We start from the raw sequence: 68,221 nt of genomic DNA, 5'->3' as shown, positions 1-68,221 counted from the left end.
TATACCTATTTAGCTGCTTGTGTATATGCGTGGTCCTCTATACACACGCCTTGGTTGGCGAAATATCCCACTGTGGAATGTCAGTACAGGTTCATCGGATTTCACGGAAAGCGATACACAACTGTCTTCTTATTCGTGTATGTGTATGTATATCATTGTTTTGAGCTGCGCATGTACGTTTCCTTTGTTCGTCGATTTCTTCGGTTTGTTGCAGCCCGTCGCATTTGGAAGGACTACTTTGCTGCTGTTGACGCGATCGTCTTCATGGTGGACGCAACCGACCGCGGTCGCTTCCAGGAGGCGAAAGAAGAGTTGAGCGTAAGGCCTTGTTTCAAAACTTGTTTCGATCGTTTTTCCAGTCCTGCGTCTTCATCTCTCCACAACGTGGAGCTTCAAAATGGTCATGTCTTGAGTACCCGTGGCCTTTCCAAACACAGCGTCGGAGAGAGAAGACGAATACAGCTGCCCCGAGACTGTTCCTACAACTTCTCAGACGCCTTCCCGTTTGAGGCGCCGTCTCTGCGTGTTTCTTGCTCCTTTTCTCGTTTGTGTGCTTAGCACCTCCTCGAGACGCAAGAGCTCGCAATGGTGCCGTTCCTGGTGTTGGGGAACAAAATCGACAAGCCCCAGGCTGCCTCTGAGGAGGAACTTCGCCAGCAACTCGGCCTCTACTCCCACGTGACTTTCGGCAAGGACGTGAGTCCGAAAAGGTTTGAGAGGAAGGGACACTCAGACGCGCGTCCCACTCTCTGGCTATGCGTTGCTGGATTCGGAGAAACGACGGGGAAAGAGATGAGCGAAGAAGAGAACGGAGAGGATGAAAACAGAACGAGAAACGAGAAGAGGAGGGGTAAAGAAGAGAAACAAGAGGCGTGTGGGGGGGGGGGGGGCGAGCAAGGCGAGCAGCGAGACCGGAGAGAGTTGAGCGGAGCTTGTTTGTGTTTGTTCGCAGCGCAAACCTGTTCCGGGAGTCCGGCCGGTGGAAATCTTTATGTGCACAGTCATTAAGCGCATGGGATACGCGGACGGTAAGAGTCTTCGAAGAGAGAGCCTTGTTTCTCAGGGAAGACGACACGTCTTTCACTGCAGCGATGGAAAGGTGTGAGAAGTGAGGTGGAGACAGAGTGCGGAGAGAAAGGCCTGCGCAGGTTTCGAGGCAAGCGCGGGGCGCAAAGTTCTCAGTCTTTTCTTCACAGAGACGGGTGATCCTCGCTGCCATGTTGATCTCTTTCAGGTTTCCGGTGGTTGTCGCAGTTCCTCAACTGACTTTCCCGCCGTCGCAGCCTGCCTAACCGTCTCCAGGGACGCGTCTCCGCCTTCGTTTCCGCCTGGGGGACTGCCTCCTGCTGCTGTCCCTCCTGCTGCCACGCCCTTTTTCCGAGGTGTGAGCGCGCCTGGACGCTCAGAGTGATCTGTCCGCGCTCTGCGCTTCAAAAACTGCGGTGTCGTCCCTAGGTGTCGATCCGAAAGACTCCGTTCTCTCGCTCTTTCAACCCTTTCCATCTCGTAGAGACCGGGTCTCCGTCCCTGTTCGCTTCGCTTTCTCTCCCACACTCGCTTCTCTTTGGTGTGCCTCCCTTCTTTCCGGAGTTCCTCTGCCTGGCCGCCCGCTGCTTTCTCTCGCCGTGTCCTGTTTCTTCTTTCTTCTCGGCCTTTATACTTGCTGTCGCCTTCTTTGCCATCTCTTGCACGTCGCTCTCCGGTCCGTTTTTCGCCGTCTCCGCGCCTCGTTCGCGGCGCCTCTCTGCTGAGATCTCTTTCCGCTCTCGCTCGCAAAGTCGGAGCCCAGACACTCGAACGCTCCTTCTTTTTTAGGCAGGCACAGATCCCACAAATCGCACACGTGGCAGACTGTTTAGAGAGACGCGGAGGGCGATGATCCGAAAATCGCAGCGACTCTCGGAAGGGGCTTTAGGATCCCCGGAAAAAAAGCAAGCGCAGTTGAGAACGGCAGAGTCCAGCAGTCTGCTGAACCCTCTCTAAAAGATGTTCTCTCTCTCGCCACAACGCACGCACTTCAAATCGGCGAGAGGAGACGGGGGGGGAAGCATAGGAGATACACTCGAGGTTTAGCAGTCTAGATGCCCAAGAAGGAAAGGACACAGACCCACGAGAATTCGAGACGGTCGGCGGCGCGGTCGGAGACTACGACGACCGGCGTGACGCTGAGCTCGTCCGCGATCGGATTTGTGTTTTATTTTTGAAGAGGCTAGAAACTAAAGTTTTCCCGGAGTATTAAAACCATTCAGAAAGGCGTCTCGTCTGTCGTCGGAAACGCTGCGTTTCTGACTCTCCACCGTCGCGATTCTGTCTCAGGCAGCGTCAGGAAGCAGAGAAGCGGGGGGGAAAACTGTGTTGCCAGGCGAAGGAAAGGATCCGTGACCGTCCAGTTCTCCCAAAACATCCTGAGTTTTTCTCTTCCGCGACACTCTTTCCCTTTCGTAGCCGATCTCTCTCTCTCGGGGAGCAACAGAAATACCTGGCGTGCGCCAAATCAGAATCAAATCTTCCGGGAGCGCCTGGACAGGCACAAGCAACCAAGTTCTCAGTGATTGCTGTACTCCCCACTGGACAGCATAGAATACAGCTAAAAGTGTTGGATTTCAATATCGGACCGGCATTCTTGTTGCTTGGAGCTGAAGTCGTGAAAACCGTTTGTTCACCCCAAGTACGAACCCAGTCTGGGCACACCTAGCACTTTGTTTCCTTTCCTCTGAAATTCTTTCAAAGGGCGAGAAAAGACGAGACGTATCGATAATGAGTTGGGAGTTTGTGTTTCCTTCTCGTTCGAGTTTGGAACGGCTGTTCCCTGCCAGCAGTCTATTTGCGGTGTAGAAAGTGCGGGCTGTCATAGCGTGGGTGATGTCGCGAGCTCTGGAGAGGCGGTCTCCAGAAATGTGTAGGGCAGCCTCAGGGACCGTTTTGTAAAGCGTGGAAAGAAAGGCAGCGCATCGCGGATGGAGACAGGACGAGGAAAATTTGTCCAGACAGTTGAAAAGTTCCATTTCTTCTCTATCTCTGTATGTGTTTGCACTAGTGGGCTCTAGTTTTGTCCTATCGATCTATCCAGCTGTAGGCAAGTCAGTGCATCGCAACGCTATTCGAACAGGGAAAACACAACAGCCTCTTCCGCGTTGAGTGAGCGGAGCGTTTCGCCATGAAAGAGGAGATTTTGTTACAAGAACTTCTGACAAAGGCGCGTTTTGCGTTCTGACGCCTCGCGAGGCGAAACCCTCGACTGCAGACGGTACGAGGAAAGCCGAAAAGCGAGAGAGGAAAAGAGGGAAGGAGAAAAGCGAACAGCGAGGTGGCTACACACACTGAGAAGAAAATGCAAGAGAAAGACCTTTTTAGTTTTGGCACGCATGCCTCCAAGCCTCGAACGCCGTCGCCTTTTGCATGCATCGCCTCGCGTAAAGCAGGCTGGTCCCGGTGTTAGTCTCTCGTTCGGCGACGGCCTTCTTTCGAAACCGGCTAAATTACGCCATTCCCTTGAGCGTTTCACTCCTTTGTCAAGCGCGAAAAGCGGAGAGGAAGACACGAACGAAATCGAAAGGAAAAGGTTAGACACAGGCGGTAAAGCGCCAGCGCTGCACACGGCTCAGATCCCGTGTGTGTCTCCTCAATTCGGCCTGTCTCTCCCTGGGATTCTGTGCAGAAACGAAGGAGACTGTCCCTTTTCTTTTCCCTTCCTGATTTTCCATCGAAGGCGGGGCAACCCTCGACACGCAACCTCCCTTTGCCTGAGCTCGTTCTATCGTCTCCTTCGTGTGTCTTCGAAGTCTCGCGAGTTTGTTCTCACTTCCTCTTGGACGCTTCGCGTTGTTGCGACCAAGGCGCAAGGTGAAATGGAAACGGAAGAACAGCGCTCGCTCTCTAGGAACTGCGCTGCAGAGCAGGCCTGTGTGCATACTGTTTTCTGGAGATTCTGTAGACACGCAAAGACAACCTCGTTTCTTCTTTGCCTCTCCTGAGCTTTCTCGCAGTGTCTCTGCTTGCATGACCGCCGTGTGCGTCCCGCTGATTCGCGAGCCTCCACGCGTGTCCGCCCTCGTGGACTGAGCAGGCGAGCGGAGAGGAAAAAGCGAGAGGAAGTGGAAACACAGCGTCAGAAAAATTGCTCGTACTGCCTCGTCACGGCCGACTACGACGACGCGCCGCTCGAAGGAAGTCGGATCGTGGTTCTTTCACAGAAACAGGGAAAGATTTCTCGCGTTCTGACAGGCTAGGAACAAGGAGAGGAGATAGCAGAGAGAGCAGCAAATGAAGCGCAGAGGAGGACCAGGCACGCGTTGCCGGTAGAAATGCGGTCTCGTGTTCAAGTGGGAAAAAGACTCATCAGAGAGACGGAGAAATCAAGAGAAAAGCGAGATGGAGAAGATGAAAGCGAATCAAGCTCTCCGCGGGCTCCTCGTGGACATGGCCGATTGCGATAAGGTGCGTGGGTGGAGACGGACCAGATTTCTTTTCGCCTCTATATGCTCCGGGGAGAAACGCGAAAAGAGTGCATTTAGGCAAAAACCAACAAGGGAAAGAGATACATCCAGACCGGCTGCGTCTTCGCTCTTCCGTGGTGTGATAAAATCACGTTTCTTGTGTTTTTCCCTCTCCCACCTCTCCCACCTCTCCCACAGGACAAGCGCTACATGGCTGCCTCAGACGTCACGGCCCTCGTCCTCGATTCTCGCGTGGTAAAAAGGAAACGGAAAACCAGTTTGTTTCATCTTTTCTCCGCCTTACGCTTTACAAGCAGCTTGCTTCCACCACTGTGGCATTCCTTCTTCTTCGTCTTCTTCTCTGTCCTTGACCGGTGTGCTGGCTCTTCTCCGCTCGGCTTGTGTCGCCACGCTCCCTTCCTCTCTCTTTTCCGCTGTCTTGGTACCCGAACGTTTGCCTTTCTTGTCTTTGTCTCTCTTTTGATCGTTGGATTTTCGCCTCCGTCCAGGACTTGGATGCGGCGGCGCAGGATCAGATTGTCCGTGCCCTGTTGCGGCAGCTCGAGGACTCCTCCGTAGATGTACAAGGAAATGCTGTAAGTGCTTTCCTGCGACAGTTTCCTCTCAGTCGCTTCCGTCTCTCCTCCCTGCCTCCGCGATCTCCTCGCAGACCTCTCTCTACATAAAGTCTATCTCAAAAGATACCTCGTTCCACGCGAGCAACCCAAATACATACGCATAAGTGTCCATAAATGCAGAAAGATGTGTATCTTTGCATTATCAGCATGTGCGTCTTGGCAGGTATGTATACATACAAATATGTAAATAGATATAGATAGATGTGCGTCATTTATAGTTATATTTATGCATGTATTTACATTTGTAAACGAATGCATAAATATCTGTGTGGATGTGTAGACGTGTTCTGGTGATCGGGAACCTGGCGCGAATCGCCAGCGTCGCGTTGCTCGAGCGCAAATTCGTGCCGAATAACTCTAACGTGGCTGCATGTGTTGAGGAAAGGCAACCTGCGAGAGTGGAAAATAAAGATCTGGACTACGAAGAACCTCGCCTTCACCCTGATTCTCGCCAGTCTATGCGTATACGCATGCGCCCGGTTGAGGGTCTCTTTTACCACATATCCATATATATATATATATATATATACATACATACATACATACATACATACATACATACATACATACTTGTCTATAAGTGTATATATTTGTGTACACGAGTGACGCAATAGAGGTGAATGTGTTCATAGGCTTATATGTATATATACATATATATTTACATGAGTGCACTTTATCGATGTGTACCGACCGGCAACTGTGTATATATACACGTATATAAAGGTAGAGATTCCTGTCGCTAAATGTACAAGTGTCTGTAAGTTTCGAGACTGCATGTCGGCGCATGTCTGCAGGCGAAATGTTTGTCCAAATTCACCTCGCGCCTGACGGAGGAAAATGTTGCAAGTGTGCTGACGCAGCTTGTCCGGTCGGCCCTCGACTCAAACAACCCCGTCCGGGACATCTACGCTGCGTGCCTCAAAGGTAACGCAAGGGCTCTACTCAACACGTATAATTAAGCAAATATATCTTCATATATATATATATATATATATGCAGCGATGTGGCTACACATGTGCATGTCCATCTGTCTACCTATCTACCTATATGGATTTCCCTCTTCGTCTAAGCCGGGGAGTCTATCTAGGCCTCTCAATCGAGCTATAAATGTATACCTGCCGGTCGATGCTACTCTGAGCCTCTAGATAGACCTTCTGTATCTATCCCTATCTGTCTATATACGTCTACCTATCGCTACGTACCCCAATCTGTCCATCTCTATATTGCTATCTGTAGAGCAAAGGATATCGGCACAGCGAGGGACAGGCCGTTGGGGCGTTTGCAGAACATGTCGCCTACCTCCGTGTCAGACGTGACATTCATCTCTCTCTTTGCGTAGAGACAAAGATAAGAGTGAAAATATGTAGCATGTTGGCGCATGCGCATGTAGATTGCGAGACGCGTTTTCCCGGGCCCGGTCGTCTCGCTTTCGAAAACAAAAATAGGGAAGACGGGACGCCCCCGCTCTGGCCTGAGTGAAGCAGCTAAAGAAGCGAAGAAAGAACGGGAGAAGACGACAGGGGAGTCTTCAGATCCACGGGGGACGACGGACGTGGAAAACTGGGCACGCCGGGAGAAACACACGGAGTGAACGCCGGTATCTGTTTTCCTCGAGAAGAGATAACAGTTTTCGCGACATTCTTCGCTGTACTGCAGGAGCAATTGGAGAACTGCCTCAGGCTGCCGCAAGTGTGTTCGCCATAAGTGTCCTCCCCGAGTAAGTTGCGTCTCGTTTTCTCTCTCCTCTCTCTCTTTCTACCTACCTGTCTTTCTCTCCTTCTCCCTCACCGTCTCCCCTTCTGACTTTTCTCCCTCTCCACTGTGTCCTCCCTCTCCTCCCTCTCCTCCCTCTCCTCCCTCTCCTCCCTCTTGTTCTCTCTCTCGGTCTCCTTTTTTGCTGAAGGTTCGTTGAAGGTGAAGCGCCATGGGGAGGGACGTTTGCGCCCTCATTGGAATTCGCCGTCCTCCTTCTTTGTTTCCCGGCTCTCGTGCACAGCTCTGCGCGCTGTGTGGAGAGTCGCCCCTTGCGCCCCTGGCTCGGAAGGCCGGCTGCATGCTGAGGCTGGACTTGTTCCCCTTTCCAGGTTGACGCGCAGCTTGGCCAGCGCTGCCAGGCAGCCGCGAGGCGTGGAGGAAGAGGCGCTGGAGTTGCTGTCGGAAGCTCTGCGTCGCTTTCGCGACCGGAAAGGCATCTGGAGCAGAGCCGGCTCCGACCTGCTCCTGGCCCTTCTCGAGATTCTGCGATCGCCGATGTTCCCCGCCTCTGTGAAGAAGAAGGCAGCGACTGCGCTCGGCCCGTTCGCAGTGGTGGTAAGCGAGCGAGGCCATGGCCGAGGCGAGGCAAAAAGGGTCACACCCGACCGCGTCGTGCGTTTCGATCGAGATGCAACGCTGCAGGCGCTCCTTGTCCCGAAAGGTCGACACCGCGAGGCGCATGCGCAGACATGACAGCCGGTTGTGCTGCCGTCTGGTTCCGTCCTTTCCTGTCTACTTTGCGCTCGTCTTCTCTGTGCATGTGCGCGCAGCTTCCGGCGGTGTCTCGGCAGTCTCTCTTTCGCCGGCTGCTTGCAGAAGTGTCTTCGTCGGCTGCGTCTTTGCGTTTCTCCGCGCAAGCGATCGGCCACGTGGTTCGCCACCTGGACGCCGCTTCGCTCGCGCCTTACGTGGACGAAATGACGGCTCTGTTCTTCTCCTTGATTACGAAGAATGTGCCGCCGTGTGAAGAGCGAGAAAAAAAAGAAAACGACGCCGACGCCCGAAAGGGTACAGAACCAGGCGCCGTTCCGCCGGGATTCGACGCTGCCGCGTACAGCTCCGACGCGCAGCACGAACTTGTCGAGCTATGTCTAGGTGCTCTGGAAGCCTTTCTCCTCAGGTGCCCAGAGAAGATGACTCCTTACTTAGATCTCCTCGACAATCTCCTTCACAGACTCCTCACCTACTTCCCGAACTGCTACTACACCGAAGACGCAGACACAGCGATCGACGCAGAAGAGGCGTGCTTCGAAGACGACGCTCTCGGCTACGAAAGGGATTTTGACTTCAACGACGACGACGAAGATGATGATACGTCCTGGAGAGTCCGAAAAGGCGCAATGAAGGTGAGACAGAACCGCCCTGCCTCCTTGCCACAAATGCTGGGAACTCAAAGCTGAGGTGGACCTGACCCACTGGGACGTCTCATCCTTTCCCCGACCTGCCTACATGTCTGTTATCAGTTTATAAAGATACAAATACATATATACGTATACCTATGCACGTATATATATATATATATATATATATATGAATATATATTTTCAGCTGGGCATCCCTAGGCATCTTGCTTCGGCATGCGTGTTTCTCGTTCTCTTGCAGGTTCTCAAGACAGAGGTCCAGGCGTTTCCAGAGCGCCAGGACGTTTACTACGGAAAATTCTTGCCTGTTCTTTTGCGGGCCGTGAACGGGCGAGACGAGACCCCTGAAGAAGCCTTGGAAACAGTCGACGAGATGCTGCGAGCGACGCTGCGGTCGCGGGCCTTCGGACTCAACCCTGCGCCGTTTTCGCCTGCGTCCCCTGCCGGGGAAAAACGCGAGAGCCCCGAAGAGGAGCTGTCCGGCGAACGAGAGGGGCGAGATGGACGACGTGCGCTGAAGAGAATGAAAGTGACAGGAAAGCCTCTCGACCGCGCACTGCCCTCGGTGAGCGACGACGCGCGGAACCTGCAAAGAACCGGAACAAAGCGAAGCAAGGGGCCAGACGAGGACGAGAGAGCGAGGCAAAAAAAGTCGCCCAAGAAAAACGTGCTCGTTTGCACTCCGCATTTGCCTGCCCGAACTCGGAATATCCGCACCTGCTCCCCTCCGCGTCAACTCTCTGTTTTCCCCGCTCAGTCGCAAGACGCGATCGCTTCCTCAACTGTTCTCCCGTCTCCCTGGTTATATTTGTTTGCCAGGCGCACCTCCTTTACTGTGTCTTTCTCCTCGTGTAGGTTTGAGCCGGGGTTTGCCCACTACATGCGCCGCTGTGGCGTAGGCGCGCGTCCCGACTTCCTGAGGTCTGCGTGCCATCCGCGATATTCCCCCTTTCTGCGTCGCGCTCTTTCAGATCGTCTCGGCAGTGGCCCGGCGCTTGGCAGGCTCGAAGGCGACGACGCGCCTGGCCTCTCTGCGCCTCCTCCACGACGCGCTTTTCGCTGCGCCTGGAAGCGCACCTCGCTGCTTGGCCAGCTGCGCGCCTCTCCTCGTCGCCTGTCTGACCGACGCCGCGAACGGCTCGGCGGTGCGTCTCGCTGCGCTGCACGTCGTCGCCGCTTCGCTGCTCTCCGGCTTGGACTCGCGGGATTCGTCCGGCTTTCCGCCGTCCCGTGTAGCGCCCTTTTCGAGGGAGCGCGGCAGCGTCCGCGGCGGCCGGCACTTTGGCGTGCTCGTCTCCACCTCGTTGGCCTCGGTTGCGTCGCTTCTCGGCGACGCCACGGGGGCCCGAAATGCAGGCTTTCCTGCCGCGAGAGAAGGCAGCGAAGTCGTTCTGCAGAGCACCAAGGCCGGTCTCGTCGCGCTTCTCGAGCACCTCGTCGACCCGCGACTCGCCTCTCAAATCTCCCCGCAGTTCTGCGCCGAAACGCCCGAGGGCGACGGCGCTGAGGGCGCCGACGCTAGGCTTCTCCGAGGAGCCTCGGAGAAGCCGAAGGCGCGGCGCAGCACGCACGGGATGCTCGGCGGCTTCAGCCATCCCCACAGCCTCCGGGGCGAAGGCGGGAAGACGCAGGCGGCGGAGACAAACGGAGACAGCGGCGATGAAGTCGAAGAAGAGTGGGTCGCGCCACGCGACGGCTGGGCTGCGAAGATCGACTTCCTTCTCGAAACACTCCCCGAAGTGCTCAAACTCACCCAAGAGGGACTCTTCGAAATCACCGCACAGGCGCTCCTCGTCACGGGCTACGCGATTGCGTAAGCAGAAAACGAGAGAGAAGAGCAGCGGGGAAGAAAGGGACGCAACAGACAGAGAGGGAGAGAAGACGAGAACGGGGGATCAAGGCGTCCATTTGAAGAAGACCAACAGGAGAAAACGCGTGGCAGGAGGGATCTTGCGAATCTTTGAAACGCCTGTGATACCTATCGATCTGTCTGTCTATCTGTCTCTATCTATCTTTCTATCTATCTACGTTTTCTGAATGGGCATCAATGCATAGCTGAGTATGTGTCGCGCCGGAATGTGCGTGGGTGTCTTGATAGATGGAACCTGCGTCTGTGTTTTGTTTTTGGTGTCCCAGTTTCCTTCGTGTGGCTAGCGACGCAGGGGCCGAGGGGAGCGGCGACGCTCGCATCGCCGCCGTGCTTCCGGGCGTGGTCGTCCAGGCGCTGGCTGCACTTCGCGACTCCCTGCGGCGCACCGACATTGATCAAGAAGTGAAGCAGGCGTCTTTGATTTCTTTCGGTGAGTCCCGACGCGACCCAGGCCAGCAGGAAAGCTGGGAAGCCTCCGAGAGGACGGAAAGAAGGAAGGGACACAGAGAGACATGCAGCTGCTGAGACGTACAGTCTCGAGACATCGGACGCTGAGAAGCGAAAAAAACGAAACAGTCGTCTGCGAGCAGGATGTGACGCGTGTGCGTCGCCTTTCTCGACACACAGAAAGAAGCGGCGAGGCGCCTCTACAAGGGGCTGTGGGATCGGGGGGGGGGGGGGTGGCGTTGTCTTGCGCCTCGTTTGACTTCGATGCCATGCCGAACAGAAGGAAGAAAAGCAGGCGTCGAAACACCTTCGGGCACATCCAGGCGCTGCACGTTTGTGTGCCGGGTTCTGCTTTCGCTGTGGTAAACCCTAAACGCATTCGCACTTCAAGTTCCGCGGAAGACTGCGAGCAAAAAGACTGAGGCACGGCATGCGGGGGCGAGCGCGTTGCCTCGGCTCTGTAAGACACGCAGGTGAGGCGGTGCCGTTCCCTGTGACGTTGCCTTTGAAAGGAAGAAGATCGGGAGGAGCAGAAAGTCTCAAAATGCGCGTTTTTTTCGGTTTCGCCAGGATTCGTCGTGGCCGCCGGGGGCGGCTTCCCAGAGGCGCGAACACACCTCGGAGCCGCTTGGCCGCTCTTCACGGCCCGTCTGAAAAACGAAGTGACGAGACAAAAAGGTAAACGCATTCCCCCACCTGTCTCACGAAGTTCGCTTTCGCCTCTGTGTCTCTCTCTCTCCTGCAGCTCTGCTGCTTCCGCCCTCTCTTTCTCCTGTCTCGCTTCGTCCATGTCGCGCAGCCTACCTCTCTATGTGTCTTTCTCTGTCTATCCCTCGCTGCCTATCTCTCGCCGCCTATCTCTCGCCGCCTACCTCTCCCCGCCTATCTCTCGCCGCCTACCTCTCGCTGTCTGAGACTCTTTGTTTCCCGCTCTATCTCTGTTCTCGTTTCTCTGTTTGTCTCTCCCTGTCTCTCTCTCTCCCTGTCCCCCTTCTCTGTCTATCTCTGTCTATGTTTCCTTGCCTCTTTGTCTCTGTACGAAGCTAATGAGGGGGGAAGGGAGAGCGTTTGGGCTCTTGATGTTTCAGTGTCCGTGCCCTTGTGGAGTGCACCAATGTATGGTTCTCAGGATTGGAGGCTCTGGAGGTTGTTCTCCTTTCGCGTTTCCGCGTCGACCTGTCCCCTTTCGCCAACGAGCTGGTTTCCGTTCTGGGCGCCTTCCTCTCCTTCCAACAGCCTCGCGGCGGCCGGCAGACGTGCTTGGAGATTCTCTCTGCGCTTGCGCTTCTCTACGACAGCCACCTTTCTCGGGAGGTTCTTACCGCCATGATAAGGTAAAGAGATTGCGACTTAAAGTGCGTCTCACGCAAACTGCTGCAAGTCGAAAAAGGGAAGACGGGAGAGATAAAGGCGAGGCGCAACAGCAATATCGACGTGGCAGGCTCCACTGCCTCAACGCGCTTCTCTCTTGCCCTAAGGCCCCGGTACGAAGAGGCTGAGTTGCCGGGCGGCGCAAGGCCTTCAGGAGCACAATCCACGTCACTATGATAAGTTTTGCTTGATGATTTCAAAGTAAAAAACAGACGTGCTCACTGCATTCAATCAAATGTGAAAAAACGAACAAAACACCGCAGCTGCTCGACGCCGCGGTGGGACCTAAATGTCGGCGAAACCAGGAGAAAGCGGGAGAAAGACAACGCATTGTTGAGAGTTTCTGGACTTGGAGGCTTCTCGCGAGAACACCGTCTCTCTTTTCAGACAACGCGATGCGGGAGGAAAACGTGCAAACAGACGAGAGCGAAAAAACAAAAGAGGAAGCGAGGGTCGGACACGGACCGCAAAGCATCGCCTTCCCCTCCACACCGGCTCTGAGGGCGTCTGTGTCCCTTTGCCTTTTGCCTGTCTCTCACTTCGACCGCTCGTCTCTCGCGCGTTTGACTCTCTGCTTTCACTCTTCTTCCCCTCTCTTTCTCTGCGTCTTGCGCTTGCCGTAGCGTTCTCTGTTCGACAGCTTTCCTGTCTCCGTCCCCGGCGTCGCCTCTTCGTCTCTCTCGCGCTTCTGTGTCTCTTTCCGTTCTTCATTCTTTCTCTCGCTTTGCGCTGCCTGTGTCTCGCGCAGTGAACTCGCCTTACAACTCACGCCGACAGATCTGCCGTTCGCCGAGGGCTTCCTTCTTCTGCTTCGCAATTCGCTGCGCATGCAGCCGGCACTGACTGCTCGGCTTGTATGCGAGCGCGTTCTGCCGTGCGTGCTCCTTCTCCTGCGGTCGCCTCTCGTCCAGGGTCCAGCCCTGACTGCTTCTCTCCACTGCGTCTTTGTCTCCCTTTCGCATTTCGACGGCTTCGACAAAGAGCGCTTCTTCCAGGTAGACAAAACCGACGAAGGAACCGAAAGTTTGCCTTCGTCCGTGTCGTTGCGTCCTTCGGGCTCCGTCGCTCGCCTCATATCTCAACTTCGAAACGAAACTCTCCGGCTGGGAGTAAAACGTGGACGAGGTCCAACGCGTCAGCCTCCTCTCCTCACGTCCCGTTTTCTTTCCGTGTCCTTTGCGGGCCTCGTCTGTCGTCGCGTTTCCCTTCGCGCGTCTCCGAGCCCTGGCGCCTCTTGATCGCCTCTCTGTCTTTGCACCTTCGCACGTAGGAACTGGGAGACTCTCGGGCGGCTCTGGCCGCTGCCACTGAGGCGGAGAAGACGCATCTCACACGCGCCGATCCGCGCTCTGGTCTGCATGCGCCCTCCCTGACTGCCTTCGCTTCTCTTTCGCCTGCCGCGCTGACGGTCGTCTCGGCGCTGGCCCAGTGCCGTGCCGTGGTTGTCGCCGCCGCTGGGGATTCGCAGTTCACGCAACTCAAAGTCGAGCAAGAGCTGGAGGTAAAGCGTCGCGCACGGGCACGGAAAAGAGGGAAGCGTGCGCGGAGGGGAATCGCCCAGGAGAGAGACGCAAAGAAAAGAGACAGGGGAAAACGGACACGTCTTTGTTGGGTCGGCGAGAAGGGCTGGCAGCGGAGAGGTAGACGAGCTAAAGAGAAGGCGCTCCTTGGCAGTGCTACCGTCCAGGAACCAATCGCGAGTCTTTTATGAGAGGGCTACACAAAGACACAAAAAGGAAAGCACACGTCTGCCGAAAAGGCCTGCATGCATCGGCCTCATACGGACACGTATCCATTTGCAGGTCCAGGCCTATGCAAAGATATGCATATATAGACAGAGGCAGAATATATATATATATATATATATAGAGAGAGAGAGAAAGAGAGAGAAAGAGAATGAGATAGGAAGCGATAGAGACGGAGATATAAGTGGAGAGGAAGAAACCTAGAGAGAGATGAATGTGCTTCTTGTGCAGACAGAAAAGGACGTCAGATGGACCGCCGGTGCGTCGACTTTGGGTGTCTTTGCAGATTCTCAAAGAGCGTGCGACATGCATGCATCCTGCGGGAGGCGTCGATCTGACTCGGTGTCTCCTCGCCCTCCTCACCATAGGTCAGTGCGCTGCAGGGAGACCAGGAATGGTTCTCCAGATCCTTTGAGAGAACGGTTTTCCCCCACTGATTCATGCTTTCTATCTGTCTGTCTGAACACGTGTGTAGACGCATGCTTGTCCTAACCGTTCGTGGCTCTGTTCCTGAGCTTGGGCAGATCTTCATAGCAAACCCGCATCACCTGCCGTGCGTGTGGTCCTAACGACTTCAAGTACACGATTAATACTTTGAGTGCAGAAGCCGATTTGCTTCCTTCCACGTACACACATACACTCACAACGGTGTACACCTGCGCGTGCATCAATACGTATCACTGTATGCATATATTTTGCTTTGTATCCGTAGATGTACACGCATGTTTCGGTGTACTGGGATATACATGTTTGTGGCCTGTGTGAAGGTTTCTCGCCTGGGTTGTCTCGCCTTCTCGCGTGCATCTCTCGCGTGCGTCTCTTGCGTGCATCTCTCGCGTGCGTCTCTCGCGTGCGTCTCTCGCGTGCATCTCTCGCGTGTGTCTTTTCGCGTGCGTCTCTCGCGCGCTTGACAGACTCTCTGCGAGGGCATACTTGCGTGTCTGGGTTTGTCCGTTCTTTCGTTTCTCCTCAGGAGCAATAGGTCGGCTATCGCGTCTCTGCCGCCTTCCGGAGCCCACGGCGCAGGACGCCTTTGCTGCCATCGGCGCGCTCGTGGCGAACGACCCAGAGCCTCTCTCGCAGCGCGTCGCGGGTCGTGCTCTCGGCGAGTTTGTGTCGGGGAATCCTTCTCGCTTTCTCCTTCCCCTCCTTTCTCTGACTCAAAAGGCCCACACGGACGAGGTGCTCGAGGAGCAAGCCGGCGAGCGGATCGCCCAAGCCGAGAGAGACGTGCAAGAAGCGCAGAAGGCGAAGACGGGAAGCCGGAGAACACAACACATTCTCCTCTCTGCACTGAAAGAGATGACCGCAGAAACCGACTCTTTCCTTCGCTTCCCCGTGGAAGACGAGCGGCAAGAAGAATGCGACATGACTGGAGAAGCGACTAGACACCTCGCCGCGGAAGAGACGACAACGCCCGTCGCTGACCTCCTGCGGCCCCACATCGGCCAGGCAAGAGAGACACCAAACACACAGATCAATTTCAAAAACAGGGTGTTTTGGGTTTTATTTTATTCCGGACCTGCCTCGCGTCCTAACGACAAACGAGATGCCAAAATGGCCTATTCCACCTCTACGTGTATCCCACTGCCTGCATATATACATATATGTATAGATATGAATGTATAGATATGTAGGGATGCCTGTGAACGTTCTACATACGTATATCTGGATGTATATGTAGAAGCATTAGTAGACATTTCGGCACGAATGCACATATGCACACGCATGTGTGAAGAGCAGGAGCGATGTTCAGGTCCATGGCGTTTGCCCCTGTCCGCACTCTTCAGATGCTACCGCTCTTTGTCCAGCTGAGTTCTTCCACGGAAGAATGCGATCGCTGCGTTCTCTCCGAGTGCCTAGCGCAGCTGATGCTTCTCGATCCTCCCGCTGTCATTCCCACATTGCTTCTTCTCTTCCAATCGCCGCAAGTTGACTCTCGACGAACTGCTCTCGGATGTGTGCGGTAAGTCTGTCCCCCCGCCGGCCAAATTCTTCACGTGCATGCATATATCTATATATATATCTATATATCTATATCTATATATTTCTATATATATCTATATATTATATGTTTATGCACATCTGGAAGTAGAAATATGCGCATACGGATATGCCTGCATGCATGGATACACTGCTATTTCCTTTTATTGTCATGCATACGTATAAGTATATATGCATCGATGTATGGATGTGTATGTAAACGAATTTGGACACACGTCCAAACCTCTCAGTCTGAAAAGGGATTCCCACCGTGGGAAGACGTACTCAGCTTACAGAACGTGCACGCTTGCACAGATCCGCTCTTTGCTTTCAGCCATCTGTGGAGCTCCTCTTCTCTCTTGGATGAGAAAGAACGCGAAGCAATCAAAGACCCTATCCTCGCTTGCCAGGGCGACCCCGACATAGCGGTACGCCATTCTACATATATATATATATATATATATACATGTAAAAATTTATATATATGTGTGTGTGTATTTACAAATACGTACATTTATTTATCTGCATGTGTATTTATAGAACTACTTGTCTGCTTGTATGTAATGCCTCTACGTGCATGTGTATAGTATAATCTTAGAATTATATCTGTGTATGGACTCATATCTCTCTATGCACATGAATGTACGTATGTCCTTCTTTGCATGCCTAGGTGTGGAGCGACGTATGCGGTAAAAGACCTATGCATCTGGAGCGTTCCGTGTTCGGCCCTAAGGCGTGTTTGGAAAACCTCAGCGTTTTTCTGGGGGACGCCGCATGCAGACCGTCTCTCGTCTCGCGCTCGTCGTCCATCCGTTCGGCTTCGTTTCGATGTCTTCTGTTACCCCCCCGGTTTTGTCGCTCGTCTTGCGCGCTGGGGCTGCGTTTGCCTCGTCCGTCGCGTCGTTTCAGCTTCGTTTTTCCCCCACTCCGCCGATATCGTCTTCATCTTTTTTGGTGCTTCGCTAGGTTCGCCGTGAGTTTATGGCCGCGCTCCAGGCGCTGGCGGGCGTTCCCAGCTCCGAGGGGGTTGAGCTCTGGTTCTCGCCGCCCCAAGTGCGTCAGCTGGTGGAGGCGCTTGCGCTCGAAATCGAAGTAAGAAAAGGAAAACGTGGTCCACATTCGCCAAGAGGGAGAGGGGAGCGGCAAGAAAAACGGGATTAAGGAACACCCGAGAGGGACACAGGACGCGACAGACGCGCCACGGGAAGAAACGGAACGAAAATGTTTGAGGCTTCGAGAGAATGACGAGAAGAGGAGTAAAGCGAAGGAGGCGGAATCGCGAGGGAGAAGGCGATATATGCAGCCAGTTTTGCTCGATGAGGGGGGTGGAGAGCAGCGAATTCGGGGAAGGGACGGTGAGGAGAATTAAGAGGTTCATGTGTGTGGAAAGTGAGATGTATACCAGCAAGTACAGATCATTACCCAGTCCATTAGCGTTGAACGAAATAGACCCAAGCCTTCGGCACACAGGAGTGGCGACGTCGATGGATGAACACAGGGGACCAAAGGGAGGGGGAGAGGCACGAAACGCCCAGAACGGTGATACATAAACGAACCCTCCCTGTGTCGAGGCCACTACCGTTCCCCACACACTTTCCCCTTCCGTTCACGTTTCGTTTTTCTTCTCCGGTGATTCTCGCGTCTTGCGCTACTCGGTGCGCAGTCCAGTGAGCTAGCGCCAGCAGCTATAAACAAGTTATTTGTATAATCTCTCAGCTGGGGTCCGGTATTCCGTGACCTAGGTAGTGCGCGATTTCTGTTTGTTGCGAGTTGAAGTCAAACTTTCGGAACCGTGAATCAGCTGTACAGCGATGCCGACTTACACCGGGACAAGACAGGGTGTACCTCTCATGTTTTTTCTTTTTGCCTTTCTCAGGTCAGACAGGAGCTTATCCGACAAGTTGACCTCGGCCCGTTTCGGCACACGATCGACGACGGCCTGCCGTTGCGGAAAGCAGCTTTTTCGCTCTTGCGAGCTCTGCTCAAATCGTTCTGTCTCGAGGAAATTGTGTCTCGCGAGCGCCTCGTCGAATTCGTCGTCAAGGGCTTAACAGACGATAACGAAGACGTCCAAGTCTTGGCAACTGGAATCGTGTCCCAGCTTGCTTCTTCCGTTCCACCCTCGACAGCAAACAAAAGGGTGACGCCCCGCCGAGCTGCCCTAGTTGTGAGGTGCGGCCCCCCCAGAGCCGCAATCGACAGAACCGTTTCTCTCCCCATTCCCCGGGGGACAATAAACAGTAGATAAATGGACCTGTGTATTCGAATACATACAAACACACAAACGTACACATACAACCACACAAACACATACATACATACATACATACATACATACATACATACATCTGTATATCTATATCTATATATATATATATATATATATAATCACATTTGGGCCGGCGGATGCTCCACTGGTTGCAGCATTTCAACGCCGTATATTTCCGGACACCACTGTATTTAATGCACTTAAGATGGGGGTCATGAAATTCACACAATAGAACTTGGATCCGGTAAACAAAGACATTCAAGATCTAACCCAGTGGTCCAACTCGTAGTATATACTCCCCAGAAAAAGGTTCGTTTCGTGTGTAGTAGAGTGCACATATCCACGCATATCTCAATGTATACGCACCCTGACTTGAATATATATTATGTATATGTATGCCTGTCGCTCTGGCTGTGAAATGCGGTGTCGCTTTTTCAACGGTCGCGTTCGTCTTCGTTTTTGTTCAGCGTTGCGGATGCGGCGGCCGCGCCTTTGGCATCAGCGGCGAATCGGGCAGTTTTAGCTCTTCAACGTCAGAGAAGCGCCTACCAAGCTGCATCCTCCGAGGGGAGTGCGGCGACTGCGGCGGAGACAGCCGAGCGACAGATGGATCTTCTGCGCATTTTCGTTCGTTGCATGCACCAGCTGGACGAGGCGTTTCAGTTTTGTCGCGGGCGGGTGGAAGCCTCTGCGTCTTTTCCCCCGAGCAAGGGTCGAGGCGCGAACGCCGGAGAGGTCGAAGGACATGCCCCCGGTCGTCTCGGCTTGTCGATGAAGAAAGTGCAAAACGAGAAAGGCGAAGAATACCACATCGTGGAGGACTCTGTGCAGCCGAGACGAGGCACAGGTGAACAGACGCAGATGGGCGAAGCCTGGGTAGAAACGCTGGCGCGAGAACTGCAGAACCCTATCTTGCTGCAAATGTGGTTCGCGGCGAAAAAGGGTGAAGAAGGCGACGCGTTCGGCGCATCGGCGAAACACCTGAGAGTGTGAAGAACGTCGAGCAACAGAGAGAACGCACGGCGGACACGAGAAGGCAACGGGGGAAACAACCAGGAACGCACCGAGGACACCCCCGTGATGACGGAAGCCCGAAAGCTTAGAGTGGCATCATGAGGACTCGCCAACGACCCTGACAAGGCAAAAAGACGAATTCAAAGGGGCAAAAAGGGACGAGTGATGCACACCCCCGGCTACGTGCATGTGGTAAAGCTTCGATAGAATCGTAGTAAAGAAAAACGAGCATCGGCGTGAGGCTTTCGGTCGCGTCACCACTTCAGGGAGACATCTGGAGTGTCAACCTCCCTTGCAGCCAATTGAGCGATCTACACATGGTTGACTTTCTGGACTCCTCTCTACCGTTACACATGAACATAGAGCCCCAGTTCCACGCATACAGGGACTATATATATATATACATACATACATACATACATACATACATACATACATACATACATACATACATACGGTGTATTGCGGACTTTCCAGCGCTCAGAGGCGCAACGCCAGCGACCTATATATACATTTATGTATGTGTACCAAAATAAGAATATGCATTGATGCAAATATTCATACCGATACATAGAAATATGGATGCACGTAACTGCCAAGGGAAGTTTTCAGGGTTACAGTCTGAGATTTTTTCGCCTTGTGGAGGGGCGCGTGGGCCGTGTGTGACAGCGTTTTGGAGCTCGGCCACCGGTGCGGCACCGCGCGCTTCCGCCGAACAGGGACATACACTTTCAACCCCACGCAGTCCGTTCCTCAGAGGTTATCAGTGTGGACATTCACGCGGCGAAGAGTCGCCGCTTCCCCGCCGTTGAGCACGGAGCGTACCGGGCACAGCGTCTGTGGGGGACACGCGCCGCTCGGCGCTCCACTGGCACCGGCGAACCGAGGACTAAGCGCCTGCTGCTGTCTTTGGCGGTTTTCAAGACGAGTGTGCCGCAGAGAGAACCCACCCATGATCGAAAGCGGCCTTGACGCACGCCTCGGGTGTACCCGCAGTGGACGGCCCTTCCTCGGGTCTCGGCGAGCTCTTGGCTGCCTGAGCTTTCCCCCTGAAGTGTGTGGACTCGTGTCCGGGGAGCATGCCCCTCTTTGGATCTCGAAAGTGCAGCCAAATCGCGTTGAGGAACGGAAGAACTGCTTAGGCTTTCTATGCGGCGTTGCTCGAGCTGCGTTGATGTGTTGCGCCGTGTCCCCGCGACGCGCCGCAGCGACAAACACGGCCTGCGTGCCTCTCTATCGTGTTGTAGCTGGGAAGGAACAGCCGAAACAGCCCCGAGTGTGAGTCGGCTCAGGAACGCCGCCCGCCGGAGCCTCGCGTTCCGCGTCCGGTCCGCAGAGGGGAGTCGCGCTCGGGCGAAGGGACGTCGTGCCGGAAAAAGCGCCCTGAAAAAACCGTTAGAGAACGGCTTCAGGAGTACGCACTGCGTTCGGCCGTTCTAGTGCACCTGAAGTCGCTACGAATGCGGCAAGACGCCGGGGCGAAGGAGCACCTGCCGCGTCACGCGCCGGCGTCGGGGAGTGAAGTGTCGGTTTCTCGCATTTTGATTGGCCACGTGAAAACATGAAGCTCTCGCGGACACTCCGCCCGCTGCGTTCCATGTGAACACAAAGAAAGGGAACTGACCCCGGGCGTAGGCTTAGTCCTGTGCACGTGCCTGTTCCTTCCAGCTCCGCTCTTTCCAAAGCCCCGTTTCCAAGTCGCACTTCAGACAGCCTCTGGCGAGGGGACACACACGCAAACGAGACTGGCCAACCCTTTCTGCGAAGGCGAGCCTGAGACGGAAACCCCCTTCAGGGTTCCGAAAGAGGCGTCGCAGCTGTGAATAAAAGGTGATCTGCAATTTCCTATCCCTGTTTCAGGCAGTCCCTTCCGGACCAAGTTCAGCGCAAAAAGAGCCCCGCCCCCGTCGTCGGCTTAAAAAGTTCCCTTCTGCGTTCAGAGCTGACGCAGAGCACGCGGCTTCCCCCGACGCGACGCGCCGTGCGTTGCTGAGGCTGTTCTCAGTTCCTGGGATCTGCAACATGTACGGGAGGCAGCCAGGAGCCGACCCCGACGGGGGCCAGGTGCGCGGCATGCGGCCCACAACCGAACGCACCACCGAGCCTCCTTTTGCCGGGGGAGTTTCGTCGCTTGTCTTTCCCGTCGTTCGCTGCTCCCGAGCCTTTCCCGCGACCCTGCGTTGGCCTTGTCTTCACCTCATACTTCCCGCAGTGAACAAAAGTGGTGCCCAGCGACATCCACGAGCCATCTGCGCAGCGCACACGGAGGGGACAGGAACCGCGCGAAGATCAGTGCACAAACCGTTCGACGAAGCCAAAAAGCAGACCGCGTAGAGAACGGCGGCAGAAAGAGGCGAAGGTAACATTTACACGTTTACACAGAACTCCAGACATGCATGCATCCACGGAACGCCACCGGCGTGCCTCGACGTGCATCCTAAAACGTTTCTAAACGTTCATATCCAGATGTGAATCGTAACACCTGCATATGTCCTTGGATGGGTGCCTAGGCTTGAGAAGGAATACCTCGACGGACATACACACAAAAAGGCACGAACCTCTCGGGGCAAACGCCCACCGGGACCGAACGAGGAGATCAAGGTGACACATGAAGCCTCAAGGGCATAGGGATAGAAAACAACGTTCGAAGAGAGGCGTTTTGAAGTTGAACAATCAGGGCGAGACCCGAACGTACTCCGGCTCGATGGCCGTGACATCTTGCATGAGAAATACTGCGTGTCCGTCTTCGTTTCGCTTCCGCGTCGCCTGCAAAAAAACACACAGAAAACTCGACCGCGAAGCGTCACCCCTTAGACCCCACGCGAAACGAGAAACGCCCGCCCGCCCCCCCAATGCACGCCCCTGAGACGGTTCACCCCCACGGCTCTAACTCGCGCTGCAGCCGTTTGTCCATCGGGCACGAGCACGAAGACGCCTGCTCCAGTTTTTTATAAAACCCAGCCTGTGCGTGCTGGCGGGACTCCTAAATCTTGTGGCAACGAACTGCAAGCAGCGACGCAACCCGTTGGCGGCGCCTGAGCTGCGCGGCAGGACCGTGGAGAGGCAGGTTCACCCTCGGAGAGGGCGGGTTTCGGAGGCAAAGAAATCGCCAGAAAAACTCCGATTGCTTTCGCGTGGACACCGCGAAGGCGCGGGGCCGGTTTCAATCCTTACCGAGGAGAAAACCAGCCACGGCGGCGGCGCGTTCGCCAGGACCGAGGAAGGGTGGAGAGCCAGGCGCGGGGGTGGGAGACGCTGGAGGTCGGCGCGGCCGTCGCGTGCCGTGCTGCGATCACAAAGAAGCCGCGAGGCAGCGAGCGAGAAAGACGCATGCACGTGAGAAACAGGCGAAAGGGAGAACACACTCACAGCTGGTGGTGGCGCGCGCGCGGGGATTTGAATCTGAAGCGAGGGTTCTGCGTCGTTCCCGCAGGTGTACGTGTGTGTGTCTGTGCGACGGAGAGGACGGCGGGGCAGTCGGGGCGAGAGAACCTGGAGATGTCCGCGCGCAGGCAGAGGAGAGAAGAGCGCGACAGCGCGCAAGAGACTCTTTCGAGAGTGTGCCGGCGTACCTCGCCACGTGGAGCCCTTTCGCGGCAGCATTCGCTGGAGTTAGGAGCGAGTAAAATCCACTTTTCTCTCGGAAGGCGCAGTTCAGGAAGAAAGCGGCGCAGATCGCCTTCTGAACGCGCAGGCCGTCGCCGCCGCAGCTCACCTGAGAAGGTGGCGGGACACGCAGACAGAGAAAGGAGAAGATCAAAGACCGCACGCGAGGATGCTCGCGCGGCGCGGAAGGCAGAGCGCCTGCCAGGGAGGTTGAAAAACGACACGAAAGAAGTCGAGGAAGGGGACAGAGCAATCGGCGTCCCTCGCAGGCGGGGCCGCCGCACATGGCGCGCGAGGAAAAACGCCGGAGACAGACGGGGCACGGGGAGAGAGAGGCGCAGCACACGAAGGGAGGCGGCTACAAGAGCCAGGAGGAACTGGAAGCAAACTTTGCTGAGACGCCCTTTTCGCATCACCACAGGGGCCCAACACAGCGGCACCAGCTGCGTCTGCCGCCCGTCTTTGTTAGAACACAAAGGCATCTCGCTGCCGCTTCAAAACATGTATCTCTGCCTCGCTTCTTTCCACCTTCCTTCCTTCTGTTTTCCTTCGGAGTTTTTTCCTTCCGTTTGTCTGTTCTCCGTCTGTCTGTCTCTCGGGTTCTCTGCGCTTGCGTTCCTCACCAAAGGCAGGTTGAATGCCTGCATGCACTTGCGCAAATATGCCATCACGTCGGGGACTCTGGCGAGAACGCTCTCGTCGAGGCAGTGGTCCTCCGCCCAAGTCCCCGGCTCTTCTCTGTGGATAAGCCACTGCTGGAAGGCGTTGTAGCGCGTCAGAAGGTCGCCACCAACAACGCCGAGAATCTGTTTCACTAGACGCAGTCTCTGCTTCGCACGGCGCAGCGCCGCAGAAGCGGACGAAGAAGAAGCAGAGGGGGAGGCGACGGCGGCGGGGGACAGGAAGGGCGAGGGAAGCGAGAGAAGAGCGGCGATGATCAGGCACTCGACGGAGCAGCTCAGAGGCTGAGGAGAGACAAGTGAAGACGGAAAAAAGCATTGGAAAACCCGGCTTCGCATCCGGCGGACGGGAGAGCAACGGGCGAACGGCAGCGACGAGGGGAAAAAAGACACTCCCAGCAGCGTCAGGACAGCGACAAGAGAGGAACACGACGAGTGCAGTCGATGCCACAGGACACCATGAAAGGAAGACGAAAGTGTATCTGCGAATTCTCGCCTGCATTCGATTGCACAATGTCTCTACCCATGTGAAAGGGAGCAGTCTAAGCCTGGGCAAACACTCCTACGAAAAATCGGACTGCCCATGCAGCACAAACAGACAGATACAGGACGGACAAGCGTCCGCACAAGGCGGCAACAACTCGCCCCACGCACATCCCCAGACGATGGGGCATGCGCTGACAGAGCAGTACCAATACTCGCATCCACAGACAAATATATATATATATATATATATATATAGATAGATAGATAGATAGATAGATATAGATATAGATATAGATATTTATACGGTGAACCGAAACGAGTCGATCTTGCGCTCTGAGAGGCCTTTTGAGGAGCGTCAAGCAACCCTTTTCTTCCTGATGGTTCGAGTTCGGAAAAGACGCACCGCGCTGCTGCTGACGTAAAGGAGCCGGACGATCTGCGGCCGCACGGTGATTTCCCCCATCATTCTGCCGAGAGGTTCCGTGAGTCTCCACGCAATGTTTGGTTTTTTCCTTCGTTCTTTGCGACTCGCGTTCCCGTCTTCTCGCTCTTCGCTCTGCGTGCCGTCCACGTCTTCGTCCCGAGTGATTGCTTGCAAGGCCAGGAGGCGCGCGAGGGCGAGTCGCACTGTGGCCGGCAGCGGCGGGGCGAGGAGAGGCAGATTCGACAGCGACTGGAGCCCGAACGAGAAGAGAAGAAGAAGTGTCGGAAGCAGCGGCTGGAGAAGAAGATCGGGCACGGGAAACGGAGGAAGAAGCCCATTTTCGCCCTCCTGCTCCGCTCTCAGGGTCTCCATCTTCTCCACAAAAACCACCGTGTCCATCTGCCTCGTGTCCCGCTTGTCTCGCATTTCGTCCTCGACGTCTCTTGTCGTCCCCACATCTCCTCCTCTGCTGTCGCGCCTCCCGCATGCATGCACGGCCCCTGTCTCTCCCGCTTCTGGACTGTCTGCTGAGCGCGACGCCTTCCCCTGCAGGTGTTCTCGTGAAAGCAGGCGGTAGCACGCGCCCCCAGGCCGCACATGGCCTGCGGCGTTCGCGCGCAAGAGGGCCGAGCCTTTGTCGACAGGAACGACGGCAGAAACGGAAAGGTCAGGATGGCTGGGGTGGCTCATGAACCGCCGGGTGTACATACAGTCAATGACGGTCGTGATCTGAGGGAAGACTGCGTCCTTCAAGTCTTCCGCATTTTTCAGGCGCGCCACGTCAGCCACAGACGGGAGGGGAGGCGGCACAAGTGAAGCGGTTAAGAACACGCGGCGAGAAGAATAGGCAGAAGACGCGAGCGAAGACGGCAAGACGGGGAGGCAAGGATCTGCAAGAAGCAGGAACGGGAAATGCATTCGGAACTCGACGAGAAAAGGCAGAGACCGAAACGACACGGGGACGAGAGAGGAGGGGCAAAGCAGGAAACAAACGGCGAGAGAGACAAAACAGTGAGGAAGAGACAAAAGGCGAAACGGGACAGACGACCAAGCAGTCGAATCATCCTGTGCGTGACAAACGACCGTAGATCCAACAATATATCTCCCTAATCAAGCATGCATATATATATGTGTATGTATGTATATGTGCTTGGATGGATACATTGCCCTGACTGAGGTGTAAAGCTGCATACAGATGAATACAGTGTCTATTACGTCATGAACGAATAAATCAACACACTTCCTCACCTAAAAAAGTCTAACATTGATGAACACAGACAGATGTATCCTTACACATAGTTGTCGATACGGGGGTGTCGGACTACACATACGCATGCATATCTACGAGTCGAGACTCTGACAAACAGTCGCAGTTGGCGTCTCACCTGAATCGGCGAGTCGAACAATGTCGATGCCGACCGCGGTCCCGTCGCAAGAGAGGAGCTTTTCAGCCGCTTCTTGCAGGCTCTTCTGCATCACGACCACCTCGGCGCTCGACGGAAGAAAGAGAAGGAAATCCCCCGTCACACTGTTTCCTTCTTTGTGGTGCAGGGCCAGAACTGCAAAATAAGGCGCGAAAAAACCAAAGAAAGCGAAGACATGCACGGTCACAGGACACCGTCCCTGACTGCAGCGTGTGGAAAGGCTGAATGAAGACGTGCGGGAGTCGCGGCAGCGAAGAACCAAGAGGCGAGGGCGGAGAGAGAGGACAAGGAACGAGGACCGAAGGCGCACCACAGAGGAACGCAGAGAATAGATCCAACCCCCCCAGCGCAGAGACAAAAGGATGTAGAGGCAGAATCCCCACTTCACACAGATATCTGTGTGGCTGTAACAACATTCAACTTTTCTCCCTACAACACATCAACACATTTATATATATATATATATATATATGCGTATATGGGTATTTCTTGATAGTTGCATCGATGCAATGTAGTAAATGTGAGTCTAGGCATATATACAGATAGATGTACGAGACACACGTCGGCAGAGGCGTATGCAAATGCATCCAGGCGCGTGCACGCTGGTGAGACACACAGAGAGGGAATCGCGAAGGGAGAGCAGCGAGCGGGCGGAAGGCCGGATGAAGCGGCGGATCGAGACAAGGGCCGAAAACACACCTGCATGCACCATGGCGTCGAGGAGGTTCCCGCGGCTTCTGCGCAGGTAGTGAATGCTGACTGGGAAGAGCGGCTCTTCGAGGGAGAGCACGCAGGGCATCAGCCACCGCCTCGCATGCGTGCAGCTCGGAAAAACAAGAGACCCAAGTTTCCGAGAGCCCTGGCCTCGATGCCCTTTCGCCTCGAGTCCCGACACAGAAGCCGCAGAAGCGCGAGCCTCAGCAGCTGCAAGAGAACCAGGAGAGGAATGAGGGAGCGAACACACGGCAGAAGACGAGGAAGACGAAGAGGAAGACGGCGAGGAAGACGGCGAGGACGACGGCGAGGAAGACGACAAGGAAGACGACGAGGAAGACGACGAGGAAGACGAAGAGGAAGACGAAGAGGAAGACGACGAGGAAGACGACGAGGAAGACGACGAGGAAGACGACGAGGAAGACGACAAGGAAGACGACGAGGAAGACGACAAGGAAGACGACGAGGAAGACGGCGAGGAAGACGAGGTTGGCCCCACAGAAGAATGGCGCTTTTCCTCGTTCAACGAAGCTGTGCTGTGGATGCCGGCTGCCGCATGAGAAGGTGTTTTGTCTTCGTCGGAACCGTCGTGCGTTTCGTGTCCTTCACTGCACGCGCTGGCGTTGTCGGAGACGGACCGGCGATGCAGCCCTGCGGTCGTGAATTCAATCACGCGTCTCCGCTCTGTATCTTCTTGATCCTGTGTCTCGCTCCCTCCCCACACGCGTTCTGTCTCCTGAGATTTGTCGAGATCCGAGTCACCCTGCGCGTCCTCCGGGTGCCTCGCCTCCAGGCTCACGGACTCCTCGCGCAAGTGTCTCCACGCGCGAGGGTCCGCCAAAATCACGCAGGCCTCGCCAGCTCGGAGCTGTCCCTCGAGGGCCCGGAGGCGCCGCTGCTGCATCTTCACGGCTCGTCGCCTCGCCACCGTTCGCTTGCCCTTCTTGCTGGCTCGGCGACTCGCCGGCTGCGCGTCCTCTCCGTGCTGCAGAGCCGTCGCATGCTCGACCGCAGCGGGCAACGCTGCGGCCGCGTCGTCTGCGGGACCCGGCGGTGCTTCCGGCGAAGCAGAGAACGAAGTCGAAGAGAAAGAAACAGACGAGGAGGACGAACCGGAGGAAGAGGAAGTAGAAGAAGACACGGGTGGGAGGAGCGCAAGAGGTACAGGGGGTCGGGGACAGCGCAGGCGGCCACTGGGGAGAAACGCAGAAGGGTCAAGTAAGACGCAGTCGTCTTCGGAGACAGACGTCGCCCCTCGGTCGTCATCGTCGCTGCTCGACAGCGTGAGGGCTTCCCTGGGGAACGAAGCGCCCGAAGAAATCCACGCTTTTCGTCTCGCCTCCCTCGCTCTTTTGCGTTTCTTTTTCCTCCCCTTCTTCTGCCTCTTCACCTTCTTCTCCCTCTTCACCTTCTTCTCCCTCTTCACCTTCTTATCCCTCTTCACCTTCCTCTCGGCTTTCTCCGTGTCGCCGGAGGAAAGCGAGGAGTCGGAATCCTCCACGCTCTCTGCGTCTCGCGGCAGGCTGTCGCTGCTCTGAGAAGAAAGTACAGGTTCCTCGTCGTCGGACGTTTCGGAAACCGAAAGTGTCTCGACACTTTCCGTTCGCGTTTGCGCCTCGGCATGGGTTCCTCTCGAGCCTTCCTCTTCGCTTCGTCCCCTCGCTCGGTCTTCCTGCTTCCGCGGCAAGTCCACGTCGCCGACTTTACCCTTTCTGCTCGCGCCTCTCTCCATCTCTCCGGCTCCCCCATGGTTCGCCTCATCTCTGTGCCGCTCGCCTTCCTCGTCGTCTCTCCTTCTTTGCATCCCTTCCGTTTTCCCTGCGTTGCTTTCTCTCTCGCCGTCCACATCTTCTCCAATCTTTCGCCTCCTCTTTCTCTCTCCTCTCTCCGCGGCCCCCGAGCCGCTTCTCTCCCTCGCCTCCGCGGTATTTCCGCAGCTCGCTGGAGACGCCTCAGCAACAGAAGAAGGAACCCCCAAAACAGTGGCGGAAGAAGAGGAAACAGTGGCGGAAGAAGAGTCAGACGAAGACAGCGAAGCCGGAAGCGCAGCGACCGCAGAAGAGAGAGGAGCTGATAGAGAAGAAGCGGAGACAGAAGAAGTAGGGAGAGGCGTCGAAGTCGGTTGAGCAACGAATTCGACACGAACACTGTTTCCGTACGCCAGCTGGTGAAGGCGTTGAAGCTCGAGTGTATCAAAGACGCACGAGCCATCGGCACGTACGTCCCAGCGTCTTTTTCGCGGCTCCGAGGAGACATTCGAGGGCGGCGCCCCACCAGCGTACTTCCACCGTGCCGCAACGGCGTCCTGGCCTCGAAGGCATTGTGGGGAATCCACACAACTCTCGCCTTCCTTCTCTTTCTCTTCGTCTGTGTCCCCCTCGTTTGCTTCCTCCCTTTCCGTGTTGACCAGTTCGGGCGCTGCGTCGGCTACCTGCGCGGCGCCTCGCGAGTGTCTCCGCCACAGGCCGATTGTCTCTCGCGCGTCGAAGCCGGCCTGGAGAAGCTGGACGGTGTCCGGGTTTGCCGCGTGGTCCGGGAGGAGGAGGAGGAGTCGAAGAAAAGGATTGCGCTTCGCGATTTTCGTCAGCAGACCGAGGAGCACGTCCAGCGCCGAGGACCGGACTAGCGGAACGTCGACGAGGAGGATGCTGCAGCCGAGGAGAAGCGGGTCTCGCAAGAGATGGCGCAGCAGCTTCGCATGCGTTGTGAACAGCAGGCGCGTGGCCTCGCCCGAGCAGAAGGCGAAGCGAACTGCCAGGCCGACTTCGGTCCCCAAAGCGACCCCTCGCAACCGCGCGAGCTCCTGCGCCGCCGCGACCGCGGTCGCGCGACTCTCCAGGGCGACGAGGATCCGCTGCGGCGAGGCATCGACCCGCGGCAGAGCCACATGGCGCGGAAAAGAAGTCGGAGAGACCGCGGAAGACAGAGACAAAAACGGAAACGGATACAAAGAGGAAGACGCAGATGCAGGAGAGGTAGAAAAGGAGGAAGTAACCGAAGGGGAAGAGGAAGGGGAAGAGGAAGGGGAAGAAGAGGAAGTAGCAGAAGACGAGGCAGATGAGGAAGCAGAGGAAGTAACGGGGGAAGAAGACTGGGGCACGGAAGATGAAGGCGAGAGAGGCAAGGAGGGATTTCGTCGTTGCAAGGCAGCTCGCACGGATGCCTTTAAGGCATCGCCACGGCGTCGAACAGCGTCTCGATGGGAGTCGAATCCGAGGCGTCTTTCTACGCTGTTTGCGGCTTCTCGGGCTGCGCGAATGGCCACTGTCGCAGCAAAGGACCGTCCATCTTTTCCACGCGTTTCCTCCTCTCGCGTGGGTCCATCCTGCCGGCGCCTCTCTTCCCTTTGGTCGCCCCCCGAGCCGCCTCGTCGGCGGTCTCCTTCATTCGCAGCTCTCCAGCCGCCTCGGCCTGAGCTGCTCCGCGCGGCTCCTGTCTGTGCGCCGGTCGGTTTTCTTTGCTCTTCCTTTTTCCGTTTCTCTGCTCGATCCGCACAGACTGCGCAGGAGAAAGCCTGCGGCAGGGGTGCGGGCACACGCGCGGCCCCGAAGTTCGCTTCGAGGAGAAGCCAGGGAAGAAAGACGAAACTGCGGCTGCCACTCGCCCCCGCGCCTGCGCCGGGGAGAACGACCGTCTGGTGTGTATAGACAGCGAAGAGGAGGGGCAAAGCGAGGTTCTCGAGGAGAGCCGATGGAGGCAGAAATCGCCCCGAGAGACGTGAAAAGGGAAATTCGCTGGAAAAGGCAGACCCCGTTTCCCCAGGGCGCGAACGCGACGCGGCCATATTGTTTGCGGTCTGCGCCTTCAGACGAGAGCCGAAGGCACATGCGCTCGACGCAGAGAGGTTGGAGAGGAAGAGAGGAAGAGAACGGAGAAGGGGATGAGGACCGCGACGAGAGACATACTGGTGTGTGCCTGATAGAGTAGGGCGCGGGGGAGAAGAGCGAGATTCGCTTGTCGCAGGCATGCACAGGAAAAACGCTCGCGCGGCAACTACGCAGAGAAAAGAGCAAGAGGGGAGGGAGAAGCGAGAGGGGAGGCGAGAAAGAAAAAGACACAGAGAGAGAGATACAGAGATAGACCGAAGTAAAGGTCGAGGAGGGAGTTTTTGAGATGGCGATGCAGAAAACGAGACGTGAAGCGAAGTACGGCGACAAAACGTACAAACAGGGAGAGATGGAGGTATTGGGAGGGAGGGCGGCACGAAGAGGAAGGAAGATACTGAACAACGGAGACAAGGCGACAGTGAGGAAGAGAGACAGAGACAGAGCAGCGGCAGGCGAGGGCGGGAGACGATACCGGGTGGCGAGCACGCAGGCACGGCAAGAAGTGGAGAAGAGCGGAAACGTAGAGGGGACAGAAACAGATGAATCAGATGCAGAAAGAGAACAAGGAAAGCCGAGAGCCGGGACAAGAAAAGGACACGAGGAAGAGAAGAGTCCGCTGGAAATTAAGGAAGCAAAAAACGGTTGAGTGTGTGCCGCCTTCCTCGACGTTGATTTTTGTCCACAAAGGCGTCGAAGCGAGGAGAAAGAGACTGCGAAACTTCTCCACAGAGGAAAAAAATGAAGGAAGGAAAGAGGCACCGAAGAGTCAGAAGAAATCCAGAAACTTCGGAGAAAACGAGCTCGCGCGAAGTAGTTGACTCGCATCTTGGCGAAGCATGTGCATGCAGCGAAGAAAAGACATGGTGAACGCGAAAGGCTCTCCATTCCCACCTCACTCTTGCCGTCTGATAGCTTCCCTTGAGCCTCGTCAATGTTTGTTGTCTTTCTCCCTCCGTGTTTCCTGTCTCCTTCCCCTTTTCACGCAACGGGGAAACAGCGGAGAAACACACACCGGTTTTCCCTTTCCCAGAGAAGGGGATTTGCGCAGAGCCCGATCTGCGAAAACGGGAATGAAGAAAAAGAAGTGTGCCCCACTTTGCTTCCCTGGAAAGAAGAGTCCTGTCCCTCGGACCGTGCTCGTCCTTCCTTCCGCTCTTTGTCTCCCACTCTGTGCTGAACAGCGTAGTTGTGTGGACAAAGTCCGGCGTCTCCAGAAGTTTGTTTTCCCTCGATGTGCCTTGTTAAAAGCCGAGAAAAAGCGCTCTGCAGTCTCTCGTTTTCTCACTCTTTCTACTGGTTTTTCATCTTCGCTCCTCCCGCTTCCTCTCGCCGCGGCGTTAACCTCTATACCCGCCCCTCCTCTGTTTTTCTGCGTCTTATCTTATCCACATCTCTGCGTCTTCTCTTAACCTCTTTTCTTCCTCCGGTCTCGTTTTTCTGTCTCTTCTCTTCTTTCTCTTGCACGACATGACGCTCCTCCAGCTGCTTCCGGAGAGGGTGCTCGGCGCTGCGGTGTCTACACAGGCGAGGCGCGTCCCCGTTCTTGTCTTGTCTTCCGCTAAAGCGCGCTCGGCGATGGAAGATCGCTCTCCCTCCTTGGCGTACGACGCCCACGGGAAAACTGCGGATTTGTCCAGAGGTACACAGGAGGATATCGGAGAGCTACCGGGAATGTCTTTCTTGGCTGCCGGCCGCACAGAGTGCTACTCCGTCTCTTCTTCCTTTCCCAGATCCTCTACTTCTCTTCCTCCCCGCTCCGCTTTTCCTTCCTTTTCCGCGTCGCCTTCGTCTCGTTGCTCTTTTTCGCGCTCCTCTGTCCTTCCTCGACCACCTTCCCCACCGACTGCGCTCTGTCCAACTCCCCTGCCGCCTTCCTCCCCAATATCCCGCGCAATGCAGCGGCATTCTTCTCTTTCCTCTCCTTTTTCTCTTTCTTCTCGTCGTTCGTCTCCTCCGTTCTCTCCTTCTCGCGCCTTCTCTTCGTTCTCTTCTACAGACGCGCCTGAAGACATGCCTTCGCGAGGGAGGAAGACGAGGCGAGGCTCGCCGGGGGCGGGGAGCCTCGTGGAGGACGGCGACTTGCCTTTTCGGGCGAATTCTAGAGGAGAAGACAGGTGAGCCGCGAGTGAAAGAAAAGCTGGGACCGCCCGTGCGCATCCGCCTCTCTCTGCTCCACGCCAGTGCATGCAGAGGGCAAAAGCGAGACGCCCTCGGAGTAGGACGGAGGCTCTCGCGTCCTCCGAACAAATTGTGGAGTGCAACACCAGCAGCCACCGTGGACGTGAACGCGATAAGACTGCGTCCCTCGCGCGTTTGCCTACTCTGCCTCTTTCGTTTTCGTTGAGTAGCACGCGCAAGGCGGTGTCTCTACACTCCGTCAGTCCAGTCCTCCTCACCGTGCGTTTCGCCCTCACTGTATCTCTGTGTGTGTGCGCCCATTCTCTCTTTGCCTCTGCTGTTTTCTTCGCTCTGTCTTCTCACCACAAGTCGCCTCCTGTGGCGCTCTGTCTACCTCTATCTTCTCGCTTGTTCTCTCTTATTCGCAAGGCGCCCGTCAGCCGTCTAATCGCTTCTTCTCTGCTCATCGTCTTAGCTTGTCTCCTGTGCTTGTCTTCTGCGCTAGGATTCTGCGCTTGTCTTGTGCGCTAGTATTCTGCGCTTGTCTTCTGCGCTAGTCTGCTGAGCGCGTCTTCTGCGCGTATCCTCTCGGGTGTTATTCCCGTTCTGTCTCCGCCTCGCGTGCTTTCATGCAGACGGGTTTGGAGATTCCCGCGGAGGCCGCCGGGGGGCGAGAGCTGGAGGACCGTTTTCGCAGGTCACGGCATGCGACATCTCGCGGAGCTTTACGACTCTTCAGAGGCGCCTTCCGAGGAGCGGCGGGAGAAGGAAGCGAAACTCAACTGGTTTGCGCTCGGACGCGTCGTTGACCAGAACCGCGGGCGCCACCTGGCGGGCTACACCGTCCCTTACAAGTTCCGAATCATCGATCCCATCTCCGTCGCGCGATCGTACGAGAGCCGCAGCGGGGAGAGAGAGGAAGAGAGAAAGAGAGATAGAGCGAAAGACAGACAGGGAGAGACAAACGATAGCGGGAGAGAGAGCGTTTTGGTGGTGAGGCGCGCAAAACTGGGGAGGAAGGCGACACAAAGGGGAGTCAAACGGAGAGGACGCGCGAGGGCGGCACGGGGGACAGAGAGAATGCGCGAGGCCGACAGGCGAAAGACAAGTCAACGAGAGAGAGACCGAAAGAAGGATCGTGCTAGGGCCAGGAGGGCCAACTCGATCCCGGCATCGGCAGAGCGGAACAGGGAAGGAGACAGAGGGGAAGAACAGAGAGCGTGAGCGGAACGGGAGCGAGGTTCTGTATTTGCGCAAACGCGCCCGTCTAGGAATCTGCGAAAGAAGCGTTTCTTTCCCAAACTGTGTCTTTCCAGGGTTCCGAAGAATCTCGGGCAACTCAACCGGCGCACGCAAACTGGCGACCAATACGTCGACTTCTCCCAGAACCGTTTCCCTGTGTTAAACACTGCTGAGAATTTTCGCTACTGGAAAGTAAGAGCTGCGAAGCTCGGGTCGAAGCCTCCGCTGCGGGGGAGGGGGGGGGTGCACTCAGGGTAGGAACAGTGCTGGGACAGAGGCCGGATAGTCTCGGCCCTCACTGGATCCCACACGGAGGAGGCGAAGTCAGAGATCGTTTTCGAGAGATACCGCGAGAGCAAGCTGCGAAGGCGTTGCTGCTCCAAAGTGCCAGGAGAGACACAAATTTTTAGCTGGGGGCTGTTCTTTAGGATGTCGCGTCTCTGACTCTCCTTTCGCTGGGTTTCTTGACGCGTTTTTGACGTCGGTCGGCTTCGATTCGGCTCCTGTGGGATCGGTTTCGCATTTCCAGGAATCGTTTCGTTTGCGTGTCGTTCTTGTGATACGGCGAGTTCCGTGTCTATACCCTTTCTGTGTTCCTCCCTTTCTCGCGTGCCTCCTTTCTGTTAATTTCGCGTAGCGTCTCCCCGTCCTTCTGGGTCCTCCAGGAGGTCGCGCTCGTTTTCTCTCCTCTTTTGTTTCGCTTCCGATGTCAGTCCTCGTTCTGTCGCACTTTGGGCCGCGCCTCTCGGGCCGTCTCTGATTCGTCTTTCCCTTCTCTCCCGTCTCGTTCGGCCAGGATCGTGGTCTCGACCGCCTCCTCCCGCGCGTCTTTCCCATCAAGCTTCCCGCGCACCGGCGCGTTGATCCGCTGCTGCGAGAGTACATTTACTTCCTCCACTCCATGGATCCTGCGCGATTCTCCACTAGGAAATTAGGCGAACGTTACGGGTGAGCCCAGCGAGTGCGCGCGTCTCTCAGGTGCTTCGCCGAAACGCTCTGGAACGTTTCTCACTTGTGTGCGGCGGCGCATGCATCACGCCGTTTCGGCGATCTTCACGCGTCCAGAGAGAAACCCGCGGGCACTCAACGCTGCCCGCGCAGCAGCCTGGGAGACGAGGGGGGACCGGGGCTGATTTGGCGATTCACGCGGATGTATGTACCCCTGAGCACTGCATGCGTCGGCGTGTATCGGAATAGCGGTGCCGTGCGTCTGATCGCGTTCCCAGATTAAAGGAAAGGACAGTCGAGTTGATTTGCCGTGAATTTTCCGTCGCCGAGTTCCTCCGACGCACCGAGTAAGGCCGACGAAAACGGACGACGCGTGGAGCAAGACGTTTCTGTTCTTGATCTTGCCGTTCCAGAGAATTCGCGCAGATCTCAGCTACACACTCGCACATGCCTCTATCCACCTATATACAGAGAGAGATACGTCGGCATATATATATATATACTGTGACAGATAGCTATATATATATATATACACATATATATACATATATATCGAGTGGTGCTTTGCATATAGGAATCTGTGTAGAGAAAGACCTAGAGAAATAGGCCGATGATATAGGACATAGACGAATCGACGTGTGCGTGTTTTCCGAATTTTCTCCGTACCTTGTTGAGGCGAGTAATGTTTTGTTTTCGCTTGTAACTTGCAGACTGGCGACGCCTTACACGCGCAGAGTGTCGCGCGAGAAGGCAGTGCTGCGCACGAAGGAGGCTCTCTTCAGTCTTAAGCTTGGTAAGCAGCCCTCGAACATTTCAAGAAAGGGTGAAGGTGGACGCGTCTTCATTTGCCAGCTTTCCGACTTCACGTTCGCATTTCAGGCACCCGAGAAACAAGGGAAAGGGTGGAGACGAAGCCACGCAGGGCGGTCTTGTCTATGACGGAATCTGTTTGCTGTGGCTTCTCATTCATCTTGTTTCCCTGTCGTTCCCTGTCAACTACGAGGCCTTGTCTGGTCCCTCGGGGCTTTGTTCTCCTCTTTTTCGCGTCCTTCGCCCTCGTGTTCTGGCTGTGTTTTTCTTCCTCTCTGCCGCCTCCCTTTGCCGGTTTCTTCGTCTCTTCCTCCTCTTGTTCTTCCTCCTCTCGTTCTTCTCCCTTGTGTCTCTTCCTCTTCTTCGCGTGTTCTCTTCTTGTGGGTCATCAGTCTGGCGTCATTCGCTTTGTTTTTCGACGTGTGGCGCTGTAGATGTTTTTGGCAGCTTTGGGTTCTTCTAAAATGTCCCGTTCGTGTTTTTTGCTTTCCTGTGTCGGCCCCGTTCCTTCTGCCGCGCAGGCTACGACCAGCTGGGGGACGAGGATCTGGATGAGCAGGAAGAACACGAATTCCGAGGTACTCCTTTTCATTCGTTCTCCTCCCTCTCTCGAAAGTCTTGTCTTCTCCGTCTTTCCCTCCTTGTCACTCTTCCGCCTTCACCTCTCCGCGTCTTCAGTCCCTTTAGCCCGCTCATGTGTCTCATTCGCCCCTCACACGAGTCTCCAATCTGCCGCTCCGATCTCTCCTCGTCCTCCTCGTGTTCAGTTTCTCCCTCTCTTCGCCCGTCTCGTTCTTTCGGCCTTCTCGCCCTGGCCTTGTGTTTGTCTCCGCGCCCTATCAGCTGTCTCCTCTTCCGCGTCTGTATCGCTCTCTAGGCTTCCGAAGCACTCAAGACTGGATCCAGCGTCAGAACATCGAGGTGGAGATGATGTCGGCGTTTCCCCTCCCTGCGAAAAGGTGAGACGTTTGAGAGCGAAGGCGAACTGGCCAGCGCGAAACCACAGCCTTTTGTCAGAAGGAAGCGCGAAACCCCCTATGCAGAGCGGGGACGTCGCACGGGGCAGAAAGACGAGACACTCAAAAAGAGAAGAGGCGCCTTGAAGTCGGACAGGCGAAGGACAAAGAAGCGCAGAGAGGCGCGTCACACAACGCTGGCAATCGCGAGAGCGAGAAGCGAAGAAATTGGGGGGGAGGGGGGGGGGGGGGGGGGGGAACGGTCGCGACGAAAAGTCACCAAGGCACAGTTTTGGTTTGAAAAACAGCGGAACACAACGCGTGTGTGGCGGGGAAGAAATCAAGAAGCAGCGGCGTGGAGACAGAGGCTCGCTGGGACCGTGAGAAGTCGACTGATCAAACAGAAAAAAGATGAAAAACTTCTCCGTCTTTGTTCTCAGAGACCCCGTGCCCAAGCGTGTCGACGTGGACTTGACCGTCCACAACACAGCCAAGCTGAAGGTTATGAACTGGATCGATCCGAATGACAAAGTTGTGTTTTAACACTTTGCTCGCTTCCGCGCGCGCCTCCCCTCCGTTTCCTTACCGCCCCGCGTCCTCTCGGAGATGGGAAAGCAGAGACGACGCAGGCCGCAAAAGGCATGCAAAGAGGCGAGCAGGCCCCGTGCTGCAACTTTCCAGCGAAGATAGCCAGACCGAGCCAAAACAGCCACGCAAGAGTCTCCTGGAATTCTCAGCCGGGTTGTCAGGGAAATCTCTGGGGACAGGCGAACAAGTAAATATACTGCAACCAGGCTCTCATATGCTTACAAAATATATGGATACATATGTATGCATGTACATGGGGTCGATATATACAGATATATATATATATATATATGCTGTGGATGTCTTATACATATCGATATATATTTATATATGTGGATACATCCTCATTTACATATATATTTACCGTATGTATGTGCATGCCTGGGGTTATATGAGTGGAGGGAGGAGTGGAAGCGTGGGCAGAAGTCGCGCTGGCTCTTCAGGTTCGCATCTCAAAAACTGGTTTTCTGTTTGCGGGTCTGAAATGTGCGAGACGCCCACCCTGCTTGCAATGAAGACAGTTCCAGAGAATGTTCTATGAGAATTCGATTTGCGTGCTACAGCAGAAGGAATGAGTCCCCATCGACTCCGCAGGTCTACCGCAACGGCTGAGTCTTCATCGACTCGGAGAGAATTGCAGGCACCACATATTTTCCCCCACCTGTATATATATATATATACATAATATTTATATTCATATATATATATATGTATATACATCTTTCCTTCGAGATAGATGAGGACCGAAACGGACAGAGGACTCGGGGCTCCATGCACCCCGCATGCTTCGCCGTTTTGAGTGCATGCAGTGACATTTAGCCGCCACGGCCAAGAGAGCGTGAGCAGAGAGAGGAATGCGGTCGCTCGAGAGTCAGCCCGACGGGAGAAGAACTTGTTTGCAACCGCAACTTGAGCTGTTTGTCGGTGTCGTCCCGAAAAAATATTGAAAAGGCGAGAGCGTGACACAGCCAGCACACCACGCCGGTCGGCACATCCCACTGTCCACGCAAAGCACGCACGTCTCAATTTACCTCTTGATGCATGCGCAGGTTTGAAATGCCTCCACGCCGGGGAAAACGGACAATCGAGGCAGTCACCGCGAAGTGCGCAGAGCCACAAAAAACACGGAGGACGGCCCACGGAAAAGACCCAGATTCACGTACAGCACACGAGCGCTGATCTTCTGGGGTCTGATTTCACGCACAGGGAGAAGGAACTCTCTCCAAGACTCGCAGAATCTGCGTTCGTCCCGTGCACGTCTCCCTTCTTCCCCCGACCGCTCTTCTCTCCCGCTTGCTGCCAGTCCATTCCGTCCTCTCTCCTGCTCGCCCCTCGTTTCTGTTTCCTCTGTTTTGTCCCCGCTCTGTTTCTCTCCGGCCTTCTTGCCTCCCCGTCTCTTCCAGTGCAGGAACAGAACTGACTGCGCTACTGCGATCGATCTGTCTCCTCGCGTCCCTCGCCTCTCTCTCCGCCTGCCATGGGCCGCGCGGCGCTTGTCGCTGCATGCCCCGACTCTGGAAGCGGAGCCGGAGACAACGCACGCGGTCTGGGAGCCCCCAGACCGCCCATGTTGGCCTGGCGTCTCCGCTCTTCCCACACCAGGACGTCAGCCCGGACGCCTGCCTCCGCTCCACTCGCCGCGGGGCTACCAAAGGGGAACGCTGGGGCGACCGCGAAGGGGGAGTAGAAAGGAACCGCTCCTGCATGCCCGTGGAAGAAAGGGGAGTTCTGGGGCGCATACGTGGACAGCGGCACCGGCATCTGGGCGACGCTCCAGTGCACGCGAGGGTCCGCAGACCAGGCCGGCCCCGCGGGGTAGACGCGACTGAGATCGGACGAGAGGCCGCGAGAAGCCGCGCCGAAGGTCGGCAAGTCGCGCACGCTTCTCCACTTCTTCCAGAAGAGGAGCAGCGTGAGAAGCCAAGCGAGGAGGGAGACGAGAAGGAAAACAGACGCGACAACTGCGGCGTTGTCGTCTCCCGCCGCGCTGGGCTGCGCGTACGCAGCAGAGAGTCGCAACGCCGCGTCGTAGGTCCCGTGAAGCAGCGACGGAGTCAGCAGCGAGGGCAGAAGCTGCGCCCAAAAGCGGACACGCGGAGAGAACGGAGACGAAGTCGAAATGAGAGGCTGCTGATGCGACGCGAGGGAAGAGGAGAGAGAGACAGCCGGAAATGAACACTCCGAGTACCAGGCCAGCGCCAAGTTCGCCGCCGCCATGCCTGAGTTTGCGATGTGGGTCGGCACTGCGGTGAAGGCCCTGGAAGAGCAGAGACAGGCGGCGAGGAACGCACGCAGAGGCAAAGAGTGAGAGACGAACTGGAAGAAACACAAGACAGCCATGCGAGAAGGACGGGGAGGCACGGTCCCGAGGCGGACGAGCCCGGGGCCCCACAGCGTGGAGCGAAAAAAAGGCGGAACCGACGAGTCGAGTCCGCAACTCACCGGACGAGGGCGACGATCAGGTGCTCCGCGAAAAACCCTCGGCGCCCTAACGTGTAGCTGATGTTCTCCGCCATGGCGAATCTGAGAAAGAGACGAAAAGGACGCCTTGTTTGTCTATTTTGTGCGTCTCTCACTCCTTTGCCTCAGTCAGGGAAGGGCGCTCTGCGCGCCGCGGTTGCCTCCCTTCCCCGTGTGTTTCAAAACACGTGCTCTCTCTCCTCTAGCTGTTTTCTCCTCCCGCAACCTCGCACTCGTACGGCAAAGTTTCTGTCTCACTCTCCCCTGACTCGGACCCGGCACGCGCACAGGCTCCGCCCGCGGGGCCTTCTAGACCTCTGTCTCGTGTCCGTGCTTCACTTCCTCGCGTCTTTCTCTCCTGTTTCCAATTTCGTCCCGCTTGTTCTCTCGCGCTTACCCGGCTCCAGCTGCACACCCGGCGAGGCAGACGCCCACGGGGTGCGCGGCGCGTCGCGTCCAGCAGGGCGTGCAGCAGTTCGCGCCTCGCTGCTCCGACGCCGCTTCTGCGCCTGTCGCGGCCAGAGCCGCTGGGGTATGCACTTGCAGCCGATGCAGAACGACGAGTTTCGCGAACTCCTCCACGAGGCCCACACACAAGATCATGACTGAGACAGCAGACACACGACAGAGCGCACGCAAAGCATCGAGACAGAGGGATGCAGGGAGATCAACGCACAAGCGCGGTCCCAAGAGCGACGCTTCTCGCACGCGTTTTCCAGCGGAAACGGCACCTGTAAAGATCGAGAGGCAGCGGGCGGAGACTCGGAGAGCGACAAAGAGAACACAGTCGGGCGCTGGGGAGCGCGAAGACGGCACACACGCGTTGTGTGTGGCGCGAGGAAACACACGAATAAATCGACAGAAGCTTGTGAGGTGCACACAGCACACCGTTTTCTGTCGATCGGTCCAGACTCCTGGGGTTCGGGCACAGCCTCAGGACATCTCCGTGGAATCCACAACAAAAGAAATGACGCGCGCAGAAACCGGGAGAGAAAGAGCCTCGAGCAGAGAAAACGCTTTGGCAGTCACGGGCGCGTGTCTGTTGACGCGTGGACGCTGCCGAGAGGCGGAAAGGTTGGGGCGAGTGAGGAACGCCCTCCAAGCGTCCTCGTTTCCTCCTTACATGCAACAAGGCTGAGGGAACAGCCTAGCGTGGGCAAGCTGCCGATCTCATGCACTCTCTCCGTCAGTCGAGAGAAAAGCCCTGGCCACCCCCAGCTCGTGGAGTCTGGCGAAACGGAGAACGCAGAGAGAGGAGCAGAGAAGGGAGAGGAAGACACCGAGTCTGCTGAGGTGCCAGTGAGCAGCGCAGTTTGCGGGGTTTGGAGGCACGCGTGCGGCTGTGTGGATGCAGACAAAGGAAAGGAAAAGGGGAGAGACAGAGGGGCGAGCAGTGGCGCGGGTGTCCACGAGAGCAGCATCTCAAGGAGAGACAGCGGGGGCGGAGAGGCGGAAAAGGCAGAAGAGAGAGGAGAAGCAGGCGCATGCGCAGAGGAGTCCTCAGGCTCGAGGAGAGACGGCGAGTCAGCGGAATAACGAGGGACGCCGGCAGGCGCGGAAGCGAGCGCGTTCAAGAAGTCGCCGGAAGCAAAGCCAGGAATCAGAGAAGAAGAGGACGAGGGGAGCGGAGGGAGGCAAGAGAGAAAGGTACTGTACAGAGTCGCGTTGGCCACGAGCTCCAAACACATGGCGATGCACACCGAGAGGAAGGCCCCTAGCCAGAAGAACTCCAGCAGACACAGTCCAGAAAGACTCCGGGCCTTCGCGGATGCATACAGTCTGCATGCAAAAACCCGCAGCAAAAGGATGAAAAACGCTTCAAGGACGCAAAAGATCAGTGAAAAATGGAAGGAGGAACACAGCATACATACAATAAAAATATGTATCAGATATGCGTAGATGCATGACCGGGCATAGACACAATGGTACATACGGATAGCTGCCAACGGAGAAACATAGCGATAGAAACAGAGACTGCGCGGTACGCATATCAAGCGATCGCCAAACACCTCGAAACGGCAGAGTCACCTGCATCATTCGGTAAGCAGATGTCCAAATACATCAATATGCAAAAATATATAGTCGAAACAAGGTAGTTGATGGTGAACCAGTGGCTGAACAAACCTTTTAACTGATTAGGCCGACTTCAGTCCCGATAAACTACAGTTCTGCTTAAAATGAGGAGTCAAGTCTATATATATATATATATATAGATATAGATATAGATATAGATATAGATATGTGTTCTTCAAAAGTTGAGAGTCGAAAAGCCTAGAAACATATGCTTACAAGCATAGTCTGGGCACTTGTGGGCGAGGCGTGTGCTTACGATGGGGAAGACCGAATCGCGAATTCGCGAAATGATATATGCAAGTGTTTAGGCACACGTACACGAATATATATATATATATGTGTATGAGTGTGTAGGTATGCGGATGCGTCGATGAAGACCAGGACTGGAACTGTCTATTGGAACCGAGGTGAGAAGACGACGGCAGGCTTACCCGTATACCATGAACATTGCAGGGAGAGTCGCGAAGGCAAGCACGATTTCTCCGGCCACGCCGCCAGCAAAGGTCCAGGTGCCCAAGACCGCAGCGATGAAGAGAGTGGGCGAGAAGGAGCGCAGGCAGCAGAGACAGCCCTGGACGTCGTCGGCCTCTCTCGCGTCCGTGGTGTCTCCATTGTGGGGCGACTGCGCGGGAGGTACGGTAGGGGCATGCGGGTTCTCTGTCGCGTTGTGACCGAGGTACGGAGGCGGCAAGTAGAGCGGGCGGGAGAGAGACGCCGGACTCTGCGGAGTTGGAGACGGAGTCGCGCCGGTGTGAGGCCACCCCGACGGGGGCGAAGCAGAGACATGGAAAGGCGCGGGCTGTGCGCCCTGGGGCGAGGCGCCAGGAGAGGCGGGACAGCGAGGAGAGGGAGAAGAGGAGACACTCGAAGACATGGTGAAGGAGCGCATGCGAGGCAGACGAGAACGCAAAAGTCGAAAAAGAGCGAACAGGCAGCGCCGGCGCGGGGCCCGCGAGCGGTTTTGGACGCAGAAGACTACTCTTCTTTGAGGTGATCAATCAGGACAGAAGGGATCAGAGAGAGCGAAGCAGACGTGCAGCGGACGACGGAGCAGAGAAGACCGGAGAAGACAAGGTGAGAGAGGAAGTGGAGCGTGACACTACAGGTGACCCATCGGCGACAGAGATCGGTCAGATCCCCAAGAAGAGGGGAGTGGTCGGAGGGAAGCAAAAAACGGGACGGATGCGCGCAGAAGGACGGAGACCGCAAGGGCCAAAGGCCGAGATGGGTGCAAAGCGAGGGGGGGCGAAATCACGAGGAAGAGAGCAGTGGAGGTTTACAGACAGACAGACAGACGCTGAGGGCAGGGCGAGGTCACCGTGTGAGGTATCGATGAGAGGAAAGCAGTCGCCGGGGCCTCTCGGCAAGAGCAGTCTTGAGCCGTGCGCTTTCCGCCCGGAGCGCGCTCCGCGTGTCTCTCTCGCTCCTTTCTTTTTTCGACTCTCCAGACAGAGCTTTGCTTGCCTTTGTGGCATCCCGCGTCCTCTGCTTTTCTGCTTCTTCCCGTCTCACGCGTGGCTAGCCGGAGATTCTGGGGCACTTCGCTTCTCGCTGAGGAGGGTGAGGTCGGAAGGAGGAGCGAGGCAAAGCGAAAAAGACAGATGTTGCTGTACAAGGCCTCAGAAGGCGCGTTCAGCGCCCCGCGCGAGTTCCCGGTCGCCCTCCCGATCTTTTACCTTTTCTTCCGCAGCGGGCGTTCGACGGCTCCAAGGATCTGAAAAAAGGAGGCAGCCGAGGCCGTCCTGCGCTGATCCGCGCAGGCGCCAGAGCGCGAGTCTGGAGTGGTCCAAAACACCAAAACTTTTTCGCGGGCGACGAGGGAGAAAAGAGAAGACACGTCTCGTTGGGATCCTGCGCTTTTCGCAGGCGAATCCGCACCGCGCGCGAAACGTGCGCAGAAAGTGCAACACAGTAGTTGAGGGAAACGGTTCGTCCGGATAAAAGGGCAAAGACGCACAAACCAGGCCTGCTGCTTTGACGTAGCCCTCACATGTCTCTTTCCACGAACTGGCCGAGAGGGGCATGGGGCCGAGCGGAATGCGCACAGCCAAATGCGCCGCCACTCTCGCTGCTGAAAAAGCGAGCGACAAGTCGCTGTTTTCCGCGCCGGACTCCCGGTGGAAAAAGAAGGGGGGTGTCGCCACAAAGGGCCGTCGAGAACGGCAGAAGTGATTTCTCTGTTGAAAACGTCTGGAAAAACCACAGACCACTCCGAACGAGAAAGAGAACGGAGACGGAAACGCTCTCTTGTGGCCCAGAAGACCTCGCCCAGTTGCTGTGCGCGGCGTGCGGCGTGTTGACTCTCACGTGTTTGGATTTCTGTGGCATTTTCGCCGATTCGCCACTCCGCTGTGCAGGCTGGTTTTCCTTTTGCTTCTCTAGGCCCCGTCAGCTGTCTGTGCCGCCATGCCCACAAGCGGAGTAGTGGGCTGAGGTCTGCAGAAAAAGGAGAACGGATGGCGAGGGGAGGCTCTTCTGTTTCTAGCGGAGCGCGTGACCGAATGGGAAAGACTTTGATCGCTTGCGACTAGTTTTTTAGGCGCCGTCCTGCCGACTTTCTTCCTTGCTCACCCGCCGGAGGCTTTTAGCTCGTCAAGACAGGTGTGCTCCGCTGTGGAAAACGCTTACACAGAGACTCTCGGTTCTGTCCCGCCGGAGAACTGACGGAAGAATGTGTTTCTGGGGATAGCTCTGGAGACGCAGGTGTACGGGAGCGTCTGCAGTGACTTGTGCATGTTTCGATGTCCAGTTTGTCGTCTAGCACACGCACTGTTTAGCGCGCTGCGGGTGGAAGCTAGTGAAGAGTGCCCCTGTAGCGAAACGCGCGTATCGTGCACACGATCGCTGAACGCCGAGATGTAGGTCGGAGCCGCGTTTGCAACTCGAAGAACAGTCTGCCGCCAACAGTCAGAGTGCCAAGTGAATGTCCAGACGTTTTGAGAGGTTTTTGTACGAGGAGCACAGGACTGAGAAGAGCGTCTTACACGCCCCCGAAGGGACTCTGTCAGTGCAGCTGTACGGGGCCCACGCAGCCAGTCTCGTCGTGTGACACAAACACCAGACAGTGCCTGGAGGCTTTGCTCGAACTAGCCAAGACATATTTTGCAAAACAGTGTTGCATGCATGTGTACGGAGAACCGAAACCAGCAAAGCGCGAAGATCTGTTTCTTCTGACGAGACAGTGAAGGACGCGGGGGACGTCTGAACGGTTCACGGAGGTGCGACTCGGTTGCTACGAGTCTTTTGGGAAACACAGGTACAGAGTGACGGCGGATCATTTTCCGAGGTCTAAAAGAGACATCAGACGTACCCCCGTCAAAATGACCTGTTCAAACATGCCAGATTACCTCGCGCTTTCTTCACGTTGACGGCCGCACCCGCCAGCTCGGTAGCCGAGGGAAAGAGAAGTCGATTTGCCACAGAGAGGAACCCGAGCGCTCGATCCAGGCCTTCACGGGAAGCGGTTCAGAAGTGACGCCCAACGGAACGCGTCTGCTCGACGAATTCTGCCCAGTGCCCACCGGACGAAAGAGCTGAGTGCGCTTCTTTCTGGAGTTTTTCTCTGTGTTCTCGACTGCGCAGCGAAAAGCTCGGAACCGGACAGCACCCACTCCCGAGTTACGCTACGTAAAATGCTCTCGGCCTATCTAGTGTACGCAAGTAAACCGGGGGTCGGCCGGAGTTGCCGTGGTCTACACACCACAGCGGCGATGAGATGGGCTGCTCTCTTTTCCACTGCGAATGATTTCCGGTACGCAACGATGTTTGTTGGGCGGAAAGTGAAGAGCTACCCACAGACACCCAATGGGAAAACGTCTCTTGCTGTAGCGTAGTGCTCTCTGGTAGGCGTCCGAGAGAGAAAGGCCTCTCTATCGACGCCAGCAACGCACTAGCGATCCTTTTGCGCGAAATGACGGAAACGTGGCGGTACTCAGACTCTCCAGCTGCTGCTTGTTACCGCAAGGCGCTTTTCGTTCCTGCATCTACCATTTTTTTTCGTCCGAACTTCTTTATGACTGAGGTCGTTTATTGCAAACACAGGCTCTCCGTTTCCCCGTCCCCATAAGAGATTCGGGGATCACGATTCTTGAGTGCGTACGTGTCTGCGAGTCTCGCTTGTCCTTGTCTTTGCGAACGCCACTCCACACACGATCACTGTGTTATCCATATGCATGCAGTTCAATACAGAACGACACACAGAGCGTCCGTTTGCTGTACGGTCACCTAACAGGGGACAAGCTTTCAGACTCCTGGTCGATCTGTTCTTTCGGATTCCTTGGCCTGAAAGAGTTTAACCGGCGGGCGGGTTTCCGAAGGCATTCGCGAGCCTGCGCTGTCAGCCTTTCGGTTTGGAGAAGAACACCTGCTGAGGAAAAAAACCATGGCGTCCAACTGGGCTGTCTCGCAAAGTTTGCTGTCGTTTCACGTGATGTGTTCAAGCACATCGATAGCTTCTGGGGCCATTCAATCGATGAAAGAACGTTACCGCAGAGGCTAACAGCCCGCAGAAAGTCGCTTTTCTCCCGCTGTGGTAGATCGCGCGTTTTCCCACCGCCCACGCTCACCTGTTCCTCCCTACCTGGATGAGTCTGCAAAATGCTCAGCTGCGACAGCTTTGCTGGATGGGCTGATCATATTGAGGGAATAAGGGGCATCTCTGTGCCTTTTCTGTCTTCTTCGCACGACCGAAAACCCGTCGTTGTGCGTATGCGGAACTGAGGTGCCCAGCATTGCGGGGCTCGGATTCCCCGTGTTGCTGGTTTTCAGGGGTGTTCGCGTAAACGGTTTCTGGGCACGTCCCAGAGCCCGGAGCCACTCTCAGGTGAGGGACCAGTTGTCCGCCTATTCTGTCGGCGAGCGATATTCGAGAGAAACGGTGACAGTGGCACATCGCGAGAGAAAAAGCGGACGGCATGAGGGTGGCTGCTCTGCTCCCCTCGGCTCTGCTTTGTGCATCCAGAGCTATGACTTGAGACTCCATCCACGAGTCAGCCGTTCTCCGAAGTCTCTGGTCACGTGTTCCCTTTTTTACCGTGATAGTTTTTAAGGTCGGTTATAGGCTCGCTGTCTCTCCGTGAGGAGCACACACACGCGAAAAACTCGCCTTCTGTGCCGCCCCGCCAACATAGCCGCAAGCACTGTGGGCCCTGTGGAGTCGTCTTTTTTGAGCGCGTCCTGCCACGTGCCTCGCTTATTGCTCCGCCACGGACACAGAAAACTGCAAAGGACACCAGCGGAAAATCGTGAGACGCGGGCGTGTGTGACTGTCGCCTCAGCGGCTTCGCAAAGCAGGCCTGGGGGGGAACCCTTCACCGCGTGGCGACTTTTTGGGGAGGAAAAACCATCTCTCTGAACTTTGTTTTTCATACGTTGCTTCTTTCCGGGATTTCTGTGTGCGCCCCTTTCACTGCTCTGTGCTCATCCACACAGAGGGACAGAGCGGGAATGGACGGCGGGAGAACTCAGCGCGTGCGTGGCGTGACAGCGCCGAAACACGGACTCCGCTGCATGCGTTTTTTACGTGTCCCGGCGCCTGGCTGTTCTGTATCTGGAAAGCAGGGTTCTGTCGCCTTTGGACCGCCGTTTACAGTGTTTTCTTCACCGAGAGAAGCGAGTGGGACCAGCAGAGTTCTGGAACGGTTGTGCTTGGACGCCTCGGGGAACTCGTGATGCTCGCGTCTCTTGCGAGAAAGGTGTGATCCGCCCCCCTCGACCTCGTCACTGACTACAGGGTTTCCAGCAGGCAGAAAAGGTTTCTCGTGTCCCTCGTCCTTTTCTTTTCAATCGTTGTGTTATCTCCCACTTCCAGAGCCCAATCAGCAACACAGTCTGTGTAACCCCCCCTCGCCTTCCGCCGGTGCTGACGGCGGTCGCAGGCTCTGTAACCCGCCGTTGCTGGATTTTTTGACTGGTCGTTATTATCACTCTCTCGCTTTCATCGCACTTGATCCTTCGTTTTGAGGCAATCTTCTTCTGCTTTGCACACGCCAAGTGGCGTCGAAGCGCAGTGCGCGCGCGCCAGACAGCGATTCAAATCCTCGTGAGGGGGGGGGACGTTTTCTCCCCCCTCTTTTTTTGCGTCTGTTCCTTTTGCCTTCATCCTGCAGTTTGTCTCTCTCGCCGGCTATCTGTCGTCCAGTTTTCCTTCCTTTCCCATTTTCTCGCCTCGATTTTCCAGAGCTTTTTCTCCGGCTGTGAGACACTGGGGTAGCCACGCTCCTCCAGGCTCCGCCGGCCCTCGCGCACCTCCTCTTCGTGCTCTAATTCGGAGGCTGCTCGCCTTCTATAACCTGCAAAGTGTCTAGGCTAGAAAACAAAAAACATATCGCTTTGTTCAGAAACGTCGGGGAAGGAAACTGACCGTGTACACTGGGCTGAATAACGCACGGAGACTCAGTGGGGAGCTGTTGCTGTTTTCTCGTCGGCGTTCGGGCTCGTTTTCCGCAGCGACGCGGGGCCGGAAGAGAAATCTCCAGGCAGAGCGACGACTTTGCTGCGTGAAGAGACTGGGGAAGCGGCCGGGCGGCCGAAGGGGGAAAATGCCGAGGCCTCAGCGTACAGACACCCGTGAACTGGAAAGCCTGACTGATGCTTTTATTCTCGACATTGGTAAGGCGTGGTTGATTAACAGGGGCAACCTACCTGCTTGAAAAGCCTGCCTAATGACATGCAAGATCCGCCTACCTCCCTTGTTTCCTTCTGCATGCCCCTGCTGTCTTTTATGTGCCGCCACCTTCCCGCCATCTCGAATCTCCTCCCCCCCCTCCCCCCCCTTTCTCCCCCCTTTCTCCCCCCCGTTGTCCCGTGTCTCCGCACCTGTGCATCCGTTTACCCCTCGTCGAGTTCCGGTCCCGCCACTGTCTGTCTGGTTGTTTTCGCGCGCGCTCTATAATTGCTTCTTGATGCGGGGGTGCGCCTCTTTCTCTGTTCTCTCCGTTTTCTGCGTGACTCCCGAATAAAGACGTCTTGTGTGTGTGTGTGTGTGTGTGTGTGTGGCTGCGTTTCCCGTCAGGCCCCAACTCAGATCGTTCGCGCAAACGGCTCGAGGTTTTCCGGTATCTCCGAGGCTTGATTGTTGAGACCTTCCGAGAGTGGAGAGTTCGACAGTGGGAAGCACAGCGGGACGCGCGCGTCGCCTCCTCCTCTCCTGCCTCTTCCACACACGGACAGCTCCACTCAAACGAAGAAGGCCGGGTCCCAAGGGGAAGTGGAGAAGAGAAAGCTGCAGGGGAAGAGGGAACACGCGAAAGCGAACCCACTCAAGGACAGCCGCGGCAGGATTCGGCCTCGGCGCCCGGCGATGCGTGCAGCTGTCCGTGCTGTGTTGGGCACCGCAGAAAAGATGGGACAGGGGCGGGGAAGAAGACTGCTTACTGTCCGGTATGTAAACGCCCAAGACGAGAATCAGACGTAGAGACACACAGGGAGGACAAGGCAGAAGGCAGCGGCGCGTCGGGATGTGGCGAGGCCTCGAACGACGCGGAGCAGCCGAAGACGAGAGGGGGCGGGGCAGGCGAAACACCAGAGTGGTGTTTGTGTGAGGCGGGGGGATCTGGAGACGGCGCCGCGTCCTCGCAGAAAAATGGCGCCGGACCGACGGGCGTGGGCGTCTCCGTTGCTGGGCTCCAGTCTCCAGCGAGCGACCGCGAGGGGCCCTCGAGTGGAGACACTCGGGCGGTGTGTCAGTGTCGGTGTTGTCGAGTTCGAAGAGCGCAAGGGCCAGAAAGAGGCTCTCCAGATCGGGACAGCAGACGCGCGGGGCGCGAGGATACAGACGCCTCGGCGCCGCCGGAAGGCTCGACGTTGCGAGATCGATGTGCGCAGTCGGCAGCGCCTTCTGGATGCGCCGCCGACGGAGGCAGCACGGCCGCGGGAACGCGGATGACGTCGGCTCTGTCGTGGGCCGGTTCGCCTGTCTCCTCGGCGTCGGGTTCCTCGTCTGTGCGGATTCCGACGCCGCTGGGGAGGGGAGCGTCGGAGTACCGCGCGGAAGAGGACGAGATCAACATCACTGTGTATCGCTACGGCTCCTTCCCTCTGCGCACCTTTCTCCCAGACGGCGATCTGGACATTGGGATCATCTCGTACAACCGGCGCACCGGCGTGGTGGAGGGCGAGGAGGAGAGCGACGCGCTGCTGGCTGTGCTCTTGGACAAGTTCCAGAGGGAAGACGTGAAGACGCACAAGACCTTTCCGCTGCGGGAGGCTTCGCTCGTCGACGCCGAGGTCCGCATTCTCAAGTGCATCGTTAGCGGCATTGCAGTCGACGTTTCCGTTAACAAAGTTGGCGGCTGCTGTTCCCTGGTCTTCCTCGAGTTGGCCGACCGGCGGATTGGGCGCCACCATCTGTTCAAGCGGTCGGTGTTGCTCATCAAGTCCTGGTTCGCCTACGAGTCGCACCTCCTGGGGAGTCGCTCCGGCCTCCTGGCGACGTACTGCGTGGAGGCTCTCGTGCTCCACCTGTTCCACGTCCTTCCCGCCTCGCTCTTGCCGACGCCTCTCCATCTGCTCTACCACTTCTTCTCGTACTACTCGTCTTTCCACTGGGACCGCTACGCCGTCACGGCCTGCGGGCCTCTTCCCCTGACTTTCATCACCCGCGCCTCCTCTGTACCGGACCGACGTGGGGGCTCCGCGCCGCCCCCGCCGTCGCTCTCTTCCCGGCGCAGCTTCGGCCCGCACGCCGCGCCCGACGCGACCGCGGCTCTGCCCCAAGGCCCCGCCGCGCAGCTGTCGCCGTCCGTGCTCGACGGCCTGCTCGACTCAAAGGGTCAGGCCGCGCCGACTCCGCCGCTGTCTCCCTCGTCCCTCTCGACTGCCTCGGCGTCGCGCCCCAAAGCCGAAGAGCCGCAAATCGGCAAACCGGCTCCGCCGGTCGGCGCCTCCGCGCCCCGCCGGCGCGGCGAGCCCGGACCTGTCTCTGCGCCCGACGGCGGCGCGGGCGCCACGCAGGCCCCAGGCGGCCGCTTCATGGGCGAACACTGGGTCGGGGTCGAGTACGAGGGGCGCGAGGCGCCGTGGCTGCTCGCGAGGCGCCAAAGAAAAGAGGAAAACGGGGCTTGGTCCGACGGCGACGACGATCCCCAACTGGAGCGCGCTGCGGTCCTCATGCTGCTCATGCAGCAGCAGCGCGGCGGCGTCGGGCCCCACCACGCCCTCACGCTCCCTGGCAGCCACGCAGCGGACATCGGTTTGCCCTTGGCGCATGTAGGCCGAGCGGCCGCTTCGGAAGTCGTCTTGCAGGCTCAAGGACCGTCCATGAATATGGCCCGAATGATGGAGAGCGTCGAATTCGTCGAGGAATGCAGATACAGGTAAACTCAGACGCAAAACAGACACCACAACAAAAAGACAAGCGAGAGAAAGGGAAGCGAGAGAGAGACGGGTTTAGAGGGCGGGATGCGGAAAGCGGGGCTCCAGAGAAATCTTCAGTGTGAATCAGCCGAATCAGTCGCTGCGATATGAAGGCGGAGTGCGTCGAAGCGTGGGAGGCACTTCAGATCTAAGCTGAACATCGGACGCCAGCGTAGCGTAGACGAACCCGGGTGCGAAGCAAGGCGGTCGAGAAGAACCCTGGCGCCAAGCTTTTTCAACACCGTTGCGAAGAAGCCGCAGAATCACGATGAGGCTACCCGGCACACTTTCCATGTGGATGCATGCGAGCCTGTGTGTCTGTCGTCGATTTTGGTCGACCCTGTGGGCCGCGCTGTTCAGGTTCCGGCACTCGTACGGCGCCTACGGGGCTGCGACGGCTCAGCGGGGACCTGGCGCGCGTCCGTTCCCTGCTTTTCCCGTCGCCGGGGCGAGTGCGTCAACTTCTGGGCACCCTGGCGCCGGCTACGGGGGCGGGGGTAGCGCCTCATCGACGCCTTCCCACTCCTCGTCTCTTTCGTCCTTCTCGAATCGAAGGTTCCCCCCCGCGGGGCCTGCCGCAGCTTCCGCGGGCGGCCACGCGCCGGGCGCTGCAGGCGCGCCTGCGGGTGGAGCCCCGGGTTGGCGAAAGAGTCCGTTTCTGTTCCGCAGCATGAATGTCGTCGACCCCCTCCACAACGGGAACAACCTGGCGCGGAGCGTGAGCGAGACGGCCTTCTACCGCCTCTTGCATGCGATGAAAAAGGGCTTGCAGGCGCTCACGCACATTCTCGCGACCGGCGACGCGGCGCGGTTCCGGACGCTGTTCTTGCCGAACTCGTACCAGCTGTTGGACCGCATAAAGTCGCCGGATGTTGCGTATCCTGTTCTTCGCCCGCTGATCCTGTTTCCTCTGTCCTCGCCGTCTCTCGGCAGGCCCGCGCTCGCTCTGTCCCACCCCCGTCTTCCGCTCGCGTCGCCCCGCCCCGACCTTCACCACCCGCCTGGCCAGGCGGCTTCGCCGTTCGCCTATCCGTCTTCTCTCCAAAAGCACGCCGTGGCCGCTCCAGGGGGCGGCGGGGTGGAGGCGGAGAAGAAGCGCGACCTCGCGCACCCCCCCGGGTGCGCGTCTGCTCCGGCGTCCACGTATCCGCCGTCCGTCGCGTCCTCGGGGGACTCTGACTGCCTGTGCCGCTGCCACTCCCACGCGGGGCGCCGAGCGGGAGCGCGGAAGGGAGAGAAAGACGTTTTCTCGCCGCGAGAGCGTCCCGAGAAGGCGAGCTCGTACTCCGACGTAGAACGCGACGCGCGCGGAGACCCCAAGCCAAACAGAGAGCGGCGGCGATCTCTCAGTCGCTCGGCGCCTCAGAGTCGGAGGTCTCCGCTCCTGGCACCTTCCGCAGCGTTGCCTGCGATGGCGCGCGATGCGGCCGCCGAGGAGCGCAGCAGATGGCGTGGCGCGCGAGACGCGGGCGGGGCGAAGGCGGAGACGGGAAAGGAACCAGCTTCGCGGCAGGATGGAGTCGCAGAGAGCGAGACACGGGGCGAGACGGGAGAGAACGGAGGACCGGGGGACTGCGCCCTGGCAGAGGAAACAGGAAGCCGCTCTGTCCTTCCGCGGGTCCGGAACCAAGACGCATGCGAGGCGAGGGCAAACGCACCTTTCCCGGTTTCGAAGGACAGTGGCGGGGCCGAGGAGCGCAGGCGTCCGCGCAGTTCTTCCTTGGGCTCGGCAACGGGAGACCAGCCGGGGAGTTCGCCACGCAAAGCCCAGCGCCTAGAAGGACAGCCAGAGACAGGCGGGCTGTGTGGGGGGAGCGGTGGTGCGGGCGCATCTCCTCGCGGCTCGGCGGTGTCTCCGAAGGAAGAGGAAGGAGTCCTCGACTCCGATCCGCATGCGTCGTCGGCAGGGCAAGGTCGCGACGCCGGCGCGGGCTCGAGCTCCGAGGAGGATGACTCGGACAATCGGTTGTACGACGCACTGCTGGAGGAAGAGAAACTGTCCGATCCGTTGACGCTCGGGGACCTCGAGGCTGCGAGTCTCCTGGATCTGTGTCAGCTGCTGCGTCAACCGAATTCGCTGCATGCGCATCTTGTCCATGCCGCCGCGCTTCCTCCCCCGTCCGCGTCTCCCGCGTGTGAGGCGTCTGCCGCGTCGACCGCCCCGGCCCCGGATGCAGGCGCTGGCAACGCAGCGGAGTCTCGCGGCCACCAGGGGGCTCCGGCGGTTTCTGGCGAGACTGCGGTCGGGACGCGAGGCGACGAAGTCCTGGGAGACATCTGCGGGTTGGGAGTCGAAGTCTGGAGACGGCGCCTCGAAGAGATCGCCGGGTTCTTGAACGGAGACACGCCCCGTTTGGGCCACAAACGAGCCGAGGACGGCGACGGTGCACCAGGGAAACCGAAGCGGAAGACGCGGAGCGCCTGCGAGGCCGAACAGGCGCACGCGGACGGCGTGGGGGCTAGTGATGTGGAAGAGGCTCTGAGCAAGATGGGCGTCGACGAAACAGAGAAGAGCGAACGCGGCGACACCTCACTGCCGCCGCATGCGGCGAGGCAATCGAATCGACCGGCCGGGGCTTCTGCGTCGGCGCCTGGAGAATCGGGCGGCGAACACGAGCAGAGAGTGGGGGCCAGCGGTCGTGAAGGCGCGAGCCCGACCGCGGGAAACGGGGACGACCGCGGACGGAACGGACGGCAGCGGCGCAAGGACAGTTGTGAGCCGACTTCGTCTCCGCCCGCTGCCTCTTGGCAAGAGTCGCCAGCTTCCGCTGCCTGTGCCGGGTCGAAACTTCGGCCTCGTCTCCATCTTCTTCTGCCTCTCTGCTCGCCACGCGTCTTCCCTTTCGGGCCTCATGCGTCTTCGCCTCCGTCGCCCGGTTCGGCCCGGACCCACTCCGCGCCCAGCTCGGAGTCTTCCCTTTTAGGCTCGCGGCACTCGCTGCCGCACCCGCGCGAGGGGTCGGACATCTGCAGCCTCACGGGACTGTCAGCAGGCTCTTCGTGCCCAGGCGGCGCCTCTGGTGACTCCGCAGCCTGCGGGAGCGGCACAGCTGCGACGGCTGCAGGCTTGCCTTCGCGGCACGCGAGCGCGCCAGGGGCGTTTCCCACCTCTGTCCTTGGGGGACAGGGCGTGATGAACCCCACAGGGTCTGCTGGGGGCGCGTCGACTCCGTTCGGGGCCTCGTCTTCTCGCCCCGGTCCTGCGCCGTTGCCAGTGCCCGCGGCGTACGCCTCCGGGAGCGGCATCTACGGATCCTCACAGTTTGTAGGTTCGGCTGCCGGAAATGTCCACTCTCACGGCCCGCGCCGCGCGCACGGCGCGGCGATCCTCTACAGTGGAGGCGGCCTGGCCTTGACTGGGACTGCTCTAGGCGACTCTCTGGCGCCAGCGGGGGGCGGCGTCGGCGCAGGCGCGTCGGGGGCTCCCGGCGCGACCTTCCGCCCGGCGCCCGTCCCGCAGCGCCCGCCCCAAGGCGCCCATTCGCTCGTCTCGGGGCCTGGAGGGCGTCCGCGACGGCGGAGCATGACCAGCGCGTTGCAGAGTGCGGTTGGAGAAGACGCAGCTGCGGCGCGCGGCTCTCACACGGGCCGAAGTGAGACGAGTGCCTCCAGGTGGAACGTGTCTCAAGCGGGGATGATCAGTGCGCCCGGCTCCGTCTTGGCTGCGGCGCCTCCGCTCGTGCTGCGCCCTCAAGGGGCGAGTTCCGGCGGCGAGAGCGGCAGGCTCCTTTCTTCCGAGAGCCGCAGCAGCTCGAGGCAGAAAGCGTCGCCCTCAGGCGACAAGGGCGGTTCTGGAGGGGCCGACAAAGGTTCCCTCGCGATGGCGAGTGTCCCGCCTCCGGGCGCTCTGCAGGTGCCCGCCGCGATCCGGCAGCAGGGCGCGGCGCAGGACGGCAGCGGGTTGGGCGACTCGAGGACAGAGACACGGGGATTTGCGACTGGGATGTCTGCAAACTCGGATGGGTCCGCTAACGACGGGTCCGAATCGGTATCTGGAAGTCCGGCGCCTTTCGCACCCGCCCTCGTGGCTTCTGCCGGGGCGGAGGGTGGAGACGGCGATGCCTGGCCCGCCATGGTGCGCAGTGCCTTGGGAGAGATCAGCCTCGCAGCCTCGCGCTCCAGAGCCTCGTCGGTCCTCAGCAGCGAGCAAGGCAACGCGGCCACCGGCTTCCGCGGCAGGTCGTGGGCGTCCGTGGCGCATGCTGCGGCGCGTTTGTCGAGTGCGGATCTCCGTGATCCGTCGGCGGGGACGTCGGGGCCAAGCGGAGGCTGCCTAGCCTCCGCAAAAGCGAACGAGAGCCGCTTCAAGCGGAGCAGCAGTCTCGCGGGGGTGGGTGGAGCCCGCGAGCAGAGGGACAAACCCGGTGGGGGGAGGGCGTTGCCGTCCCTTGTGCCCGGGGCCTCCCAGACTGTTTCCGACGCCGGACCCCGGGGCAGTGCAGATGCCCGAGAAAGGCCGCATCGAGGCAGCGAAGAAAGAAGTGAAGTTGTGGCAGAAAAGAGCTGCGTGGCGAATGGCGGCAGCGGTCCGTCTTTGACGGGTCCTCAGGCGGGGACATATCTTCACTCGGCGGCCGCCTCGGGTGCACGTGAGTGGAGTGACGCGGGAGGGCGCCTCTCTCGCGACGATGGGCACTTTTCTGGCGTACACCTCAAGGCGGACGGCACGACCCGTGCCGAAGTGTCTCCGCGAAGCGGCAGAGCCCGACAAGCCCAGGAGACAACTTGGAGCAGCGTCTGTACGCCAAGAGCCGCTCCTGTGGCCCAAAGCGACTGTGGACTCCGGCGCGACGCGGGGCGCTCTTCCGGGCAAACTCGGGGCGACTCCGACGTGGCGACGCAGGATCCCCCGCGGTCTCAGTCGGTGCCTTCTCACTCTGCTGCCCGCGCGTCGAGTGCCGACGACGGAGAGCCGACAGCAGAGGCTGCGCATGCGGCTTCAACTCGCGGGACGAATGCAGTCGGCGTGCCGGGGGCTGGGGACCGACAGGGTGGCGTTTCGGCCGGTCCTCCGAAAGCGCCGTCCACGTCGAAGCGTTCCACGCATGCAGGCGACGCCGGGGGCGGCGTCTGGCCCTCGGCCTCGGCGGATGTCTCGCCCAGCCACGCGCAGGGTTTTGGCCGACTCGACGCTCCACAGGCGCCAGACTTCAGCCCAGACGACACCGTCTCGTGGCCGTTTCTGCCTTGTGTCCAGCTCTCGCCTTCGCTCAGACAGGGACGCCGCAGCAGCCTCGGCAACGCGCAGGACAGGCGTGGCCAGGCGAGCACTGAAAAAGGCCGGCCGCAACGAGCGCCTGCGTGGGTCGTGCCGGTGCAATTGCCTTCGCCGATTCACAAGACGCGTGAGGTTCCGGCGTGCTCGTGGGGATTCGAGCCGTCTCCGGTGTCGGTCGCCCCCGTGCTGCCAGGACGAGCGGGGGAGGGACGGAACGCCTTGATGCCTGGGCAGGAGCTGGCGAGTTCCCACGAGCCGCGGGGGCATCGGCGGCGATCCTGCGATGAGTCAGCTTTGGCCGCGGAGGCAAGTCTAGGAAAAAGCGGGCGGCGCGGCACAGCGGAAGAGACCGACCGGATGCGAAGTGTGGTCACTCCGGTGTGCGTCCCACCTGCGGGTCGGGCGCGAGACGGCGTTGAGGGCGGACGCAGGGAGGCCTGCAGGCGCCGCAGCGAGGGTGCAAATGCGGAGGCTGCGTGGACACGCGAGACAGAGGAGACAGCGGGTCTTCGGAATAAAACTGAGCAAGGCAGTTCAGTGGCCGGGGAGGCGAACCCGAACGCGAGTCCGTGGATGCCAAACAGCGGTGTCGTCCGGGAGGGAGTGAACAAGATGCCCACCGGCTCGGGTTCAGGGCCCGGAGTGGAGGAATCCGCGTCGGTCGCTCCCGTGATTCTTCCTTCCCGATTCTCCGCGGGCCTCTCCGCTCCAGCGCCTGTCTCGATCGGCGCCTCCACTGCTCTCCACGGAGCTCCCTCTTTCGCCGCAGTCGCGGCCGGTGCTTCGACGGGCGGCGGGTCGGGCAGGAAGCAGGGGAGCCCAACTAGCCCCGGTGTCGGTCGCAGTCGGAGCAGCACGGCTCTAGCAGGTATGTCCTTACCAGAGGTGGAGAAAGGCGCAAAGCCCAAACAGCCTGCCGGAGGCCACAGTGGCGGGGAGCCTGGAGAGCGGGAGGTTCGTGGAGAGCCAGGGAAAACCGCGGCAGGTCGAGAGGAGGGAGACCGATCCGGATTTGCCCCTGGTCGCGGAGGAAAGGCAAATGCCCCCCAGGTGCCGGGTTTCGAGATCGGGGAAACCCAGTTGTCTGCTGTCTCCTGTGCGGCCGGGACGTCTCCAGGTTTCCTTGAGAAGCCTTCATCAGGTAGCCGTCGCCCGTCTGTCTCGGTTGAGAGCCCGTTGCTGTCCTCCGATACCTCGTTTCCCGTCCCAGTGTCTCCTTTTTCTGCGGCGCCGTCCCGAGGCTCGGCCGTCGCCTCTGCCGCGCAGGCGCCTGCCCGGAACTGGGCTGCAGTCGTCGTGAGTCCGCCGAAAACGGCCGCGTCGAAAGGCTCCCAGGCCGGGCCGGGCAGAGACGCGGTCGCGTCTCCGTCTTCGGCCGCGGCTGCATCATCGCCTGCCGCTGCCGCTGCCGCCCAAAGAAGCAAAGCAAACAGTGACGCGGTCAGTCCCGCGAAGAGGGGGACTCACCGCGAAGAGGGATCGTTGGGCTCCAAGCCGTGGTCCGAAATCGTGGCTCTTGCTGAAGCCGGGCGCGACACGTCCTTCGCCTCCACAGGGCCCAAGGCAACCGGCAAGGCGCCTGTCTCCACTCTGGCCCAGCAGGAGGCGTCGTCGGAGCATCCGACCGCGGAAGAAGGGAAAGACACAGAGGGTGAGAAAGGAAGAGGCGAGGACGGCGAGAAGGCGGACCAGCGACAGGATGCCCCGGCAGTCTCCAGCGACGCTACGGCTGGCGAGCCGCCTTCCAAGCCTCTGTTGCTTCTTTTTTCGGAGGCGCTGAGGAAATCGCTACCCGGCACCTGCGTCTCCGAGCGCGACGAGGGCATGCCGCGCAGAGCGTCCCGTGGAGACAGCTCTGAAGATCCTACAACTTTCGCGTTTTCTCCGAAACGTCTCTCGTTTCTCTCGGGCTCGTCGCTGAGTGAAAATCCGGCGTCTCCGAGGGACGAGAAAAAGTCGAGGCCAAAGGCCACGCGCGACTCACCCAGTTCCCCCCTTCGCCGGTTTTCTCGCAGTGCCGCTGACGCCGAGACTAAAGGCGACGATCACCTCCGCAAAAGCAGTGTCTTGCAGTCGTCAACTTCTTCGTCTCCCTCGTCCCGGTCTGCCGTTCGTCGAGAGGAAGAGGAAGAGCGAGGCAACTGGCGGGGAAAGAATCACGCCGAAGACAGGCGGAGCAGCCAGGGCGAGAGAGCCGCGCGAACGGTTTCTCCAAGAGAGTGCGAAGGGCGAAAGGGTTCAGGAGACGGCGACAGTGAAGCGCCGTCCACGCCGTCCCGGCACTCCGCAGCCTTCGGGAAGGCAGCCTTTCATAGTCCGACTCGGAAGGCAGATCGCAGCCTCGATTGGGGGCGAAGTGATGACGTCGATCCCCCGCATTCCTTCTCGCGAAAGGCCTTCTTCTCGGCGAGGACCAGAGGCGTAGAGGAGGACGTGAACTGGCGAAGCACACCAGCTACGCCTGGGAGCTCACGTGGAGGTGCCGTGTCATTCGCGGGTAGCGATGGGAGACGCATGCTGACCGACCGGAGTCCAACGGTGGCCGCGGCCCACACAAGCCCGTTCGGCTCCGACGAGGCAGAGGCGGGGACTGCCAGGCGCGGCGAGGACAGTCGACGCTGTGGAGACTCGCGGCGCTGCGCCACGTTCGCCAGTCTCCTGTCTCAGGTCAACAACAGACGCCCCAGTGGTGCCGCGGCGGGCCAGCGAGGCCGAGAAGCACATGACGAGACCAAGAAGGAGAGCGGGAAAGCAGACGCAGTGTCGTCAGTCGGGGCTCAACAGGGCCGGCTCGTGCGCGGGGCGTGGACCAGAGAAGCGTTGTTTCAAAGGCCGGAAGTCCTCTCAGCGATGACCCCCGAAGAAAGGCAAATCGAACTCGAACAAAGCAAACAGCAACTCGCGGAGCTACAGGAAAGCCTCATGTGGAAGGTATGTCCATGTGTTTTTTCTCGAAACACAAACGCGTGTGCGTGTCGCTTTGCACCTGCCTTCGGGGGGGCCAGAGAGAAAGATCGACAACTCGAGCTAGGCGTGGCAGGCGTGTGTGTGTGTGTGTCGCGGGAGCGAGCGAAGGTCTGTGGCGTGCATCCGAAACCGTTTCTCAGCTCCGACGCGCTTCTCACACGACGCGGTTTCTCTTTCGCCCTGTGAAGCCACGGAACAGACGTGTCCTCGTGCCCACAGTTTGCCGGGACGCCTCGTTGACAGTGCACCGGGTCGACAGAGTCAGCGAGAGTCCTCGCCCTTATCGCCTTGTGTTTACAGACTGCCACAAGCAAACGGGACAAGAAAAAGGCCTCGGCGACAAACAGACGCGTCGAACGACAACTCGCTTCGCTCGAATCGCTTATCGGGGTAGGTCTGGAGTTTCCGTTGTTCCGAGGACACAGAAGGGCGGGACGCCCCACGTAGACTTGCTGTTGTGGGGATCCTTGTATCCTTTGTTTCCTCTCGAGTTTTAGATCCGAAGGGCGCGTGTCATCTCGAAGCCGAGGCCCGTGTGTAACTTGGGCACGGCGCAGCCTGCATGCAGCGGCGCGTGCAAAAAATCGGTCCACGTTGGCTTATGCACTCACGCCCCTAAGAGGAAAGCGTGTACCTCCGTAGACAGATGAAAACGGTGGATGTTCGGGGCATCGGATCCTATATCGCGTTGGATGCTCCTAGAGCGCAAGCGTCCGGAAGAAAGCGTGCGTCGCTCCCTTCGTGCGTGTGCGTTGTGATGGGTTTATGCACTGTGTACATGTCAAGCGGCATATCAGGCTCCAGCTTTCTCGCCGGGGCCATGTGGGGGTTTCAGGCGCAGGGGTTGTCTCTGATTCCAGCAAAGGTTCAATGGGAATCCTCTTGAGGTGTGTGTCTGCTGCTTTCCTGCCTTAGATCCTTTCCTCCATGGGGGCTTCAACTGGCGGTGAAGCTGCGGGAAAAATCAACGAAGTCCCAGCGACGGTCTCTTCCCCACCGACGTCGTCTCATTGACCCTCAACCCCCTGTTTTGTAGCTTACTGTTCGGCTCTCACCTCGATGTTTGATTGCATTTAAAAGTGGAGTTGTATGTGTGCGATAGTCGCGATATGCGTGGCCGGTGTCCTGGTTGTTCCTTCTCTGGTGCCTGTTTTTGCCTTTTTTCCAGTTATTTGAGCCGTAACCCAAATGCAGCAAAAAGGGGTAGCTACGCGCCACGGCCTCGCTTCGTCTTTTGGAGCGTTGTGTTCATTCCTGTATTCTGCTAGCATCTGTGCGCCCACACGGATTCTTGCCGCATCGTAGAAATGAGAAAAGGTGCACTGCGTAAGTATGGCCCCGCAGTCCTCGTCAACTATGCCGTTCACGCACACTTGCCGTCACCCCTTCCTCTCTCCATGTATCCACTGGCATCTACTCGCTTTTGAGTAGAAAGCGGAAGGCGGAAGGAGAACAAGGAAGGGGGGTGAAAAGAATGGCAGACAAGGAAGGGGGGTGAAAAGAATGGCAAACAAGGAAGGCCAAGGGGCGGACGAGCAGGACGGAGTGCGAGTGCAAGATGGCGATCAGTTTCCAAGTGTTCTTCAAATGCAATTAGCACGCGTGTAATCACAGGTGCTCTTGCCTATCTACTGTCCGAAGACAGATATAGATGAGCAAACGGAGAGTACCGCAACTAGCGAACAAAGACGCATAGCAGGTGTGTTTCTGTTGCCGTTCTTTTGCTTTACATGCCCAGTACCGAGCGGTTGGAATTCACTACGTCGTGATGGTCAGGCAGGGGCAACGAGCTAGACAGAGAAGGGATTTAACTCGAGGCAAGACGCTGGAACCAGGGAGAATTCAGAGGACGAAACCGGCCGCCTGCTCTTGTCCTTTTCGAACTGTCTCCTGTGTCGCTTGGACGGGCAGGGGAGAAAACAGACGGTTGAAGATTAAAGATGTGTGAATAGAGGAAGGATCCAGTGCGCACAATTTCGATCCAGTTTCAGATTTGTTCCGCGGGTAATGGCGGCGGGGGCGGCAGACTGAAGGCGAGGAAGCCCAGCAGAAATGTGTTCTCCTGAGGAGCGGCTATCCCGTATTCTGTTGATTTGCGTTGTTGTGTGGTACGGATTTATCCGCCCGATGCTGTTTCCGCTTTGTGGATTTTTTTGTCCTGTTCTCGGTGCGACACAGTGGATATTTCGAGTCGTGCTACGTAGTCGTATTCTCTTCTTTGTCATTGGTAGTTCGCATATACGAGCTTCGGGTTTCCTTGGGTTTCGGGTACGTTGGAACCAGCTGGTTGGCAGCCAGGTTGGGCTCTGTGTGCGTGCTCCATTTCCTTACCGGTCCGCTCGTCACGATTTTTCGTTGCTTCCTCCTCTGCTCTGAAAGACACAGGTCAGAACAAGTACATTGTTGACAAGAGCTTATAATCTCAATTGCTGTCTTTTGTCAGCGTCACCACGTCATCGGAGGGGAATCTTTCTTCCCTGAGTGCCCTTCACGAATCTCGCCCTCGCGTATCCGGTTCTCTTTTCCACGTTACCAGCAGTCCAAGTCGACACCAACAGGATACGCAAAGCCATGTGTGTCAATAGAACGTGGCACTGTGTTAGACACTAAACCAGAATCAAAGGAGTACCTTTCGGAGTAGGGGAGAAACCACTGGATACACCGCGGAAGTCAGAGTACCACAACCTTCTCTCTGTGAGACGACCGGCCACAAGCAACGTAGCAAGAGACTAGACAGAGAGCGAACATCGCAGAAACGGTAGCCCCTGGAATCCCTCTTGTCCGAGAGAAGTTTAGATATTGCGCGTAAGTTGTCTACTATTTACCAGTTCGTAGCAAAACGGGAGTGTCGATACAAAGTGCAAGGAAACAAATGGCGGTCCGGGTTGCTCGCAGTCTACAGACGATTTTTTCGGGGCGTGCACGCAGAAACGGCGGCAGGAAAATCCCGTCAGCCTTTCAAAGGACAAGGCGACCCGGCAGCCTGAACACATCTGTAGAGCGGTTTAGGGGTGTCTACTTGCACACGCCAGGCTGGACGCCAATCTAGTCTCGCCCGAAAGCCGCAAGGAATGATCCCGTATCGCCCTTTTGGGAAAAGTGGGGGGAGGGGGGGGGTTCAGGCGCGTTGAGCGTCGTTCATAAACGTACGCCATGTGATGGTGAGGGTGTGCGCAAACTTCCGTAACTGGCCCGCTGTCGTGCCGTTTTTTTCTTCCGAGAATGAGCACGGACATATTCACCAGAGTTTAAACGGCGAAACACGGTGGCGGGTGACGTGAAAGGTCGCACGAGTTTCTGGGAAGACGCAGAAGGGGTCGCTAGTATTCGGTATATTACTGGAAGGATCCGCAGTGAGCAGCAGATAACGCAAGGTATGTGAATCCCTGATGCTGCTGCAACCGGAGAGTCCGAATGCCAGTGCAAGTTCCCGGTGTCTGCTCCTTTATCCGCTCCGTTTGAAAGCAGTGTTCGAGTTTCGACAAACCGTATATCCCTCAGATACCCTTTTATTGTTGTACCTGTCATCGCTCCTGCGCCCGCCGAGCTGTGTCGTCCCAGGCAAACCAGAGCTTTGAAGTCCTATCTTCGCACATGCCGATTTTGCACTAAAAATGGGTAAACCTCATCGAAGACGCGTGTGAAATTCTCTGCCTCGGATGGTGTGGAACTTTCTTTTCCACGGGAGTGCGGTTCTCTATTTCAACTGCTTCATGCCATCTTGAGAGTTGTCTGGTCGGTTACGCACACCTGTCTAGCCGGGAGAGTGCGTTCCGCATTTCCTACAGTACTGGCGGACCGTGCATCGGTGACGCATTTGTGGCGTATATTGCCGCGCCCTGTCAAAAAAGAATAGCGATGCCTTCACATCGCTCGGTAGCGACTTCATCTCTCAGCAGAACGGTTACGCTCAACAACCGCCTCTCTGGTTCCGAGAACTGACGCTTTCACATTCAGTCGACACATTTTAGCCAGGTTGCTGCGTTTCCAAGCCACTTCCGCCCTGCTCTTTATGTGGCTTCTCTGTCGGTCTCGATGCATTCGTCCGTCGTCAGTGAAACCGTTCCACATCGTTTGGACACACGAGACAACCCTGCAGGCGCCTACACGCATAACCAGCCTTGTGTCTGGAGAAGCAAGCGAGCTCACGTGGTCAAAAAGTGGTGTGTTTCCAGAGGAGTGTACAACGCGTGCTTGTAAATAGGCTGTCGTCCGAGAGTTGCTGGGGTGGCACGCCAAGGATGCCGAGTGCTAGTTGTTTCCACAAATTCTTCTCCAGCTGTTGAAAGTGCGAAGCGCAAGGTGAGCGAGTCGACGATCACCGCGGCGCGCACAGTTAGAAACGAATTGCGCGCATCACAATCCAGGCAAAGAACAGCCTGGCAGCTGCCGCGCGCTCCCGAAAATCCGACGATAGAACGTTCTGTGCGAAATATCAGCATCTGCACCACTGGATAATAACTTCTCTGCTGTGACATTCGTCGTGGCGGCACAGCTTGGCTTTCTCAGTGGCTACATTCCTTTCGCCACGTGCCTTCGCAGCGCCACAGGGGTGGCGGCTTCGCTCGCGTATGTGCGGACACACACTCAACCTTGGGTGTGTAATTCCTTTGGTTCGACTGGCTCCGGGCGGCGAACTGCAAAACTCGGACGCAGCGGAACTGGTGCCGGGGCGCCTTCCACTACTATTGAGGCGCCGAGACGCCTCCGCCTCGGGCCGCCCTCGATCACCTAGAGTGGCACAGAATGGAAGCATCCCGTTATTACGGATTCCGAGAGAGACAAAAAGCTTTTCCTTTTCTCGGTTTCGAGGGCGATTCCTGCGTGATTCCATGAACCTGGTCGTCTGCGTCCCGTCTCGAGACGCTGGCCGTGGCCAGCTCGTAGCTGACTGCATGCGGCCCAAGAATAACTGGGCGGGAGAGAGACGAGTCCCAGTGGACGCTTCCGTCCATGGCGCAACAATGCCACACAAAAGATTTCGGTGAAAAAGTGTTGCATTTGACGTTGGTTTCCGGGGTATAAAGGGAGTGGTGGTGGACCGCGAGCGATCAGGAAGGATTTGCAGAGGACCGTTTTCAGCGGGTATGTTCCGGTGTGCCGCCGCGACGGTTTCTGCGGTAGGTTTTTGGTTTTCCTGGCGGTTTCCTTCGAGTCTCGCTCGCGTGCTCCCAGTGCTCTTGTGAAAGCATATTTTGCGATACGCAGCTTGTGGCGCGTTTTAAGCGGAGGATTTGACGGTGGGCAAGGGGTGAAGTAAATTTGGCCTTCCCCTAAATTCACGCTCGTGCGCGCTCGCTCTCAGGAGAAGGTCGGTCGTCACAACTGGGAAATATCCTCCCATTCGCCTCCCATGAAAGTAGAGGGAGGGCTCGACGTGTCTGTGTCTACAAAAACCCATAGTCGTTTTCCCCGCGAAATCAATCCATCGCAACTTGAACTCTGTGCCACATTGCTTTTTGGCAGCACCAGCGTCCCGACTGCGGGATAAACTGGGTCTCTCCGGAGTCTCGTCACTCGAGATAAATCCACGCGGAAGCATTGACTTATTCACGTGTAGGCTCTTCATCATATTGCTGTTGTCAGGAGGAGATTTTACGGTTCCCATCGCTGCCTCACAGCCGACGAGCGAGCTCCAATTTTTTGCGCCTTTTTCCACTGTCCCATCCGGGCGTCTCGCATCCCGTTTTTCTCTTCCTGGCACGGTCGGCGGCGCCCCTTTTTCGCCGTCTTTCCGTTCGTACCATCCCGTAAGCGCTCTTGTCAGCGCGTCTTTTTTAGGACGTGGGATAGTGCTTCGGAACCTTGACGGGTTTCCCGGTCTTTTTTAGGGGCGAGGAAGCCTCCCCTGTACCGTTCCAGATTGCGCCTATCGCAGCAGTCTTGCTTCCCATTTCCAGCTCAGAACTTCCGTAGACGTTATTCAGGGAGGACTGTAGAGGGAGAGGGGATGAAGGGGAGAGGAAAAAATCGGGGGGCCATAGCAGGAATTCCGAGTTGAAGGGTATTTCTGCTTTTTTTGAGGAAGGCAGAATAGAGAGGTACCGTAACCTTCACGTTTCCTTTGTGGTTGCTGTGTAGCTAGACCCCCTTCAGAGCGCGAGAGAAATCTGCATCGCTTTGCGGCGTCTGCGTGAAAAGGGTGGAAACGCCACGTGGCTGCTGCTCCGTGTATTGGTCAAGTTTTCCTTGTCAGTGTCGGCGGACGAGATACAGGGACTTTTTTTTTACAGAGTTAGAGGGAGCCTCAGGGCTTCGGGTCGGCTGTCGGCTGGACGATATATGTCGGCCAGCCGGTTGCTCTATTTCGACCAGGCCACGCACGCCGTTTGAATCCTCTTTGGCGTGTACGTACAGCCCGTCTCTGCGCCGCTCCATCACCAGGCGACCGTGCGTGCAGCCCTTCTTGACAGTCTCGAGTTTGTTGTCATTTTCGTCTTTCTCGCGAGACAGCGTCCAAAAGTGCTTCTAACTCCTCAGGGGTTGGATCGCGTTTCACGTGTGTGGCCTCATCCATTTTTCGCATCGTCTAGCCGTTCTCTCCTCGGTGCCTTGCTTTTAGGCACAGAGAAGGTAGCAAGCAGACACCGGCTCTGTTCTTGCCCTGGCACGCCGCGGAAAGAGAGGGTGGGAGTCCCTCGCGTCTGTTTTCCGGGCGGGGGACGCAGTTTATCTTCGTCACCGTTCAATCTCCTGTCTCCCATTTATTTTCCCGCCTGCATTGTACACCACTTTGCGGGCTTTGTCATCTTTGGAGGCGTACCTCGTCTCGACCCTTGCGGCGTGCTTCGATTTCTTGCACCGAGCAGCGCGCGCGAAAGCGGTCAGCCGTTCGACGCTGCGAGGGATTGTAGAGTTTTCAGTGTATCGCCCCTCGGGCCCTACCCTCGTTCCCTCTTCTGTAGGCTCACACGCCTTCTCGCCCCGACATCTCTGATTGAAGGGAGGACAGGCCATTGTTTTTTTGAGCCGCGAACGAGTTGGTTCTTGGCAAGCAGATGGCATTCGTGTCTTACCGCGTGTTTGTTTTCAGCGAAGAAAAAACGCTCGTCAGTTGCCTTTCTTTACGCCAGCCTCCATCGTGTACGGTGCATTGCCTCTTCACGTTTTCGGCGGTCTGACTCCTGGCAACACGTCTCGTGATTGCAGTGTATTTTTTCTGTTTTCCGGGAGGAAAACGCGTTCTTTTCTTGTGGCGCGTCTGTTCGATTTGAGATGAAGCATCGCAGGAAGAGGGAAGATTCTGGAGACGTACATTCGAATGCGGGGGTGCGTGCCGTGACTCGACCTCGCGATTGCATCCTTTTTCAGGTGAACGTAAATGCGCGGGCGTGCTGAGAACTCCACCGAGGAGTGTCTTTTCAAGGTGATTGTCGACGCGAAAACAGTCGTCCGCACACTACCCCAGCAGGGGTGTCGTGTAGCATAGTGGTTGCGCTCTTGTCCAATCTGGATTTCAGGAGATGCATTAGAGGGCGGAACGTTCCTGTGTAGATTCCGTTCGCCGTCCCGGGATTGGTTTTGACTCGTTTCCTTCCAGGTGCTGTAACTTCGTCTGTCAGACGTTTGACGCAGGTGAAGCGTTTCCGCGTCTGTTTTCCCAGATTTTGCCGGTTTCCGCTGTCCCGTGTCGCTCTGCCGAGAGGCAGTCCTCTCGTGACTTTCTCCGTCCCATCGCCCGAGCGACAGAAAGGGGAGACAGCATGGAGGCGGGCGAAGTTTTGGTTCTCTCGCGCAGAGAGTTGGTTCCGTGTTCCTCGTCTTCGTCTCTCGCTTCTGGTAGTTGCTTGCCTCCGTCTCGAGAGCGGAAGGAAGGAAAGGTCAGTAGTCCGAGAGCGGTAGAGAAGAAGAAGAAACGCCGAGAGGCCCGAGGCGACAGCCAGACATGCCCTGCAGAGTGTACCGAGAGCGCAGCCGCAAGTGAGCCTGTGGACTCCACAGACAGAGGTACTGGTGGGTCGCCTTCGTCCCAAAAGACAGTCTCAGGCTGTCGCATATCCTCCAAACGCGCGGCGCGTGGGCGCGGACGCGGGCAAGGAGTTTGTGAAGAAGAGCGGCCGGCGCAAGGCGTTTCCTCAGAGCCGGCGCCGGGGCCCGCTCCTTGTTGCCGAGGAGAGACAGGCAACGAGGGCGGCCCCGGCCGCACGCGAGGAGCGAAGGGAGAAGAAGAGGGCGAGACGCAGCTCGTACCGGGGGTTCAGTCAGCGCCCCAGCGAACTGCAGACGACCTCGGTGGTCACAAGGCGAACCGAGGCGCGTCTCAAAACCGAAGACGGTGAGCGAAGGCACACGAGACTGGCGAAAGTATGTGAATAATCGAAGGCGACGTGTGGGGCTGTTCAATCCAATGCGTGTATAGGCTGGGTCCCGCAGCAAAAAAAAAACGTGTACGTGCGAAAGTTCGTGTGTCGGCCTTATGGCCTCCGCCAACATGATGGTGTTGTCTCCGTCGCTCTCTTTTATGGTCTGTTTTGCGTGGCGCGTATTCCCGCCGCTTCCGACCATGTGTTTTTCCTTTCCATCCGGGGCCCGGTTCCCGCTGTGTTGTCCGTGCGCTTCGCAGCAAGGAAGAAAGGCGGGGAGAAGAGGCGCTGGATTTTTCGTCAGTGCCTGTCGACAAAGGCGAAAGAACTGCGAGGAGCTCTGGAGCCGTCCTCGCGCCCAGTCACGTTTCCGCTTCCGCCGCGTCCAGTCAGAAGAGGGCCTCGCGAGGCTGCCTGTCTTCCTGTCATCCTGCATCGTCTCGAGACGCGTTTGCCTCGACCGTGGTTTACGCGTCGGCCGGCGAAGTTGACCGCGGGGCGGGGTGTCGAGCGCCTTCGGAAGTTTTGGCGCCTGAGGAGGGGACGAAGGAGGGGAAGGCAAGAACAAGGACCGGGAAGAGAGAGAGTCAGGGAGTGGTGAAACGGAACGTGGTCTCGGACAGAGAAGATAGGAAAGATAGAAAAGAAGATAAGGCAGGAGGGGCAGTGAGGGAGAAACTTTCCCGCTCTTCCTCTTCATCCTCGTTGGCCACATCGAAGGAGAGAATGGAGCAAGAAGAGAATAACACCGGAGGGGAACCGATGGAATCTGAGTCACACGCCGGCGGGGCGGAGCCGAAAGAAGGTGCGGATGAGCAGGAGAGGCGCGGAAAGGAGAAGCAAGGGAAAGCGAAGAAAAGGGCTGCCAAGAAAGAAGGGATTCCTCCTGGGATTTTTGGCGGAACGGGTAGAAGCCGAAAAGGAGAAAAGTCGAAACCAGGCGAAGAAAGAGAAGACAAAGAAGCGGGTAAGCGGGAGAACACGGTGTTGACGATTTGCGATGAGAAGGCGAAAGACGGCTCGGTGGGAGAGAAGCAGAAGACACTGTCGAGTTCCCTGTCTCCAGTAGAGGGGGACACAACACAGGGCGAGAAGAGAAAGAAGAACAGGAAGAAATCTGAGTGCGCGACTCCC

At 57.5% G+C, this 68,221-nt stretch overlaps 7 protein-coding genes across 7 annotated transcripts in view; 5 read left to right on the top strand and 2 right to left on the bottom strand.

Annotated features, from left to right (window-relative positions):
* NCLIV_052070 (hypothetical protein) overlaps positions 1-1,266 on the top strand; it is a gene marked incomplete at both ends in the record, with an annotated part of 2,596 nt that extends 1,330 nt beyond the window's left edge. The window contains 4 exons of the mRNA XM_003884760.1: positions 215-318; positions 559-696; positions 953-1,028; positions 1,235-1,266. Of these exons, the coding sequence (XP_003884809.1) occupies positions 215-318; positions 559-696; positions 953-1,028; positions 1,235-1,266 (350 nt within the window). The remainder of the gene's footprint in view (positions 1-214; positions 319-558; positions 697-952; positions 1,029-1,234) is intronic.
* Positions 1,267-4,646: 3,380 nt separating this feature from the next.
* NCLIV_052060 (Cullin-associated NEDD8-dissociated protein 1,related) lies at positions 4,647-13,589 on the top strand (the record flags this gene model as incomplete). Its single annotated transcript, XM_003884759.1, has 13 exons — positions 4,647-4,691; positions 4,946-5,032; positions 5,869-5,998; positions 6,731-6,791; positions 7,159-7,384; positions 7,600-8,175; positions 8,432-8,755; positions 9,162-10,003; positions 10,327-10,490; positions 11,078-11,185; positions 11,637-11,841; positions 12,627-12,873; positions 13,149-13,589. 13 exons carry the CDS (start codon positions 4,647-4,649, stop codon positions 13,587-13,589), a joined length of 3,456 nt encoding a protein of 1,151 aa, XP_003884808.1.
* Positions 13,590-21,562: 7,973 nt separating this feature from the next.
* NCLIV_052050 (putative helicase associated domain-containing protein) lies at positions 21,563-30,007 on the bottom strand (the record flags this gene model as incomplete). The annotated part of the gene is made up of 7 exons (XM_003884758.1): positions 21,563-21,655; positions 22,064-22,175; positions 22,462-22,604; positions 23,119-23,460; positions 24,065-24,975; positions 25,471-25,644; positions 26,209-30,007. 7 exons carry the CDS (start codon positions 30,005-30,007, stop codon positions 21,563-21,565), a joined length of 5,574 nt encoding a protein of 1,857 aa, XP_003884807.1.
* A 1,510-nt stretch (positions 30,008-31,517) lies between these two features.
* On the top strand, positions 31,518-36,667 carry NCLIV_052040 (hypothetical protein; the record flags this gene model as incomplete). The annotated part of the gene is made up of 10 exons (XM_003884757.1): positions 31,518-31,689; positions 32,047-32,164; positions 32,726-33,058; positions 33,485-33,602; positions 34,207-34,358; positions 34,637-34,705; positions 35,069-35,151; positions 35,690-35,746; positions 36,046-36,127; positions 36,565-36,667. The coding sequence occupies 10 exons, from the start codon at positions 31,518-31,520 to the stop codon at positions 36,665-36,667; spliced, it is 1,287 nt and encodes a 428-aa protein (XP_003884806.1).
* Positions 36,668-38,137: 1,470 nt separating this feature from the next.
* NCLIV_052030 (conserved hypothetical protein) lies at positions 38,138-42,134 on the bottom strand (the record flags this gene model as incomplete). Its single annotated transcript, XM_003884756.1, has 5 exons — positions 38,138-38,969; positions 39,155-39,235; positions 39,570-39,777; positions 40,296-40,951; positions 41,677-42,134. The coding sequence occupies 5 exons, from the start codon at positions 42,132-42,134 to the stop codon at positions 38,138-38,140; spliced, it is 2,235 nt and encodes a 744-aa protein (XP_003884805.1).
* A 5,650-nt stretch (positions 42,135-47,784) lies between these two features.
* On the top strand, positions 47,785-59,798 carry NCLIV_052020 (hypothetical protein; the record flags this gene model as incomplete). Its single annotated transcript, XM_003884755.1, has 5 exons — positions 47,785-47,854; positions 48,258-50,559; positions 50,960-58,748; positions 59,085-59,174; positions 59,700-59,798. 5 exons carry the CDS (start codon positions 47,785-47,787, stop codon positions 59,796-59,798), a joined length of 10,350 nt encoding a protein of 3,449 aa, XP_003884804.1.
* A 6,689-nt stretch (positions 59,799-66,487) lies between these two features.
* Positions 66,488-68,221, top strand: part of NCLIV_052010 (conserved hypothetical protein) — a gene marked incomplete at both ends in the record, with an annotated part of 3,720 nt that continues 1,986 nt past the window's right edge. The window contains 2 exons of the mRNA XM_003884754.1: positions 66,488-67,059; positions 67,348-68,221. The exon at positions 67,348-68,221 is cut by the window's right edge and continues 1,986 nt beyond it. Of these exons, the coding sequence (XP_003884803.1) occupies positions 66,488-67,059; positions 67,348-68,221 (1,446 nt within the window). The remainder of the gene's footprint in view (positions 67,060-67,347) is intronic.

This window comes from Neospora caninum, chromosome X (assembly GCF_000208865.1).
Source record: "Neospora caninum Liverpool complete genome, chromosome X".
In the NCBI taxonomy this organism is placed as follows: domain Eukaryota; phylum Apicomplexa; class Conoidasida; order Eucoccidiorida; family Sarcocystidae; genus Neospora; species Neospora caninum.
Note: the sequence above shows the minus strand (reverse complement) of the source record. Positions and strands in the feature narration are given on the sequence as shown.